Genomic DNA, 72,089 nt, shown 5'->3' with positions numbered 1-72,089 from the left:
CGCTGTGCAATATATATTTCCTATTTGGAGGGTATTTTAATTCTTCAATTACAAAGTTGTATGGTGAGAAAAGCTCTGAATATTTTTAGAACTAGTAGCTCAGCATGTGGATAGTTGAATCAAACTTCGTCGTCCGTGCACCATCTCGTACCATTAAACAGGAGAAGGTCTTTTACCATGGAACATGACTGTGATTCTTACAAATAAACTGAGTTACTTGAATGTTTTAACAATTTCCCGGTTTTTGAAAGGAGAAAGTTGTGTTACGTGCTAACAGCTTCTATTTCAAAATGTCTTTAACTTGTAACTGGTTTTTGATAATACTTGATTTTAATTTGATTTCACTTACTGCTTGTTGGTGTGTAATAGAGTAATAACGTAACACAGTTTGTTAAGTACGGTGCTGATAAGTTTAGTTTTAAAATTGGAATATATGTAGAATATTTGTTCCTAGGCACATGAGCACTTCGTAACTTGGAAGAATTTTTCGTATTTAGTGGAACCTTACTTTTCCATAGTAATTTTTGTTATTTCACGAAGAGTTTGCAGCACACATAAAGTGTATGATATCATTTCGAAATGGGATAAGAAAATATATTAAAAATCTATTGCAGTCTGAAAAACGTTCCAAGGAACAACGTTTTCCCATACTTGCATAATTTATTGTAATCATCAGATTCATCACTTACTTTATAAAGTGCTTGCTACATGATGTATACACCAAATTCCAATAAAAAAATTGGATTAAATTACGTTACATTTGTCTGATTAAGGACTGTGTCGCTCGGAAACATCCTCATTTTGTCGTGATCGGTGCGGTGTTCTTTGGTGGAGCCGATCGTGGAGACATACGTACTAACAATGCTTTGATGTTGATTCGTCGTCGCTCTCCGGTTGTTTGACCATCTGTGTTTTGCTTAATTCTTCATCCACAGAATTTCAAACAGTTTGTTAAGAGAATAGACGTAGTTCTGTGGGTAACTTCACAGGGCGCTAGAAATTAATCTCTTTAACACTTCCCATAGATCCCATCAGGCTTTATCGCTTGCTGACGGGAAGATAACACTAATTTGACTACGTTACGTTTGAATCGTACGCAATGATTAGAGCAGCAAGCTACGTTATAGAAGTCTATAGTGCTGCCGTTACTAGGCAACTGAGCCATCAGGTATAGTTCTTTTGTCCTTATATAGTAATTACAGTCTGTACCCTACTGTCAAACTCATCATGGAGGTGAGGAGGTTTGTGTGTCTCAGTCACCCAGAGTGCTATTCCGGCAGAAGCTATGCTCCTGGCAGCGTCACCTATGCCCGACTGATCCGTAGATGTGAGACCAAAGAGCACTTCCCTAGTGAACTGCCTTACTGGGACTATCTGGGTGGGAACCACACCACTTACCTATGTTGGACTTCTTCTGTTTTCTTTCTTATGGCCCGTCCTGGGAAACTCTTTTTCGATCTTGACTGTATTAGAATACGAGGCCCAAGGACGTCCTTCACTTTCATTATCCAATTTTATCTTCCATGGTGGAGGAAGGTCCCTCAGGCGTAGTGAAACTAGTCTTCGTAGGGCAGGAACCCTATAACACAAAACATGATCCTCCAAGTTCGGATTATGCGATAAGGAAGGTAGGCAATTCATGTCAACTGTCGGAGTAGTCTCACAGCTCAAGTGTTTCGTAGAAATCAGTCTCCCCCACACATACTGGGAAATGAGAGTTGGTTACAATCAAAAGCAAGGAGGAGAGAAATTTTCGATAACACATGGAACATATCCCACGAAGATAGGTTAGTCTCCCCACAAGGAGGGATATTTATAGCGACTAGCTGAAGCATTAGCTCTAGTGAGGTTAAAAATCAATCCGGCAGTGTACTAATACGGACAAGAGTAACGAGAGTTCGTAGAAGTAGATTAATAAACAGATATTTCTACTGACCGCCATTTAAATGTAGCATAAGCTCTATAGTAAGGAAGTTCCATGACATACGATAATTTTAAGTAGCTGTTGACTTTAACCTGTCCAGTATCGACTGTGAGAACTACTCACACCCTGTCGGCGTTAAGGGCACAATTCTACTAAGTTATACTGAAGCCTTTGACAACTGCACCAAACAACTAGTCCGAAAACTGACTTTGAAAGAAGTAATTTAAACCTCATAGTTACAAACAGAACCGACATTTTCTAGAGTGTCAGCAATGAGAGAAGAATTAGTAATTTGATACAACTATGGGAACAATGGTCATCAAGAAAGCTTGGAGAGTATTTGTGTTTTGTCGAGAAGATAGAGAATCCTTATCATTTTACTTAAAAGGCCTTTATTTCAGACCTGACAAACGCTACAATTTTGTGGATGAAGCTTTGTGTCGTCCATGCTGGGTTGTTCTTTCTAAACTTCGACTGTTTGTGACGCACAGTATAAATGAAAAAAATTGCCCGTGTCAGTCATTACCATGAAAACATAACTCAACTTTCAAATCACCAGACAAATTCATATGCTTAAATATATGTTAATGATATTTTTGTAATAATAACATGTTTAAGCGGAAATGTTGTAAAGATTCATTGATCTACATGTTATATGTGCCTCTGATTCACAGTGTTAGCTGATAATGCTCTTTGACTTATAGGGCATTGCATTTTTACAACTGTCCAGCAACAATGGTCAATGTCAAAAGTCTACATTAATTTACTATGAATACACATCATCAAGTTTTAAACTGGTCCAATGAAATACTACGTCCAACCTAGTTGCACCCCAGGTTAAAACTGTCTCATAGGCTGCACAACCTCATAACAACTTACCTAAACAATATCAGCAACCCAAACACCTCAATAAATGCTCTGCCTGCTCCATCCTCAACAGTCTCTCGTGACTGATATCCTTAGTCGAAAGAGTTACTGTATGCCTGACCACCTTTCCAAAATATAATTCTGTGTAGGCTTTCAAACATTCCAGATGTATACAACATTTTTGTTTGAACAGTATTATTTCCTTTTAATTATACATTCTTAAATTACTAACAAAACTACAATTTATATTCTGCATGAACTAGGACAACGATTGCTAATTAACTGACTATCTAACTTTCCTCTTGCTGGTAGGAACAGCAGTGGAATAAGCTTGTTTACTGACGACCCTGTAGTCTACAGCAAATACTCGTCCCTGGTCGACTATAAAGTAGATCAGAAAGACTGACAAAATTTGGACTTATTGTAATGAATAGCAGCTCACTTTATATGTAAGTAAACGAACTTCCACGTCCTTGCCCTAGACAGTCCAACATATCCTGACTGATTGCTGTGTCATCCTCAGCCATTGACGTCATTGGATGTGGTATGGATGGACATGTGATCAATACAGTCAGAAGCATACTACTAGCATCCATATCCATGTGGTGGCCTAGTATCACACTTCTACCCCATGGGGAAATCCAAGCAACGTCCATCCACTAGCTTGCCAGATACCTACCTACACTTCCACTCACTCGAGTCTCAACCTTCTCCCCCCATTGAGAATCCAAGCAATGTCTGCCCACTGGCCTACCAGATACCTACCTACAATTCCAGCTGGTCGAGTCTCATCCTTCTCCCCCTGGGGAAATCCAAGGAATGTCCACCCACTAGCCTATCAGATACCTACCTATACTTCCAATCAGTTGAGTCTCATCCTTCTTCCCCCTGAGGAAATGCAAGCAACTTCCACCTGCCTGCCTACCAGATACCTATCTACACTTCCATTAGCTCAAGTCTCACCCTTCTCCCCTATGGGGAAATCCAAAAAACGTCTGCCCACTGCCCTTCCAGATACCTACCAACACTTCCACTAGTTCGCTGTGGACTCCCAACCATGCGGCCGTCTTTGGTTACCGGTCTCACCAAATCACAATACTGAGATTTATCTGCCAAATATCGGTAAATTAAACTATTGGTACCGTGACCAGTTTATGTAAATTGGCTGGACCCATGTATGTTCAAATGGTTCAAATGGCTCTAAGCACTATGGGACTTAGCATCTGAGGTCATCAGTCCCCTAGAACTTACAACTAATTAAACCTAACTAACCTAAGGACATCATACACATCCATGCTGGGCGCAGGATTCGAACTTGCGACCGTAGCGGTGGCGCGGTTGCAGACTGAAGCGCCTAGAACCGCTCGGCCACCCCAGCCGGCAGCGTGTATGTAGTCGGCTCACAACTCTCCCAATCGTTGTTACGTTTCTTGACCTTGGAACCGCTACTAATTGGTCGAAGAGCTCCTCAGTTGGTCTCATGAAGCCAAGTGCATCTCGTACTAATAATCCCCCCCAAAAAAATTCTTGGCAGTACCAGTAATGGAATCTGGGACCTCTGAATGGCAGTCAGTCGCACTAAACGCTCAGCTATGGAGGCAGATGCATGAAATGTAGGTAAATGTAAGACAATGTCCATAACAAAGAGAAAAAAAGAGGGTAGGGTCTGATAACAAGAGTAGTGATGAATATCTTGAACACATTGCATCGTAAGTCCTGTAAATATTTATGGGTAATACTAAGAAGCGATTTTAAATAGGAGAATCACTCAAAATCAGTAGTACGGTAGATGCATGAGGAAATCGCATACAAGACGCTAGTGCGACCAATTCTAGAGTATTGTTCCATTGTTATGAGTCGTTATCAGCGAGGCGTGACAGCAGACATGGAACCAATTCAGAGACGCTCTGCTACGATGCTACAGCTCGGTGTAGTTCATACGGCAGTGAAACGGATTTTCTTAGGAAATTTAAATGTAACGCATGTTCTCACAAAACCCAGTTGTTTGGATTTTGAGAACCTGTATTCGAAGTATACTATGAGGCCATCATTCTGCCACCATTGTAAATTTCGAAAAAGGGAGTAAGAACGCATACATAAGAGATCGACAGTCAGTTTTCATTCATTCAATAGTCGAATTGCATTGTACAGTGGCTTGCGAAATATATAAATGTACACGTACAAATTTCCAATCTACTCCATAAACGACAATACTTATATTGTTTTGAGTTGCCTCCTTGCGTAACGAATATCTTCCATTGTTTTAAGTGGAATACTGACAGCATCGTTTTATCTGACACAAACAATGGTGTCATCTCCCTCTTAAGTTCGCCTGTATCATTGTGTTGTTATTCATAAAACTCCGTAGCAAATATTTAAAACGTCTTTCTTTTTATTAAAGCAAAATGAGACACTTCTCACATGCGTCGTATGTAGAAGTATTTGTACGTTATGCCCGTGTTGCGTATTATCATTTTATAGGATTACTGTATTCTAGAGATTTTGTTTCTTCGTTAGTATTATTTTGCAGTGTGTGGTTTTCACCCCGTCCTTTTGGTCAGATTATTCAACATACTGTATTCGACTGAGTTTTTTGTTCTATGGAATTTCCTGTCCTCAAGTACTTGTCTCCTCTTAATCAGACTCTTCATGTCCAGAGGGAGATCTGTTTTTCTGCAGGATACAGAATACATCTCCATTAGTTGACAGTAATTTTAATGAACTGATCTCGCATTACTTTTATGCCAGAAGATATCGACGGCATTTCTCATTAACTTTTTAAGATATTTGTATTTCTACAGAATCTCCAAAAAGAATTTTGCCCCACACTTCGGCCTATTTCTCTCTTCCCCGCCCTCCCCCTTGCCCATTTGTTTTGCTACTACGTAGGGAATAGTTCGGAGAAAGTGCTAAATTATAGTTTATTTATGTCTTCGCAGCTCCTAACTGAATTGTTTAATTTAAGAGACGAACTGTTTGGTTGTTTGTTGGTTGTTTCCTTTACAGATGATACACATCAGTCCGGATCCTAAAATCACTTGTCATCACGTAATGTAGCCTATATTAACTTGTACTTCAGCAAAAAGTTTTAATTTATTTGTTTCTCCACATTACATGCTATTTTTTTTAATGGCCATTATGTAAACATATTTTGCAGCTTATAGCAGAAATTCACTAATTCTCTTTTACTTTCAATATCACAAGCCACACCCAACGTAATAAGTTGTAGTGCTGTTATGTCTGTGGAAAAACAAGAGACTGAAAGACGATCGATTAATGAGCAGTACTGTGATTCAGATGTGCGTTGTCAAAATGAATGTATATTCCATTAACGTGACATACGAGTAATATAAGAAAATTATCCACTATTTTAAGCAGAACAGACAAGGATATTATCGAACGTCAGTGACCGATACGAGACAAAGTCTCAAACTGTTGGCGTCACTTGCAAAGCTGCCGACCTCAACAATAGGAAGTTGAATGTGCATCAAAACAAAAATGGTGAGTAGCTCTAAAGTACAATATACGTCTGATATGAATGTGTTTCTCATATTAATAATATTACAGCTTTCTGATCATTTAGTTATTCGTGTAAAGTTGTTGCCGTGAGAATTTCCACGGAACATTCGAGAAAGACACTTTGAGAGTGTATTTCATAAATACCAGACTTTAGCAACATAGTAATTGCTTTTTGCGAATTTTAATTTTCTGGAAGTCATTCCAAATGAACTGTGAAACTGTTGTTCATTACGCATTTTACAAAGAATCTGATTATATGACAGATTCTGCATTGAAAATGAAATGATTAACTTCTTTGCGACATCAGAGATGCTTGGGCTAGGTAGCTGTATCCAACGATAAGGTAGATAAAGAACAACTGTGATTTTTTTAAAGCTTCAGTCTCATATCTCTAAATCGTACTTAAAGATTCTTTGGCATGCACGCTAATTAGCTCACGTGCAACTATATAAAACTGTGCTATAGATGAGCTGAAATTTCTCAGCACAATAACTCGTGCAATATCAGTTAAGTAATAACTGATGTGCAGTGTAATCTATATTATTAATTGGCGTTGTTTGTGGTTAGTGGTTCATGGTGCGCAATCTGAGTTGCAGGCGCCCTATATGACGGCTTCCAGGGACAACAAAACCTGATTTTCAGTATCTCATGTAATTACTTACATTAAAGGTTTGCCCCAGTAAAACAAGCATTAAAGTCAGAAACTTTTTATGTTTCTTGAGGCAGTGTAGCTCAGAACGCGCAAATTACCCAAACTATATTCATCCAGCATATGCGAATGAGAGCATTTAGCTACTTCCAGCAAACTTTAACCTGACATACGAATAATACCGGATGATCAAAAAGTCAGTATAAATTTGAAAACTGAATAAATCACGGAATAATGTAGATAGAGAGGTACAAATTGGCACACATGCTTGGAATGACATGGGGTTTTATTAGAAACAAAAAAATACAAACGTTCAAAAAATGGCCTACAGATGGCACTTTATCTGATCAGAATAGCAATAATTAGTATAATAAAGTAAGACAAAGCAAAGATGATGTTCTTTACAGGAAATGCTCAATATGTCCACCATCATTCCTCAACAATAGCTGTAGTCGAGCATATCCGGAGCTATAGTGAGGCATTGGCGTCGGATGTTGCCTTTCAGCATACCTAGAGATGTAGGTCGATCACGATACACTTGCGACTTCAGGTAACCCCAAAGCCAATAATCGCACGGACTGAGGTCTGGGGACGTGGGAGGTAAAGCATGACGAAAGTGGCGGCTGAGCACACGATCATCACCGAACGACTCGCGCTAGGGATCTTTCACGCGTCTAGAAATACTATGTTTTTTTGTTTTTCTGTTTTTTTTTCTAATAAAATCCCATGTCATTCCAAGCATGTGTGTCAATTTTTACCTCTCTATCTGCATTATCCGTGGTTTATTAAGTTTTCAAATTTATACTGAGTTTTTGATCACCCAGTATATAAAAATTATCGACTAATTTACGCAGAACAGACAAGACAAATCCTCAAACTGTTGGCGTCACCTGCAAAGCTGTCGACCTCGACAACAGGAACTTGAATGTGCATCAAAACAAAAATGGTGAGTAATTCTAAAGTACAATTCAGAATTTAATAAATCTTCTCCTTGACACCCTACGCAAAATGATGTAAGGAGACAAAAGTTATCGCTTACTAAATTTTCACTGTTCATGTGATAAAACTTCAACATGAGGCATGACGTTGCAGTTTATTACTTCTTGAGTACTAACTCTGTTCGTAACACATTTTGCAGACAGTGTCTACATATTCCACTGAGCACACCTGCAACAAGATGTAACTGTAACACATGCTCTAGGAGATATGACATCATAAACATTGAGATGGATGAAAAACTAACCTTTCTTAAAACGGAGTGCAAGTTGCGTACACTCTGCTGATACATTGTTTCATATTGAGAGCAGGGGCGTTAAACGTAATGTCAACTCTTTTCTGAACTTTTTCTCGCTTACATGTTTAAAAATGTTTAACAGTCTAATTCATTTGCAAATTTATCAGAAGTGTGAAACTGTTTTATACATGGAGTTCGATTCTTTAAGGAATTTGGAGTGTACTGGTGTCTTCTAAAGTTATTGATTACGGATATTTCATTTAAATTTAATAAGCCAAGAACTAGTCTACTTGATTTTTAATTATTTCCAGTGTCAGATAAAACTGGTGGATACCAGTACTTCGACAGATAAAATGAATTTTTTCTCACACCACGATTCGGTAATATCCAAGAATGACTGCCTATCGAAGTCGCGGGATCCAAACGATACATATCGAACGTGCGATCGTAAATCGATCATGTGACTCTGGTGGCCACGCTGCCTCAACAGCCAACCATAATTGCTAAAGCAATACCTTTGCAGGATCTTGTGGAGGAGGCATTTCGCCTCCTCGATTATGCCCCATAAATGTTCGATGGAATTCATGTCGGGCGATCTGGGTGGCCAAGTCATTCGCTCGAATTATCCACAATGTTTTTCAAAACAACTGCGAACAATTGAGGTCTGGTAACATGGCGCACTGTCATCATAAAAATTACATCATTGTTTGGAAACATGAAGTCCATGAACCATTTCCAACCAATGATCAGTTCAGTTGGATCAGTGGACTCAGTTTGCTACATGTAAACATAGTTCATACGAATATGGAGCCACCACCAGCTTGCACAGTGCCTTGTTGATAACTTGAGTCCGTGGCTTCGTGGGGTCTGCGCCACACACAAACCCTACCTACCATCAGCTATTACCAACTGAAATCGGGACTCATCTGATCAGGCCACGGTTTCCCAGTCGTCTATGGTCCAATTAGTATGGTCAGAAGATGTCGTGCTGTTAGCAAAGGCACTCGTTTGGTCGTCTGTTGCATAACCCATTACTGCAGTAGTTCGCAGCATTGTCCTAAAAGATACATTCGTCATACGTCCCACACTGAATTCTATGGTTATTTTACCCAGTGTTTCTTGTCTGTTATCACCGACATTTCTACACAAACGCCTCTGCTCTCCTTCGTTAAGTGAAGGCTGTCGGCCACTTTGTTGTCCATGATGAAAGGTAATGCTTAAAATTTGATATTCTCGGCACACTTCTGACAGTGTGGATCTTGTATCATTAAATTCCTTAACGATATACCATGCACCTAGCGCTATCTACCATTCTGCTTTCAGAATCTCTTCATGCCGTCATGTGGCCATAATCACATCAGAAACGTTCTCAAATGAATTATCTGAATAAAAAATGACAGCTCCACCAAAGCACTTCCCTTTTATACCTTGTGTACGTGATTCTGCCACCAGCTGCGTATGTGCATATCGCTATCTCCTCACTTTCATCGCCATCTATGGCGCCGCATGGGGTAGTCACGTGGTCTGAGGCGTCTTGTCAGAAAGTACGATTCTTGCTATTGGTCAGATATACCCAGCAGATCCGATGGTGCAACAAGTGCAGGATACTCTCCTTCTCTTGCAAAGATAGAAGAAGGAAATAATTTTCTATTAGGCTCCAGGGCATAGAAGGATCCGGGGAAATGAACTCTTCAATGACGCTGTCAAGATGCACGCTGTTCGCTGTTCAGTATCCCTGCAGGACCACATACTTCTCCCAGAAGACCACATGTTGGTGGGAGTCCCAGTGGCTGCAAGTAAGGAGTAATATTAGTGAAACTCTCAATGCGGCGATGGCTTATATCCTTCCGACCATGATGGAATGAAGAAGTAGACCTTACAAGGGTTAGAGTGGAACACTGTAAGGTGTCAGACAAATAACACACCTTACATAGAATTCCTGAAAAAATTCCAGTTAACTTAATATGTCACACAACACAGTTACGTGAAAACGTACAAATTTAGTTGATAGGCAAAGCAAAGCAAATACATTTTTTAATATAAATTACTAACACTCACACTAGATATTGCACAGAATAATCTCCTTGATACGAGCTATGAGATGCAGTTCTGAGGGAAGGAAAATTTTGTGATGCCAATGTCCATCGTATGTAGGCCGAGAAATTTCGCCGTGGGGCACCTAGCGGACACAAAGAGACGTCGGAGCCACTGTGTAGGCAGTCGGTAAATGCCACCCCTTGCCCCTGCTTTTAACGATGACCCTTTGGAAAGCCTTTCTACAGGAACACAGCAGGAGATCCAAGATAAAACGTTCGGAGAAACCCAACTCAAAAGATTGGTGACTCACTGTACTGGCATGCGTTAAAACTCGTTGTTGGTGTTGATGTTGTTGTGGTCTTCAGTCCTGAGACTGGTTTGATGCAGCTCTCCATGCTACTCTATCCTGTACAAGCTTCTTCATCTCCCAGTACCTACTGCAGCCTACATCCTTCTGGATCTGCTTAGTGTATTCATCTCTTGATCACCCTCTACGATTTTTACCCTCCACACTGCCGTCCAATACTAGATTGGTGATCCCTCGATGTCTCAGAACATGTCCTACCAACCGATCCCTTCTTCAAGTCAAGTTGTGTGACAAGCTCCTCTTCTCCCCAATTCTATTCAATACCTCCTCATTAATTATGTGATCCATCCATCTAATCTTCAGCATTCTTCTGTAGCACCACATTTCGAAAGCTTATATCCTCTTCTTGTCTAAACTATTTATCGTCCATGTTTCAGTTCCATACATGGCTACACTCCATACAGATACTTTCAGAAACGACTTCCTGACACTTACATCTATACTCGATGTTAACAAATTCCTATTCTTCAGAATCGCTTTCCTTGCCATTGCCAGTCTACATTTTATATCCTCTTTACTTCGACCATCATCAGTTATTTTGCTCCCCAAATAGCAAAAGTCCTTTACTACATTAAGTATCTAATTTCCTAATCTCATTCCCTCAGCATCACCCGACTTAATTCGACTGCATTCCATTATCCTCGTTTTGCTTTTGTTGATGTTCATCTTATACACTCCTTACAAGACACTGTCCATTCCGTTCAACTGCTCTTCCAAGTCCTTTGCTGTCTCTGGCAGAATCACAATGTCATCGGCGAACCTCAACATTTTTATTTCTTCTCCATGGATTTTAATATCTACTCCGAACTTTTCTTTTGTTTCCTTTATTGCTTGCTCAATATACAGATTGAATAACATCGGGGAAGGCTACAACTCTGTCTCACTCCCATCCCCACCACTGCTTCCCTTTCATGTCCCTCGACTCTTATAACTGCCATCTGGCTTCTGTATAAATTATAAATAGCCTTTCGTACCCTGTATTTTACCCCTGCCACCTTCAGAATTTGAAAGAGAGTATTCCAATCAACATTGTCAAAAGCTTTCTCTAAGTCTACAATGGCTAGAAATGTAGGTTTGCCTTTCCTTAATCTTTCTTCTAAGATAAGTCGTAGGATCAGTATTGCCTCACGTGTTCCAACATATCTACGGAATCCATACTGATCTTCCCCGAGGTCGGTTTCTATCAGTTTTTCCATTCGTCTGTAAAGAATTCGCGTTAGTATTTTGCAGCCGTGGCTTATTAAACTGATAGTTCGGTAATTTTCACATCTGTCAACACCTGCTTTCTTTGGGATTGGAATTATTATATTCTTCTTGAAGTATGAGGGAATTTCGCCTGTCTCATACGTCTTGCTCACCAGATGGTAGAGTTTTGTCAGGACTGGCTCTCCCAAGGCTGTCAGTAGTTCTAATGTAATGTTATCTACTCCGGGGGCCTTGCTTCGACTCAGGTCTTTCAGTGCTCTGTCAAACTCTTCACACAGTGTCATATCTCCCATTTCATCTTCATGTACATCCTCTTTCATTTCCGTAATGTTGTACTCAAGTACATCGCCCTTGTATAGACCCTATATATACTCCACCCACTTTTCTGCTTTCCCTTCTTTGCTTAGAACTGGGTTTCCATCAAAGCTCTTGATATTCATGCAAGTGGTTCTCTTTTCTCCAAAGGTCTCTTTAATTTTCCTGTAGCCAGTATCTATCTTTCCCCTAGTGAGATAAGCCTCTACATCCTTACATCTGTCCTCTAGTTAACCCTGCTTAGCCATTTTGCACTTCCTGTCGATCTCATTTTTGAGACGTTTGTATTCGTTTTTGCCTGCTTCATTTACTGCATTTTTATATTTTCTCCTTTCATCAATTAAATTCAATATTTCTTCTGTTACCCAAGGGTTTCTACTAGACCTTGTCTTTTTACCTATTTGATCCTCTGCTGCCTTCACTATTTCTTCCCTCAAAGCTACCCATTCTTCTTCTAATGTTTCTTTCCCCCCTTCCTGTCAATTGCTCCCTTTTGCTCTCCTTGAAACTCTGTACAACCTCTGGTTCTTTCAGTTTATCCAGGTCCCATCTCCTTAAATTCCCACCTTTTTGCAGTTTCTTCAGTTTTAATCTACAGTTCATAACCAATAGATTGTGGTCAGAGTCCACATCTGCCCCTGGAAATGTCGTATAACTTAAAGCCTGGTTCCTAAATCTCTGTCTTAGCATTATATAATCTATTGGATACCTTTTAGTATCTCCAGGGTTTTTCCATGTATACAACCTAGATACAACTTTTTAACTCATTATTACATAGCAGAAGTTAATCTTTCTTTCTTTTGCTACTGCCGTTATCCCGCATTCTGCGCAGGTTCGGCAGGGTTAAGTATGGATTTGGCATGGTGAATTTTAAGGGGTGGCCGGATGCCCTTACTGCCGCCACCCCATACCCTCTGGGACGGAATTAGTGTACCTCAGTTGTCCTTCATCTAGTGTAAATCGGGAAAGAGTGTGGAGGTGTTTCAGATGTCTGCGAGTAGTGTAACTGAGGCGGTACGTGGGGACCAGGCTGGTATTAACTTATTAGGATGTGGAAAACCGCCTAAAAACCACATCCAGGCTGGCCGGCACACCGGCCGTCGTCGTTAATCCGCCGGGCGGATTCGATTTGGGTCGAAGCGCCTACCCGAGTCCAGGAAGCTGCGCGTTAGCGCTCTCGGCTATCCTGGCGGGTCAGAAGATAATCTCTATCCTACGAAAGAAACGAGGCCTGTGTTGGCTACAAAAATTATAGTAAGTGGAGTTATAACAATTACGAACACTCTGATTGGCCAGAAAGAAAATGCGTGGCCACCAGCTTTGATATAGACAAATTTCAGACAGTGTTAATCGCTTCTTCTCTTGCAGAAAATAGTCAAGTGTTTGAGCAAGGCGACACTCGGCGTGCTGAGGCGATTGCGAGTCATTACGTGAACACTTGTTCACAGGCTCGTCGTAACTCGTAAGGAGTTAAGTGCAAAGTCTCCTAGTCTGGAGAATCGATAGAGCGCTGACAGTTAATAGTTGCGAGCGATCTGAAGGCAACGACGTACATGCTATTCCAGCCAAATAGTGTGTACCATTCCAATTAACCTAACTAGGAGTCTCGGCTTTACCAAAGACGTAGGAAATATATCCAACCGGTGTTCAACAGTCGAGATAGATTTAGAATAGATTCTCAGGCTCACAGCTCACGCCTACACTCGCCACTGCCGCCGCCAGTGCAAGATAAAAGCACGCTCACGCTACGTCAGAAAGTGGTATTCAATTGACACTCAGAACTGCGGTCGTCTCGGTCTCTCCTAATTTTTGTGCATTCAGCCATGGCCTGTAGTTAAACATATTCACGATTGTCGGGCTTAACTGAAGCAGAAACGCGAGGTTCCTCATTTAATGAAAAGAACTGACAGCCACTGCCAAGTGCTTTATGCTCTGAGATTATTGAACTGTTTTAATTGTGCAGTTATCTTTCCAGTGATATTTATGTACCTTATACAGACTCCATTCAAATTTTTGTATTTTCATTGTGCATTTTGGAGTTATTGATAATCTGGCCCCAATTGTATTTAATTTGTTTGTATTTCTATCGACCCCTAGTCATGGTCATCAACCATCTTACCATTAAAGAACCTTATAATAGTTACGAATTCCGCTTCACAGCTGTGAACACCCAGTATCAATATTTTACCATCCTGTACGTAAATTTGCTAACAGTGCTATGTCATGAAGTCATATTTAGAGTAAAAATAAATAGCGGAAATCTAAGATTTTCACTTTTTGCTTACATATAGTAACGCCTGAACGCATGCACTAATTTCTGTTAGTGATAACGTTTCCATTACAGTGAGTGTAGTGGAGCCGACACTAAGATCATTGTCTGATTACATCACTGTCCGTAGTGCTGCACTCTTCTGAACTCTGCACGCGTGAGATGGTATCTTCCCACCCTGCAGGCCGTAGGTTCGACACAAATTCCTAAAAGACTCTGTGCACAACTGTGGTAGGAAGATAGATCAGAACTGGTCACACACATGTTAGAACACATGGATTTCTCTTACATCACAAGGAGAAAACAATGTGTCACAGATGTAGAACATAGTTGCAGATAAGCAATATTTTAATTGAGTGTGTTTTATATGACTACCTGAGGGCAAATCTGGTTTTCCCGTAGAACCTACTCTTTATTTTAAATGATAATGAGGCAAGTGTGGTCGCGTTTTAAGATTTTGTGTGTTGTCACGCGTTTTTCACAAAATATTGGGTATGAGATTTTAATGTGTTGGAGAATGGCTTGGTTACGCTTTGTTTCTAAGTAGTTACTGCCATCTTTACACAGCGTATGTAATGGTATTTGATACTTGATTTTATATAGTTATTCTAGCTTGTTATTCTGACATTTATGGTTCAAATGGCTCTGAGCACTATGGGACTCAACTGCTGTGGTCATTAGTCCCCTAGAACTTAGAACTACTTAAACCTAACTAACCTAAGGACATTACACACATCCATGCCCCGGCAGGATTCGAACCTGCGACCGTAGCAGTCGCACGGTTCCGGACTGCGCGCCTAGAACCGCGAGACCACTGCGGCCGGCTCTGACATTTATGGTTGGTCTTTTATGCACCTCATATTGTGGGGTTGTATTTATAATTCTTGTGTGTTGATACAAATCGCTTATCCAATTTTTTGTTAATTTTTTCATAGACTTTCACCATCTTCGTCTCCTTTTATTTCATGCAAGCGCGGTGATGATCGCCGGCCGATGTGACTGAGCGGTTTTAAGGGCTTCAATCTGGAAACGCACGACCGTTACGGTCGCAGGTTCGAATCCTGCCTCGGGCATGGATGTGTGTGATGTCCTTAGGTTAGTTAGGTTTAAGTAGTTCTAAGTTATAGGAGACTGATGACCTCAGATGTTTAGCCCCATAGTGCTCAGATCCATTTGAACCATTTTCGCGCTGATGATTACCGGCCGCTGTGACCGATCGGTTATAGGCGCTTCAGTCCAGAACCACGCGGTTGCTACCGTCGCAGCTTCTAATCCTGCCTCGGGCATGGATGTGTGTGATGTCCTTAGGTTAGTTAAGTTTGCTTAGTTCTAATTCTAGGGGACTGATGACCTCAGATATTAAGTCCCATAGTGCTTAGAGCCATTTGACCGGTGATGATCCCGCTGTTAACGTTCTAAACCACTAACCATCATCATATATTCTAAGAGAGTAGCGAATGAACGAACAGGCTTTATCAAACTAAAATAATTACTTTATTGCAATATAAAAACAAAACAATAAACAAGACAAAGGTATTCTACCCGAAAGTGCATATTTGTAAAATCAAAATCTGCTGCTGGGTTAGACTCAGTATGTGTGGCTCCAGCCCATGCACTGGAGCCTGCTTGGAAGTCCCTCGGCATAATTTCCACAAGGTGGTCAAAACACTACTGCTGTAGTTTGTCCCATTCGTCGACGGCAGCTCTCCAGAGTATGAGTAGAGTTTCTGCGACGACACATTGCTCGTTTCAACTGGCCTTAAGGATCCTCAACCGTGTCTCTGTGACCAGATACCGCTGGCCACTCCATATTGTTGATTCCTGCTCCCTGTTCGAAGAGTTACAAGAGGTCGCGTGTTGTGTTCGTGCATTATCGTCTTAAAAAAAGCACCAACTGCTGAGATATTGATTGTAGGAAAAGTCAGTGAATCGGAGGGTCCTATCACGAGACTACATAACCTTCAAATTACGCTCCATAGTTACAAGAGGTGTCTTACGTACATATATAATACACGCCCACGCCATGACTGAGCCACCTGCCTGCTGGACTTGTGTAAATGCATGTATGATCATTGCACTGGTTCCTGGCCGCCTTCACACTATTCTATGACGACTATCAGGAGTCAGACAAATCCTGCATTTGTCGATGAAGAGAATTAAACACTATTGTTCCAGAGTCCATTCCTCCTCCGTCTGTACTATTGCTCATAATGGACGCCTAAAAACCTCCAAAAAGGCAGTGCGCAGGTTCTCCACTGGGTACCTACGAGCCATAGTTTGTACTTATCAACAGTTGATGTTGACCATGGTCGACTCCTACGAGTCATCTTCAAGAAAATCTTTTAAGCTGTTAGGCCGTCTCACGTTCCTCTTAAATTTCTTCTACACGAACGATATTTAGAACCCTGTGCTGTGATCTTGTTCAGAATATTCTGGCGTCTACGTTTAACTGAACTCTGTCAAAGACACTGATTTTTGTTTTTTTACTAAGTCATGTCTTATTCGGTTTTTCCTGCTTCTCGGTGACGGACTAAGGTTAACATTTCACTTTCTTTATTTCACTTGGGAGGGGTTTGTAAGTGCCACAGGTCCATAAGACTTTCCTTCGATGGTTTGTTTCTAATTTTTAGTGTCTCATTTTATTGCTCTGCTTTACTAAAGCCTTGTGGACTCTGTACCGATGGCAGGGTTCTGCTCTGGTGGTATCTACGTCTCGAATGTGGCGTATGGCATGACAGTTGATCTAAAATCTCATGAATTTTCATGGATCTCAGTTTGATCACTTCTACAATATGTTTCATATTCAGTTCTACGAGCACTGTGTAGGTTCGTATATATCTTGACGCCTTCAGTACTCGCAAAAGAATTAACATTCCGTAGTTACTGGATGTGCTGTATTTGAGTCTTACTAGTTATACTCCAGGATGTGCTACCAAAAAGGATTTTTGCTAGCACCGCGACCTTGTACAGTTTAACTTTGTATAAACATCGAGTCCTCGGCTGCGGAACAATGGCATCAATCCTCTCGACCAGCCAGAGGCTGTCGTTTTCAGTTCTTGCACACATCTGTGAAAAAAAAAGTGACTGCCCAAAGTGACTCCCAAGTGCTTGATAGTTTCGCTCTGTGGTATGGTTTGCTCTTGGATAGTGAGGTTCCTATCTCGTTGGGGACGGTTTCTGCTGATCACCGTTGCTTGTTGTCTTCTCCTGATTTCTTCTAATACCAGCATCCTTCGTTTTCTTCTCGGGTCTTCTGCCTATTGCCTCTCGTCTGAGCCCTGCTGGTGATTGTTCTCTCCATTGGTTCTTCTGATAGTGTTGGAGGGGGAGGGGGGAGCGGCAAGTTTTTCCCTGTTCGCTTGAGTATTTGTGCCTTACATAGCTACACTTACAGGCAGCGGGCGGGTCCCGCCGCAGTAGGGACCCTGGACTAGAATAAATCGTGTGCATACGTCTCTAATTTCTGGCTAGTCCGGAAGTATTTCTCGCCTGTCACGCCCTAACACTGTGATCAGTCGTGGGAGTGAGAACACGATAGTTTTGCTTAGCAGCTTCTCAGAATAGTGACAGGCGCTGTAAAAGCCACGAGAGCTGCATGTGCTGTGTGGACTGCAACCACCGTCAAAGACTAGTGAGCAATTTCCCACGCTTATGCTGAAGAAGTGGGGTTATAGGTTAATTTCTTACAGCTGCTGTTGACGGACCATCGTCATTGGAGAGAAGCGGTACAGGCAGGGCTGGAGAAGAACATGACGCGCCCTAATGACCTAAAAGATTTTACTTTCAGTGACAACGGCCACGAAAGCCTCAGGACTTATACAAGGGTTGGACAAAAATATGGACACACAAATACACGACACATTAATAAGACTAATTCAAAACAGCTTTCATACAGCTCGGAATGGATAAATAAAGGTTCTATACTATCTTCCAGGGAATTCTTCCGGAAAAGTAGTGGCTATTTCAGACAGTCATGACGAACGTGGGTAGTAATCACGCAGCCTTCTCTACAAAGCAGACGACAAAGGCTCAATAATGTTGACACCTGGTGTCTGTGGTGACTAGGGAGATGTGACTATTCATCCTCTTGGTCACAAAATCAGTCGTGGACGATGCGAGCTGTGTGCACGGGGTCCCTATCGTCCTGGAACACAGCATCACCACTGGGGACAAACGTTGTACCATGGGATGAACCTGATAAGCCAAAATGTTCACATGATTATTAGAGTAATATGACGTTCCAGATTGACCATGGGGCCCATGGAATGTCTACATATGGCTGCCCAAATCGTCACCGAACCCCCCATCACGTTTCACTCTTCGGACTAAACTTAGGCAGAAATTGTAAACACTGTGAAACAAGACTTAGCCGACCAAATTACTTTCTTCCATTGCTCCATAGACCAGGTTTTATGGGTTCGGCATCACGTTACCGGCATTTGCATCATTGATGAGTGGTTTCATGATTTCAGCTTACCCTGCAATTCCCTGCGTCTGGAACTCCCTTCGTTTTGTTTTTGTGCTGACAGGATTTGCGAGTGAGACATTCAATTCCGCAATGGCTTTTACAGTTATGGTCCTCTTATTTTTCGTCACAGTCATGTTCAGTGACCGTCTGTCAGGAGCAGATGATGTTTTTCGGCTATCCATGCACTTGACATAGATCTTCGATACGGTGCCTCTTAAAACCTCAAGCACTTCTAGCACTTCTACTACCTTGGTTACGGAAGCGGTCACTGTATAAAATGGTTCAAATGGCTCTGAGCACTATGGGACATAACACCTGAGGTCATCAGTCCTCTAGAACTTACAACTACTTAAACCTAACTAACCTAAGAACATCACACACATCCATGCCCCAGGCAGGATTCGAACTTGCGACCGTAGCTGTCGCGCGGTTCCAGACACTTACAGCGCTTTGAGGACAGAGCACAGATGTTTTTCGCGGTCAGGTACAACAGCACAAGCATTTATTTTCAACAATGCAATTTTCGTGGTGTTTCCACATTTTTGTCGAACCCCTGTAGACCTAGAGTGTTGCGTGTCATGCGTCCCACGATAGCGGTTGAACCACCTGATACCGGCGTGGTATACGCCAATTCGGCGTACAAGGGCTCGCTATGACAACCCTGCTAGCCACAATGAGACAATATCTGCGAGGTCTAACCTTGAAATGATCCTCCAAAGCCTCTTAACAGAGTTTCCAGTGTGTACAAGCCGATTTGTTCTGGTCACGGTTGGAAACATAGCCTACTTTACTGAAATTCAATGATGGTGGAAATTCAGTTTTACCTGTATTACACTAGATGCTCAACGCAGCTTTTTCTGTGTTCAAAAGGATAAGGTTTCTGATAAAAAGAAGAAAAAACACTATGTGCGTTACGAGGCTGATGTGAAACATTATTTGAGCACTTTGTGAACATAGAACATATCAGTGTGGGAACCTGGAAATCGACATGTTTCTCTCGTTACGTTGTCGACATATACGTTATAAGGTCACTCAGAGAAGGATACCTGGAGGATTTTCTTATATAACTCACTTTGATATATACTAAGGTCATCTTTACCATGGAAGTTGACGACTATAAGAGATCCTCTTACCGCATAGTCGCAGTACCAAACTGATGGCTCTAAGAGCCATATCATGCAGCGGAAAGAGACACGTACTAACTTGTATCTGCACGTCGATAACTACCACCACCAGACGTAGAAAAACGGGGTATTCCGAATGCTGGTACACAAGACTCTCCCCTTTTCTCAGGCAGGAAGCCTCACCAATAAGTTGAAATCCTACTGCCGCCTACCACACCCGTTCCGCCACTTGACGCTTTCCAACACTTATCCCACATCATTCATCTCGCACCATTTCCTCTTGAGTGTCATCTGCATCTAAAGCCCTGAGCTACATTGTTAGCAGCACTCCACGACATCATCATCCTCACAGGATTAAAAACCACCCACATAATCAACACTCACATAATCGTTTTTACACCTATCAGAGTACTTTAATGCATTTTTATGTTCTTTTCAGAGTGAGACGAACGCCAACAATGATCTGTGTTAGCCCCCACCCCCTAACTCTTTTAGAAAATGATGTATAAATAAACGAGGGGGGCAGCCGACTGTTAGGAAATTTTGAGGCCACCTGACATGGAAAGCGTGCTGCAGAAATACGTCGTGCTAATATACAATACTGGCCATTAAAATTGCTACACCACGAAGATGACTCGCTACAGACGCGAAATATTACCGACAGGAAGAAGATGGTGTGATGTGCAAATGATTAGCTTTTCAGAGCATTCGCACAAGGTTGGCGCTGGTGGCGACACCTACAACGTGTTGCATTAGGAAAGTTTCCAACCGATTTCTCATACACAAACAGCAGTTGACCGGCGTTGCCTGGTGAAACGTTGTTGCGATGTTTCGTGCAAGGAGGAGAAATGCGTACCATCACGTTTCCGACTTTGATAAAGGTCGGATTGTAGCCTATAACGATTGCGGTTTATCGTATCGCGACATTGCTGATCACGTTGCTGGAGATCCAATGACTGTCAGCAGAATATGGAATCGGTGGGTTCATGAGGGTAATACGGAACGCAGTGCTGGATCCCAACAGCCTCGTATCACTAGCAGTCGAGATGACAGGCATCTTATCCGCATGGCTGCAACGGATCGTGCAGCCACCTCTCGATCCCTGAGTCAACAGATGGGGACGTTTGCAAGACAACAACCATCTGCATGAACAGTTCGACGACGTCTGCAGTAGCTCGGTGACTATGGCTGCGGATACCCTTGACGCTGCATCACAGACAGGAGCGCCAGCGATGGTGTACTCAACGACGAACCTGGGTGCACGAATGGCAAAACGTCATTTTTTCAGATGAATCTAGGTTCTGTTTACAGCATCATGATCGTCGCATTCGTGTTTGGCGACATCGCGGTGAACGCACATTGGAAGAGTGTATTCGTCATCGCCATACTGGCGTATCACCCAGAATGATGGTATGGGGTGACGTTGGTTACACCTCTCGGTCACCTCTTGTTCGCATTTACGGCACTTTGAATAGTGGACGTTACATTTCATATGTGTTACGACCCATGGCTCTACCCTTCATTCGATCCCTACATTTCAGCACGATAATGCACGTCCGCACGAGGCACGTCCTGAACGGGTCTTTCTGGATACATAAAATGTTCGACTGCCGCTCTGGCCAGCACAGTCTCCAGATCTCTCACCAATTGTAAACGTCTGGTCAATGGTGGACGAGCAACTGGCTTGTCACAATACGCCAGTCACTACTCTTGATGAACTGTTGAATCGTGTTGAAGCTGCATGGGCAGTTGTACCTGTACACGCCATCCAAGCTCTGTTTGACTCAATGCCCGGACGTATCAAGGCCGTTATTACGGCCAGAGGTGGTTGGTCTAGGTACTGATTTCTCAGGATGTATGCACCCAAATTGCGTGAAAATGTAATCACATATCAGTTCTAGTATAATATATTTGTCCAATGAATACCCGTTTATCATCTGCATTTCTTCTTTGTGTTTCAATTTTAATGGCCAGTAGTGTATTTAGAGACTTGTACACAAATCTGCCTTCAGTTCATCTTGTATTATCGCTAATCTTATAATGTATTGTTGTGATCTTCAGTCCGAAGACTGGTTTGTTGCAACTTTCCAGGCTACTCTATCTTGTGCAAGCCTCTTCATCTTCGCATAACTACTAGAACCTACATCCATTTAAATCTGCTTACTTTATTCATCTCTTGGTCTCCTCCTACAATTTTTGCCCTCCTCCGTTGCTCCCACTACCATACCGACACTTGCTTCATGCTTAGAGATACGTTCTGTCAACCGATCACTTTTTTTAGTCAAATTGTGCCAAAAATGTCCTTTTGTCCCCAGTTCGATTCAGTGCGTCCTCATTAGTTGTTCGATCTATCCATTTAATCTTCGTCATTCTTCTGTGGCTCCACATTTCAGAAACCTCTAATCTTTTCTTGTCTTAACTGTACATCGTCCATGTTACACTTCCGTACAAGGCTAGATTCGAGACAAAAACCTTCAGAAAAAGACTTCCTAATATTTAAATTTATATTAGCTACTAACAAATCCTTTTTTTTTTTCAAAAATGTTTCTCGTGCTGTAGCTTGTCCGCATTTTATATTCTCTCTACTGTGGTCGTAATCAGTTATTTTGCTGACCAAACAACAAAACTCATTTACTACTTTTAGAGTCTCATTTCCTAATCTGATTCCCTGGACAACGCCTGATTTTATTCGACTACATTCAATTACCTTTGTTTTACTTTCGTTGTTGCTCGTCTTGCAACCACTTTCCAAGGCACTGTCCGTTCCATTCATCTGCTCTTCCAAGACCTTTGCTGTCTCTGACAGAATTACAATTTCATCGGAAAACTTCAGAGTTTTTATTTCTTCTCTCTGAACTTTAGTTTCCCTGGTAATGTGTCCTTATTTTCTTTCACTGCTTCATCAATGTGCAGATTGAATAACATAGGACATAGGCTATAGCCCGGTCTCAGTCCTTTTTCAACCACTGCTTTGCTTTCAAGTTCTTCAACTCTTATAACTACGGCTTGGTTTCCGTAAAAGTCGTCAGTAATCTTTGGCTCCATTTGTTTTATCCCTATCGCCTTCAGAATTTCAAAGTGTGTATTTCAGTCAACATTGTCAAACGCTTTCTCAAAATCTACTAAAGCTTTAAGCGCAGGTTTGCCTTTCTTCAGTGTATCTCAGAAGGTAGGCCGCAGGTGATTATGGTTTTCTGAGATCCTATATACTGCCGCAATAATTGTTGTGACTTACCCACCAAGTGACACTGCACAGCAATATGAGGGTTCTTTCCGCTCTTTGACGGCTCAAATTACCTGTCCACAGGCGCGACGAGATGATGGTCACATGAACATCGCAGAGATGGTACAGCATCTCGGCCACAAGATCGTCAACACCGCCTATGAGTTTTGCGAGACACTGAGTCTACCAGCGCAAAACGAGACACATAACGTAGTCACCGAGCAGGCCAATGCCTTCAGGAGCAAGATCGCCGAAGTCACCACCAGCCCCAAGCAAGAGGTGAGTACCGTGCACCGTCCAGATACACTAACGCAGAAAGACGTCCACAGAAAACGGGGATTCATTCTCCAGTGACAGTCAACAGACAGGGGAAAAACTTTATACTGAATGAATATGTGTCAAGTTTCACATTGCGCTGTGTGTAATATCTTGATAAACAGGGTGTCCCAAGTAATGTGGACTGCCTAGATGCTTTATGTACCGAAACAAGATTCTCAACAAGATCTTCTCCTTTTCCACTGTCACTGGAATGCTAAAGTTTATTTACAGGATCGCATGTTGATGGAGAAGTATGTAGTGTCGTTCCTGTAGTACAAATCATGTGAGCGACTGCTAAATCTTCTAAGTAAAGTCAGTTTTGCCTCACATATTCCTACATTTCCCTGGAATCCAAACTGGTTTTGTAATAATGTTATGGCTGGCTGCCCCAAAGACCCCAATAATTCTGAAGGAATATTGTCTACTCCAGGAGCCTTGTTTTCATTTCAGTGCTTTGCAAAATTCTTCTCACAGTGCCATATCTCCCAACTCATCTACCCTCTTCTAAGGTGCTGCAGTCGTGGACTGTGGAATTGTGGAGCTCGAAATATGAACGCCTTCGTGCTGTTACAGAAATTTGGGGAAAAACAAATGCGAACTTAGTTCACATCACAAGTACTGTAGCCGCGTGGGTTTAGCCGAGCGGTCTCGGGCGCTGCAGTCATTGACTGTGCGGCTGATCCTGGCGGAGGTTCGAGTCCTCCCTCGGCCATGGATATATGTGTTTGTCCTTAGGATGATTTAGGTTAAGTAGTGTGTAAGCTTAGAGACTGATGACCTTAGCAGTTAAATCCCATAAGATATCACACACATTTGAACATTTTCCCCCTCTTCTCTTTCTACAGTATTACTTCCAAGTTCGTTTCCCTCGTGGAGCCTTTCTCTGTAGTCCTTCCATCTTTCAGCTCTCCTTTTTTTGCTTGTTAATGGTTCGCCATCTGAGCATCTCCATTTGTTTCTCTTTTCTCCAACTATTTCTTTAATTTGTCTATAAACAGCAACCATCTTTCTCATAGTTACGCATGCTCCTACAACCTTGCATTCCTCGTCAAACCATTCCAGCGCTGCCATTTTGCACTTCCTTTAAATCTCATTTTTAGACACCTATATTCCCTTTAATGGCTGTTTCATATGTTGCAGTTTTATATTTTCTCCTTTTGTGAATTACATTCAATATCTCGTCCGTTATTCAAGGATTTGCTGCTTTCACTATTTCACCTTTTAAAGCTACCCATTCGTCTCCTCTTATGTTGTATTCTTTTTACCTGTTTGAGTCATTTGTTGTCTAATGGTCCTTCTCAAAGTCGCAACTGCTACTGGTTCGTTCGGTTTATCCAGGACACACATCGGTTTCCTATGTGGTTCCAGTCTCCTCAGTTTCACACACATACAATGGCAGGTACACTTCACAGAGATTCAAAAACCCACTCAACTGTCCGCTATCTTGCTTTCGTAGTTTGTAAAAACAGACGGTGAAAGTGGTGTAGCGCAGTTTTTCACATTGGAGATAATGGGGAAACCAGAGAAAGAAAGTGAAATATATTCCAAACACAGACACAATAACACACGCAGACACACGCGCAAACACACATTCTTCCACATAGAACTGATTAATGTTAGGTCTAATCACAACACGTCCAGTCATAACATTTGCAGCCGGCCAGGGTGGCCGAGCGGTTCTAGGCGCTACAGTCTGGAACCGCGCGACCGCTACGGTCGCAGGTTCGAATTCTGCCTCGGGCATGGATGTGTGTGCTGTCCTTAGGTTAGTTAGGTTTAAGTAGTTCTAAGTTCTAGGGGACTGATGACCTCAGACGTTATGTCCCATAGTGCTCAGAGCCATTTGAACCATAACTTTTGCAGGTAAATAACTTTTCCACATTAAGTTCTATATGGCTGCAAATGACAGACTGTGAAAGGAAAGCAAGTGTGATGCAAAATATAAAAAACACTAAAACCAGAGGATGTGGAACAATGTATATGTAGAAAACATTATATGTTTTCAGATTTGTAAATACTTTTATAAAAATCGATTTTTTATGTACGACTAGTAAAGTACATTTTTACTGTTTAATAGAAAGAAAATAAAAGCCAACTGACGACGCTGTAACTTATGTGAAACATGTGGGGGTAATACAAGAAAATTTAAAAAAATATTTTTTTTGCTCAAGGCGGAACCTCCTCGAAAAACAAATTCATAACCAATAAATTATGGTCAGTCCATATCTACCCCCTGGGAATGTTTTGCAGATTAAAATCTCGTTCCAAGTGGCTGTCTTATCGTTATGTAATAAATTTGAAACCTCCTGATGTCTGAAGTTCCCTTGCTCGTATAAAATCTTCTTTCTCGATCCTTAAACCATGCATGCATCAGCACGAGTAAATTGTGCTTTGTGCAAAATTCTACCAGACGGCTTCCTCTGTTATTCCTTTCCCCTAGTTCATGTTATCCTACAATTTTTCCTTCTCTTCCTTTTTCTTCTGTCGAATTCAAGTCCCCGCCACAATTACATTTTCGTCTGTCTTTACTATCTGAATAAGGTCTTTGACCTCATCATACATTATTTCAATTTCTACATCATCTGCAGAGCCAGTTGGCGTATCAACGTGTGCTAGTATGGTGGATGTTGGCTCTGTGTCTCTCTGGGATGCGACAAGTATTCATTATGCTGTTCATAGAAACTTCCTCACATTCCTGTACTCATTATTCTTTGTTAGACATGCCATAATTGGAGTTTGTATTTGTAACCCTGATCAGAAGACGTGTTCCACCTGCCACCAAACTTCACTAACTCCCACTAAAAGTTCGACAAGTCCATTTCACTTTTAAATTCTCCAGTCCATTTACCCTGTTAAGGGATCTAACATTCCACGCTCCAACCCGTAAAATATTAGTTTTGTTCTTTGTGATGACGAGATCTTCCTGAGTGGTCCGCATCCGGAGACCCAAGACCGTGACATCATCGTTTAATCATACAGTTGAACTATATGCCTTCGCTAAATATAACGGCTGAATTTTGCTTCTAGTCGTTCGCAGTATTAGCGTAACAAGGCAAGTTTGCTAATATTACAGGGCGACATTAGTCAGTCACACACACCGCTTATCCAGCATACACTTAAACTGCAATTGCCCCTCTTTTCAGGAACCTTACCGCACCCTAGCAAGAAAAATGACACGATTCGAAAATGACATCTTCAGTTTATGTCACTGAAAAATAAGTGTGAAATGGCTCAACGCCGACGAAAAATATAATGATATTTACTACGACCACCACCTACTTTAAAATTAAAGGAAGCGTATACTGTGTCACTATACGTTTTATAGGATCAATTCTTTAAGGAGAGCTTTCTCAAGTACTGAATTCTTAAATTGTGTCACTGTTCTTGCCAGGGTGCGATATGTTCTTCCGGCCTTTCCACAGGTTCCCCTCCGTTGTGGCTGCACATACGGTACGGTTACCTGTATCGTTGAGGCACTCAAGCCATCCCACATCATCAAGGCCCATGGTTCAGGGGGCAGAGAATTTCCACACTTTCGATGGACTCGAATAGAACCTCTTGCTGGTTCGATAATGATCGCAAAAATTTTCAGTCATCACGCATATTTTGACCCTCTGTAACTAACAACGGTGGTGAATTCTGTCCAGGAACACAATGAAACGTAAAATTATCCGTTTTTTCACCACAGCACGCTATGTCCAAAATGAAAGAAACACACCTGTGTGGTATATGTAACGTAGCCAGAAACAGCTGTTTACCCATGCAACCTAATTAGACACTCAAGATAACCCCAAAGACGATTTTAAATTGTTGGTGACCAGTGCGTATGTGCTTCTCCATTTTATCATACATCTTAAAATAAAACAAAAGTGACAATGATAACTCTAAGAATTATTAAGTAACCGAAGAGTAGAAGCAATTGCTGCAGACAGACGTCTGGCAGAAGTAAACTTTTAAGGTTCTAAGGACTTCATTAAAATAGAAACATCATCATCGGAGTATATATGTCTCGGTCTCGAACCTTCAGTCCGAGTTGGCGTAACGCAAACACTTTTTCACAAAACAGGTCATTACTGATTTGCTAATCACCGCTGTTCTCGCAAGACTTTTTCCTGGTATCGATATTGCGATGACAAGTTGGAAGTCTCTGACTGTACATCAAATAATGTTTTCAGTCTTATCTTTGCTTACTTTGAAAATATTTTTGTCTGCTTCAGTTAGCTTTTCTCAATAGGTCACTCTTATATAATAAGAACTGTGTGCTTGTGACCCTCAGTCCGAAGATTAGTCTGAAGCAGCTCTCCATGCAACTCCATCTTGTGCTACCTTCTTCATCCTCGAATAGCTACTACAGACTAAATTCTTCTGAATACGCTTATTGTATTCATCTCTTCGTCTCCCTCTAAAGTCCCTACTCCCCTCCCCCCCCCCCCCCCCCCCGTCTCTCCCCGTCACGCATACACACACATACACACACTCCCGTCCAGTACTAAATTGGTGATTTCTTGATGTCTCAGAACGTGCATTATCAGCCGGTCCTTTCTTTTACTCAAATTGTGCTACAAGTTTCTTACTTCCCCAATTCTACCCATCTTTCAAAACTTCTATTCGCTTTTTGTCTAAAACGCTTATCGTCTATTTTTGACTTACATACATTACTACATTGCAGTCAAATAACTCAGAAAAGAGTTCCTAACACTTTAGATTCGACGTTAACAAATTTCTCTTCTTCAGAAAAGCTTTTGTTGTCATTGCCAGTCTACATTTTATATTCTCTTCACTTCGACCCTCATCGGTTAGTTTCCTGCCCAAATAGAAAAACTCATCAACTATTTTTAGTGTCTTGTTTCCTAATTTAGTTCCCTTAGCATCACCTGATATAATGTGAATACATTCCATCATTCTTGCCTTGCTTTTGTTGATATTCTCCTTTCAAGGTGTTGTCCGTTCCGATCAACTGCTCTTCCAAGTCCTTTGCTGTCTCTGACAATTACGTCATCGGCAAACCTTTAAGGTTTTGTCTCTTCCCCCTGAACTTTAATTACTGCGCAAAAATTTTTCTTTAGTTTAGTTTATTGTTTGGTCAGTGTATATATTGAATAGCGTTGGGGGTAGGCTACATCTCTATCTCATTCCCTTCTCGACCATGGCTTCCCCTTTATGCCACTCTGATATTATAATTACTGTCGGTTTACAAGTTGTAAATAGCGTTCACTCCCTCTATTTTATGCCTGCTGCCTTCAGAATTTCAAAGAGAGTATTCCCGTCAACGTAGTCAAAAGCTTCTCTAAGTCTACAAATGCTTCCCTTTCCTTAAGCTCTCTTCTGAGAGAAGTCGGAGAATCTGTATTGCCTTTTATGTTCCAACATTTCTCCCGGCTGCTAACACATTTTCTACTTTTCTATAAAGAATCTGTCTTAGTATTTTTCAGCCAGGCTTAGTAATGGATACTGCAATAACATTCACACCAGTCGGCACCTTCTTTATTCGGCATTAGAATTACTACATGCTTCTTGAAATCTGAGGGTATTTCGCTTGTCTCATACGTCTTGCACTGATGGAATGTCGTGGTTGACTCTAGCAACACTATCAGCACTTCTGGCAGAATGCCGTGTACTCGAAGGGTCTTGTTTCGATTTAGGTCTTTCACTGCTCTGTCAAATTTTTCTTGCAGTATCATATCTCCCACCTCATCTTCCTCCACGTCCTTTTTTCCCTTTTAATAATATCGCCTTCAAATTCATCACCATTTTATAGATCCTCTACATTCTCCTTGTCCGCCTCGATTGATGAGTGGTCAGCGCGGCGGTCTGTCACGCCAAGGGGCCTGGGTTCGATTCCCGGCTGGGTAGGAGATTTTCTCCGCTCAGGGACTGGGTGATGTGTTGTGCTTATTCTCATTTCATCATCACCTGTGGAAGGCAACCATAACTGGAATCACTTCCCTAGACGCTCATGCGGTGGACCTCTGTGACATGACCTGCAGTGAGACAGAAGGCAAAGTTTTTTGTATACTACTTCCAACTTTCAGTTTTCCTCTGTTTGCTTAGTGCTGGCTTTCCATCTGAGCTCTTGATATTCATATATCTGATTCTCTTTTCTCCAAAGGCCTTCTTAATGTTCCTGTAGGCCGCATATCTCTTTCCATACAGAAATGTGCTTCTAAATCTTTACTTTTGTCGTCTAGTCCTACATACTTAGCCATTTTACATTTCCTTTCTATCTCATTGTTTAGATGTTTGTATTCCCTTTGGCCTACTTCATATGCTGCACTTTTATATTTTCTCCTTTCATCAATTATATTTAGTATCTCCTGTGATATCTTGTCGTTTTATCTATATGGCTCTTTGCTGGCTTCACTATTTCATCTCCCAAAGCTTCCCACTCTATTGTATTCCTTTCCCCCATTGTAGTCGACCAAAAAAATGTTCAAATGTGTGTGAAATCTTATGGGACTTAACTGCTAAGGTCATCAGTCCCTAAGCTTACGCACTACTTAACCTAAATTATCCTAAGGACAAACACACACATCCATGCCCGAGGGAGGACTCGAACCGCCGCCGGGCGTAGTCAATATTCCCTCTGGAACTCTCAACAACCGCACGTTCTTTGACTTTTCCGGGTCCCATCTCCTTAATTTCCCAGTTTTTTGCTATCTCTTCAGTTTTAATCTACAGTTCATAACAAATAAATTGTGGTCATAGTGTACATCTGCCTCTGAAAATGTGTTACAATTTAAAATCTGGTTCCAAAATCTCTGTCTCACCATTACGTAACGAATGTGAAACCTTCATTTGCCCAGATCTCTTCTATGCATACAGACTTCTTTTATGATTCTTAAATCAAGTGTCAGTGATGATTAAATCATGCCTTGTTCAAAATTCTACCAGGCGGCTTCCTCTGTCATTCCTTTTCCTCAGTCCATATACACTTACTAGTTTTCCTTGTCTTCTTTTTCTTACTACCAAACTCCAATCCCCCATCATAATAAAATTTTCGTCTTCGTTAACTTTCTGAATAATTTCTTTTGTCTCATCATACACTTCTTCAATCTCTTCATCATTTGCAGTGTTATATGGGATATAAAGTTGCACTGCTGTGGTTGGTGTGGGCTTACTGTCTATCTTAACTACACCAATCGATTAAAAATCTTCACACATCGATTGCCGTTCGCTGCCGAGATGTGAGCTGTGCAATTACTGTGCAGTTACTTGTTTCGCTTTTATTGAAGCTTTTAACATTCAGAAAAAGCTTCCAAATTATTTCTGATGCAATGAAGGTAGATATGTTTTCTGTTATTCCTGTAGAACAGCCAACCTTTATTGTTTGGACAAATTGATCTTTGAGTCAATCTGTCTCAAGGTCCATGCCAGAGAGATTCAGTGTCATTCTGGGCCGGATTTTGAGCCGGTCAGTCCTTTAAACTTATCAAATATTCTTCTAAACACAAAGCAATTGTACTTGCTTTACAAACATGTGCTGATTTGAGAAAAATATAATACTAGACTATTTCTGCAGTATAGAAACATCTTTCTATTAAAAATATTTTCACAAATACATGTGTTATTTTCTGCTGATCAAAACTACTTATTCACCCTAATGGGCGACTGCAAGATGGTAAGCTCATCGACTGGAAAACAGATGGCATCGACTTCACTGTCTTTTTTCCCACAATAAGATATTACAAGTCTCATTAAGTTTTACTTGCACCGCTTTTTAAAATAGCGTTGTGTATGTTTCGTTGAATTTCATAATCTTTGTTTAGGGTGTTTTATCACCAAACAAAAATTTAACCAAAGTCGCTGATGATATATAAGCAATACGATTCTTTGCACTCAATAGATAATAAGTAATTGAATGAAGAAATTTTGCGCTCTAATCTATAAATATTCTCTGTGTGATTTTCCACAACTTCTTTTCCTTCTCCTTTCGTTTCGGCCAGCTATGTACCACCTTATTTAAACGGTATCATTCCTTGAACTTCAGCTTGCACCCACTATTTTCGCTCTAGTTTTCTATGAAACTTCTTTTTGTCGTCAGTCCATGTCTCTCCAGTTATCAACTCTGGTTGCTCTTGGAGACGCTGATGTGTCCCAATTTATTTTCCAAAGATAGGCAACGCTTTTAGATGATTTCATTTGTGATGTCTCTTCTTGAATATCCCATTCAATTGGTCAGTCTCACCTCTAATCAAAGAAATTTAAGGCTTAGAGAGATAGATGTTTTCATGCAAACTTTTAATCGAGGCTGAATTCAAAGGTCGCTCTACCTGAGGATGATCCACAGGAAGGACGTCCCAAAATTGCACCCACAGATGAAAACGTTAATAAAGTGCACGATATAGCATTACACTATTACAAATTACAGTTATATGAGGCTGTTGACGACATAGACGTATCAGAAGAAAGTGGATGACACAATTTACATGAGGCATTAACTATGACAAAGCTTTGAGTAAGACAGCCGCCTTGACAAAGGAACATACGAAAACAAATCCTTTTAAAATGGATGCAAACGACACAACCGATTTGCTATAGTGAGTGAAACATATGTCCACCACTTCACACCAGAAATGGAACTGCAGTCTGGGCGGAGTCTGATCATCTTTCGCGCAAATTGTGACAAATCTGTTTCAACTGTTGGGTAGAGGGACAAGTATTTCCTCGAATATAAAGTATTTTTTTATTGATTTCGCTGCATAGAGTGAAAACTAGCTAGAAAACTCTAGACGAATTTACTGAAACAATCATCAAAAATGATTTGAAGTATGAGTTGTTGGAAAATTCTCTGGGGCTCAAATGGCTCTGAGCACTATGGGACTTAATTCTGAGGTCATCAGTCCCCTAGAGCATAGAACTAGTTAAACCTAACTAACCTAAGGACATCACACACATCCATGCCAGAGGTAGGATTCGAACCTGCGACCGTAGCGGTCGCGCGGTTCCAGACTACAGCGCCTAGAACCGCTCGGCCACTCCAAGCGGCAATTCTCTGTGTTCACTAGATTAGATAACTTTTGAATTACATCTATTTCCACATGCAAATGAAGGATTTGTGGGTCTGTGTATGGGTATTCTGCCGACATTCCAGAATCACCATAAAGTGTAAAATACTCAGTGGTACGACTTTGAACAAAATACAGTGATTTAAATGGGGACTATTTGCAAACAGAAATGCAGTTTTACCCTAAAAATAGTTTTTCACCTCCAGGCTGTAGATTTTTCATTCTTCCTTTATTTCACTTTCGGTTCCCGCGAATTTCTCGGTATCCACGACACGCTCACGCAAATAACTTTCTCTTTACAGACACCAGATTAAGAAGCATCTGAGCACCAAGTAGTCTACCCCGATTCATCACTCCACGTTATCTTCATCCACATGCGAATAGCGGACTTGTTTGCAACATCGACGGAGCCCGTTGTGATCAGTAACTACTGGACAGTAGAACGATCCTCTAGATGGAGTCCTATGGGCCTAGAATGCATAGTTCTGACATTCAGATTTGTATTTGAACAGCGACGCAAATTTTATTATATTCATTTCTTATTGCCGGTGGTTTTTACCATCATGCAACCATTCCCGAAGTGGTTTGAAAGCAACTGGAAAAACAGAGAGCTAAGTGTTGTCCGTGGGAATTGAAAGTCTTCCTGGAAGCAGCTCTGTCAGAAGCGCCAGAGGCATCAGTGCTGGACACATTATTGTTCTCCTTGCATGTGAATCATGGACTCGGTCGTCCTGTAAATACCATTTATATGCTAACGACTTCCAGCTTTTTGGTAGGGGTGCTGAATCCGAATTTCATGTTAACATTTTGTAGAAAGTCGGCTTCACAACGAAAAACGCAAATAACCTCACAATTTTCGCACTTTTCTTTTTCACTTGTATCTAGAAAAATATACGTTTTCCGAAAATTACTACTCGATACAAAATTAAAATAGAATTTCCTACATATGGCACCAGACATATTTGATTTTATGATGAGCAGTATCGACGTCTAGAGCACTGGAAACAATGATTTTTGGCCCTTCTGCGAAAACCTCCACAATTTCCATTTCCACTCCCTAGAACTCGAAAAATTTATAGGCAAAATTCTTACACCACGTGGAAGTACATTAAACTCCCTTTATGGAACATCTGTAACACTCAATTTTCTCATGAGAAGGGAGAGAGCAAACAGAAAATTAGGAAAAACGGTTTCTCCGCCCTACAGTCAAACGGCCCCTCCCATTCGTCTACCTCTCATCGCCATTATACTTTCGGTGTATTACGTTCAAAGGAGATTGTTGGGAATTGGAGGCCGGCCGGGGTGGCCGAGCGGTTCAAAGCGCTACAGTCTGGAACCGCACGACCGCTACGGTCGCAGGTTCGAATCCTGCCTCGGGCATGGATGTGTGTGATGTCCTTAGGTTAGTTAGGTTTAAGTAGTTCTAAGTTCTAGGGGACGGATGACCTCAGATGTTAAGTCCCATAGTGCTCAGAGCCATTCGAATCATTTTTTGGGAATTGGAGGGAAATCGTGTTTGATGAATACAGTAACAAATTATATTTACATAGTATTGCGTAATATGATGTAAATATAATTTATTACTGTATTCATCAAACACGCTTTTCTTCCAACACTGGCACATCATGCAGGGCAGTCCTGCTCTCCTACACACACACTGACGTTGGAAACCTATCTTGCTTGTGCAATATATAAGCTACGGAAGCCTCTAAGGAGGCGGGAGTTTCAGTGACGTAATTGGATCCTCTGTTACGACGAAAAAGCGTGGTGTTCTGCAACATCATCCTCGGGCTCGCTTCAAACAGCGAGATATCAGCACTTGAGGCTGACACTGAATGGAAAGAGAATTGAATCATCACTTTGAGTAGATTCTCCACCTGGAAAAGAAAGAAGTCATTTAGTGATAGAATAGGGATACGAAAGGAGGAGGAGGAGGAGATTAGTGTTTAACGTCCCGTCGACAACGAGGTCATTAGAGACGGAGCACAAGCTCGGGTGAGGGAAGGATGGGGAAGGAAATCGGCCGTGCCCTTTCAAAGGAACCATCCCGGCATTTGCCTGAAGGGATACGAAAGACAGGTAAGCTAAGTAATGAACTATCGATATGTGAAGAAATATCTGTAGTCTTGTCATGTGTGCAGTTTTTGTATTCGTCTCCGTTTGGCTCTTGGTGGCCCCGGCTATGTTCCTTCGGCGCTAGAAAGTCCAGATGAAGGATCCTCAGCAATGGAGGGACCAGGCAGAGCGCGAGGGGCTGTGGAAGATTCAGGCTCAACGAAGAGCTCTCTTTGTTCTTCAACTGAAAATACTGTAATTGTTGGCTGCATGTTATGATAGAGAAAAATTGGTTAGTAAGTGTGCGCAATGCTGCAAGATATTAGGTGCATTAATATATTCCGTCGCCTCAGGTGCTTCGAACAGTGCTACTGCGAAGGGGCTCATCCAGGTCGTATTCGTCTCCTGTATCAAGACTGTCGTCAGTGTAGGAGCACAGCCCTTGTCATTGCTGGCACAGGTTCTTGCAGAACAGTCCTGCTCTCCTGCAAACACACCGACTTTGGGATCCTATCTTGGTTTTGCAATGTATAAGCTAGGGGAACCTCTAGGGAGGCAGGGGTTTCAGTGTCTTAATTGGATCCTCTGTAATGATGCAAAAGCGTGGCGCTCTGCGACATCATCCTTGGGCTCGCTTCAAAGAGCGAGATATCGACACATGAGGCTGTTTATTTTTAACTTTATTTCGGCGCTACACACTAGCCAAGCAACTTCTTCTCCTCTGACAGGCCACATTTTTTCGGTGTCCCGCCACCCGAAGGTAGAGGATTCTACTCGTAAACACAGTGGTGGGCATTGTGCACAGCGCAACAGAGTTAAAGGATAACTTTTTCCCATTGCGACGCATAAGTTTGAAATTTTGCTCAAAGATACCCACAACCTACATCTGTAATGGTGGAAAACTGTGGTACCTGTACTCCGCGGGATTAGCCGAGCGGTCAGAGGCGCTGCAGTCACGGACTGTGCGGCTGGTCCCGGCGGAGGTTGGAGTCCTCCCTTGGGCATGGGTGTGTGTGTTTGTCCTTAGGGTAATTTAGGTTAAGTAGTGTGTAAGAGTAGGGACTGATGGTCTTAGCAGTTAAGTCCCATAAGATTTCACACACATTTGAACATTTTGTGGTGCCTGTGAATTCACGCTTGGGCTCGACGGCCTTCCAAACGGCAAGTGTCAACGCATGCGAAAAAAAAGGCCAGAGCTCAGAAGTTCATATGAGGTGTAAGATAGATTATTATGCCACATTGGCATCAAACTTCACCACAATTTCGCCCAATGCAACCGTGGATGTGTCACGCGATGGGAAGATCGTCACACCCCTTCTTACCAACATTTTAACCCTCGTTTCGACGCCTCTGCGATGGCGGTCAGAACTGCGAGGCTCAGAATTGAAATCACTCGGTTTTCTTATGGCTGGCCGAGCGAAATGTTTCAGATCCCGTCAGAATCGACACGAGACGTCAGTAGAGGGTGGTATAAAGAGCGTCAATGAAATAACTCCTTCCCTATGGGCGTTGATTCCTACACATTTCGCGGTCGAAAACGACAGTACTCAATGTGATGAGCAACGGGACGACTTTCTTGACAACTTTTGACACTGTCGACACTCCTCTGACGATTCAACAGTTCTCTAAGAACATTGTGGGCCAGCAACTACACTGGACGGGATTGCACCATTTTGGAATGCAGAGCGATGGCAGTTTTTGCTCTGGTGCGCAGGCTGCATCCATTAGGGATCCCCCAAAACGAGTCGGCGCAATTTGAGCTTGATCAGAAGTAACAACGGTTCTTATGCTCTTTCAGCCTTTTCTGTTTCGCACCCTCCTGTTGCGTGATCACAGAGGAGTGCAACACAGATACATCCATGAATAAAATTCCAAAGGAACCTTCTAAGACCCTCAAGTTCGAAAAACCGTAGATGTCGCCCACCCACCTTTGTTGAGCACTTAAAAAAATGTTTCAAATGGCTCTGAGCACTATGCGACTTAACTTCTGAGGTCATCAGTCCCCTAGAACTTAGAACTAATTAAACCTAACTAACCTAAGGACATCACACCCATCCATGTCCGAGGCAGGATTCGAACCTGAACAGAAACAACGACTGTGATGAAATGACACAATTTCAGGGACTTTACTGGTCTCATACAGATATGATTTTATGAGTATAGCTTGAAGCGGAGAGCAAAAATTTGGAGCAAGGGCGGGAATCGAACCCGGGCCTCCTGCTTACGAGGAAGGTACGATAGCCAAAGTGGCTTAGTGGCTAACACACCTGTCCAGTGAGCAGAAGGCCTGGATTCGATTCCCGGCCTTGGTACAAATTTTCACTTGCCCTTCAGTCTATATATATGAAAACAATAGTGATGCCGAACCTGACGGTCATAGAAGGACGCTCTGCCATTTTATTCATCGACGTGTCAGTGCAGTACACCTCCATGATTGCGCCGCAGGAGGGCGCGAAACATGCTAGCTGAAAGAGCATAATCACCGTTTCCTGCTTCGGATCGCGTTCCAGTTTCGTCGTATGGATTTGAACGGTCCCTACTGTTTGTACCATGTATACCAGAAAAAAATGCGACCGCACTGCACTCTAAATGGGAGTGATCACTTTCAGTGAGATTGCTGGCCCACGATGTCCTTAGAGATCTCTAGAGGTCCAGTCCCAGACTCCTATTGTCGTCAGGAGAGACCTGGGCTGGTTGCAGTGCTGAGGACCTAATTAAGCTCGATAGCGCCAAGAAAACATCACTAACAATAAGACATTTATTGGGCAGTAATACAGGAGTGTCTTACGAAGTGTCATGTCACCACCGAGCCGGCAGAGTAGTGCCTTGTTACTGGCGAAAGACCAGTTTGCGCTCTTCTTGCAGTTATTGCCAGCACAGCGAACCGTTAGTTGGTGACTGCTATGCCACGGTCGATCGTCGACCGCGGAATCTCGTGGCATCCATCTCTGCGCATCGATTTACAAAGCGCTCTCATGTATGTCGAAGATTTTCAATCAGGAACCTCGTTCCAGGTGCACCTGAAGTACTCGCTGGCTCGCAGAGGCCGGCTCTCAGCCCCCCGTTTAGGAAATAGGAGCCAGCAGCTTCAGTGTCTGCCACAGGAACAGGATGTGCAGCAGAGGCGTGCACTCACTCAAAGGCACGTGCCGGACAGTTTCCAGGTCACGCACATGAAGCCTCCAGCAGTCCTGCTGGTTGTTCCCGCGTAAGTGTGGTGGTACCAGTGATTGTAGCTGGAAGACAAAAGTGTAGCACCTACTAGTCACAAGTCGTGCTGTCTACTATTATTCCATGTCCTCTAATTCCGCTATATTTATACCTGTTCATTTCCCATATTCGCAACACTATATTATGACTGCTTCTGTCGAAAAAACTGAGTAGACCCCGTGGGTGCATACTCCCTAGAAATGTGGACACGGAGTTATTACTTCCTTTTGACATTCACTCGCTTTAGTTTTTTCCAGGAATAACTGGACGACACATGTCAGTACGCCACACTGTGTTATCCTACTTGGGTGGATTGTAACATTTTCCCTTTGTCATATCTGTAGTTCTTCCATCAATACTAGAGCGCTGTGATATGTTTGCTCTGAAATTATTAATACATCTTTGGTATTTGCATGTACAGATTTTGTTAATCAGCCTCAGAGAAACAAACCTCCATTCAGCAGGCAACAAAAACTATATCCCCATATACAAAAACAACATTGCATCGATCTTCCGACAATGAAACATAAAAAACACTTTAAAACATAGTATAAATAGAACAAAATAACAAACGAAGGACAATACAGTTAAATAGCGACCTCAAATATCTGTATTAATGAGTCCCACATGAATAGTCAAAGTCGTTGTTGACATCTGTATTTTAACAGTGACGGGTGACATTTCCACAGCTTCGTGTGGTCCATGGTATCAGTTCAGGAGTTTCTTTGTCTTGACTTTTGGTGTATGCTGGTTCATTACTAATACCTACTGGTCAATCCTGTATAGCTTCCCTAGCGTTGTCCTATCTGCTCTTATCATTCTAAGGCTTTTATATTTGTGCGTGTTACTTGTTGCCAAATGTCTCGTAATTTATTAGCAAACATTCTCACCAATTCGACGTCGGATGCAAGATTCGCCTTAATCACTTCGAAAGGTGAAGGCATTTTCCTGCCACATATTACCTTGTATTGCGAAAGACCAGTAGCCATACGGGCTTTAGAATTGCACGTGGTAGGAACAAAGTTTAAATACACGTCCCAATTTTAATGTTTAATGCATAACTTATAGCTCAGCATCTTCGAAATCTTGTAATGAACTCCCTCTGTTCTCTCGTTGGCTTGAAGGATGGAAGGAGCTTCTTCTCAGTTTGCGACTCGGAGCAAGCAACACAATTGTTTCATAAGATCAGGCATGAAACTGGTACCCTGGTCTCGAATTAGCGTGTCCGGAATGCCAGATGTGAGCAAGCAATAATTCCTAACGCCTGAGCAACTGTACCGACATTGTGGTCAGAAATTCCAACCATTGCTATATAACGCGAAAACTCGTCAATTACAGTCAATATGTATTTATTTGCTGCTGGCGTTTTATGAAATGAACTTCAAAGTATTTAGATGCTTCCTGTAGACGTTGTAACACGTTTGGTTGGTGGCTCAGATCAGGTCATTGCGCACAAAGTATGCAGTTCCTACCTTAAACTTTTGACGGTATAAATAACAGAGGAAGCACACAACAACATAGATTACTGCTAGTACACCCTTCGCAATTATGAAATGATTTTGCTTTGCTTTGTTCAACTGTCGGGATGAGTACACTATAGGACGCTCTACACCATCTGTATTCTGTCCTATGACATTCCCCAGAGCGTCACAAAACAAAATACATTTTTTTTCAAAATCGGGCCTTTCAACACAGCAACTGGACAGTTGCAGAGTGAAGGTGTGTGCGACGAGTATGGATTTTGCCTATTTTCGGATGATGCACAATAGAGTGCTCCATAGCACAATGTAGCGCTTAATCTGCATTGTGTGGAAGGCGTAGTTCAGGCGGGAGGTAGTTCTGTGCTGTTTTCGGGGTCTTTTTCATACCATGACTTGGATCCATCCATTCGGGTTAACCGTGAACATGAACCAGGACGTGTTTTTCTACTTTCTCGGTGATCGAAGATAGCCCTGCTAATCGAAATTCCGCCTTCTAAGATGATAAGATACATGTTTACATGTTCCTGGTTTGCCAACACTCAGGCACCATATCGTTCTTTGATTGAGCAACTAACTAAATTGTATGGGACCACTTGGGGCACAGGCTGAAACGCGTCAATGAAGATGTGAGCAATCTACGCTACGTAATAGCCTTACATCTGTATCTACATCAACATACATACTCCGCAAGCCACCGTAAGATGCATGGCAGACGGTACTTTGGTACAGGACCATGAAGATAAGATTAGAGAGATTGGTGCTTGTAAGGAGGTATACAGATACTCGTTTTTCACTCGATTAATTTGACACTGAAACGGAAAGGTAGCCTAGCAAACCGCCTCTAAATTGCTTCGATGTCTTCCTTTCAGCTGACCTGGCGTAGTACCCAAACACTCGAACAGTACTCAACACCAGGTCGCACTCCTGTCCTACATGGGGTCTCCTTTACAGATGAACCACACTTTCCTAAAACTCTCTCTACAAACCGAAGTCGACCACTCACCTTTCCTACCGCAATCCTCGCATGCTCGTTCCGTTTCATGTCACTTTGCAACGATACGCCTAGGTATTTAAAAGACGTGATTATGTCAAATATGACACTACTAATACTGTATTCCAATATTACAGATTTATTTTTCGTACTCATCTGCTTTAACTTACATTTTTCGACATTTGGAGCTAACTGCCATTCATCATACCAATTAGAAACTATGTCTAAGTCATCCTGCATCCTTGTACAGTGACGCCTTCCCATACACCACAGCATCAGCAGTAAACAGCCACAGACTGCTGCTTAATCTGTCCGCGATATCATTTATGTATATTGTATAGAAAATAAAGCGGTCCTATGACACTTCCCCGGGGCATACCTGACGATACCCTTGCTCGGATGAAGACTCGCCGTCGAGAACAACATATTGGGTTCTGTTACTTAAGAATTCTTCGAGCCGCTCACATACCTGGGAACCTCTTCCGTATGCTTGTACCCTCGTTAACAATCGTCAGTGTGGCACCGTGTCAAATGCCTTCCCGAAATCTAGGAGTATGGAATCCACCTGTTGCCCTTCATCCATACTTCGCAGTATATCATGGGAGAAAAGGGCAAGCTGAGTTTCGCACAAGCGATGCTTTCTAAAACCGTGCTGATCTGTGGACAGCAGCTTTTCTCTCACAGGGCAATTTATTATATTCGAAATGAGAATATGTTCTAGGATTCCGCAGCAAACTGATGTTAAAGATTTGGTCTGTGATTCTATTGGTCCATTCTTTTACCATTTTTATATACAGGAGTCACCTGTCCCTCTTTCCAGCCGCTTGGGACATTGCGCTGGGCGAGAGATTCGCGATAAATGCAAGCTTAGTTGGGAGCCAATGCTGTAGAGCACCCTTTGTAAAACAGAATTGAGATTCTACCTGTACCTGGTGCCTTATTTGCTTTCAACTCTTTCAGGTGTTTATCTACACCAGCGATTCTTATTAACATGTCCTCCACAAGACCTCTGTGCGATGGTCAAACGACGGTTTGTTTGTACGATTTTCCTGCGTGAACTGTTTCTTAAATGCGAAATTTAAAACTTCTCTTTACTTCTGCTATTTTCTATTGCCCCATCAGACATCCAGCCAACGAGTGACTGGATGTAAGTCTTAGACCCACCTAGCGATTTTTGTAGGACCATATTTTTCTCGGGTTCTCGGCAAGATCTGTTTCTAAGGTATGACGGTGGTAGTTGATGGAAGCTACGCGCATCGACCTCAACAGTCGCACGAATTTCTATTAACTTTCTCCAGTCGTCATTTACGCGTTCTCTTTTTAACCGGCAGTGCAACAGCCTTTGCTTCCTCACATTTTTCGTATTTCGTTGGTAACCCACGATGAGTGATTTCCGCCCTTAACCCACTTACTTAGCACATACTTCTCTAGCTTAGAATTTACAACCTGTTTATACTTCCTCTGCGTGCATCGGGCTGGAACTAGATGATGTCACCTCATTTCCAAATGGGATGATAACAACTTCTTACCTGCTCTCCCTAGCAGAAACACTCTCCTGTGCTTTTTGATTGTTTTTTTAGCTTCAGTAACTAATGTTGCTATCATGATATGGTGGTCACCACATAATGTCTCAATACTGATACCGTCGATTAGGTCAGGCCTGTTTGTAGCTACAAGGTGTAAAATAAGGAATGCCTTCAGCTGGATATGGCATATATTCCTGGCTAAATAATGAACTTACACAAATCATAGGCAAAATTTGAACTGATTACAAATGGCGCTCTGGAGACGTATGTGCCGAGTAAATAGATTAAGAACGACAGGGATCTATCATAACTTATAAACAAAATTCATAAAATGCTGAGGAAGCAGAGAGTGTTGCACTCTCGTTTGAAAAGAGAACGCACAAATGACGACAGGCAAAGCAGATTAGAAAATCGTGCATCTGTGAAAAAAGCTATGCGCGAAACATACAAAACCTCCCATTGTCATACTATAGCAAAAGATCTTGCCGAGAAGATGACAAAATTTGTTCTGCGTAGAGTCACTAAGCGGGTCGAAGGCTTCTACTGAGTCACTGGTTGACCGTCGCAAAGAGCCCCGTATGTAGGACATAGTAATAAGCATCAGTGGCATAGAGAAGCAACTCAAAGTGTTGGAAACAAATGAGTCGCCAGATTAAGGCGAAATCCGAAATCGGTTTTTTAGAAAGCACTCTACAGAACGGGGCCCTTTGTGGAGAATCTCTCGCCCAGAGCGAAGTTCGAAGCGGCTGGCAAACAGTGGAAGTGACTACAATGTATAAGACGGGTAAAAGAACGGACGTGCAAAATTACAGATCAGTATCCTTAAGATCGGTTTGCTCCAAAATTCATGAAGATATTCTCAGTTTGAATATAATAAATCTGCTTAACACGGAAGAGCTTCCGTCCACGAATCAGCATGGATTTAGAGAGAAACTAAGCTTGCCATTTCTCGCTCAATATCCTGTCAACCGTCGACGAAGGGCAACAGGCATACCTGTATTCCATATTCCCCGGTTTCCGGAAAGCTGACGCAGTTACGAGCATACGGAATAGGTTCCTAGATATGTGAGTGGCTCGAAGGCTTGTTAAGTAATAGAACCTAGTGCGTTGTCCTCGACAGCGAGTGTTCATCAGAGGCAAAGGTATCACCAGGAGTTCCTTAGGGAAGTATGATGAGAGCGCTCTCATTCCCTATATACTAATTGATCTGTACGACAGGATCAGAAGTAGTCTGTCGTTTTTTACTGATGATGCTGATGAAGGCGTCGTCATTGATACAAGATGTCTTAGACAAAATGCCCAGTTGGTGGATCAAAGACAGCTTGATGAATGAAATTTGCTCCCTGCTGTGGAGTGGGCGTTGATGTGAAAGTTTCTGGCAGATTAAAACTGTGTTCCGGACCGAGACTCGAAGTCGGGACCTTTGCCTTGAAATACTGACGACTCGCCCTCACAGTTCTACTCCTGCAATGGCATCTTGCTCCAAATGTAGAAAAATGTAGTTGAATTATAATTTTAGCAGTGTGCTTCTTGACACAGTCAGATCGATTAAACATCTAGGCACAACGTTGCAAAGTGATATGGAATACAATGAGCACTTAACGTCGGAAGTAGGGGAGATTGGGCGACGTCGGTTTATTGGGACAATTTTAGGGAACTGTGGTATATTTGTTGGGTGGGGATAGGAGGGGGGGGGGGATGGAAGGCCCCATCCGCGGAAGTTCAAATGGCTCTAAGCACTTTGAGACTTAACATCTGATGTCATCAGTCCCCTAGACTTAGAACTACGTAAACCTAACTAACCTAAGAACATCACACACATCCATGTAAGCTGGTAAGTCCTGCCCCCGGTTTGCAAGTATTATTTCAGGTGATTATGATCAAGGGATGATGACGACAACGCATCACCTAGACTACAAGCGGAGGAAATCCGTCCGGTCGGGAATTAAAACAGGGCTCGCTGCATGCTATGCAAACATGTTACCACTCAATTAAGCAAGCGGACGGTTTATTTGTAAAGGAGACCGCATATATAACGGGCGATCAAAGAGTTCCCGTTCGAAGGCAGTACAGCCAGAATCGGTAAACCAGTCAGCCTAAATTAAAGCACGAAGGCAATGATGCCATCGGCGCACCAAGTTGAAGATGATAAAACACCGTGTCCTGTTGGGTGAAGAGGTCCTCAACAGTCTGCTCCACATCCTGGCCCGTCAGAAAACGTCGGCCCAATTAATTGCGTGGGGAGAGACCCGGACTATAGGGCAGAGCTCGGCTGCCTCCGTTTGAGTAGGCGAAGCTTCTGCATTACGACATTTACGATATGGGGACGTGCGTTATTATGAAGCCGCAGCACCCCCAACGGTGGTTTTCGAATATAATATTAGTGTCCTGCTTGACACATTCATCATTCTCTGATGGATGTCTACCGGTGTTTGTCCTTCGGCAGTCAACAAAAGATAATAGTACGTTGGCCTCGTTTGGACACGTTTCGTAATATACACTACTGGCCATTAAAACTGCTACACCACGAAGATGACGTGCTACAGACGCGAAATTTAACAGACAGGAACAAGATGCAGTGATAAGCAAATGATTGGCTTTTCAGAGCATTCACACAAGGTTGGCACCGGTTTCCAACCGATTTCTCATACACAAACAGCAGTTGACCGGCGTTGCCTCGTGAAACATTGTTGTGATGCCTAGTGCAAGGAGGAGAAATGCGTACCATCACGTTTCCGACTTTGATAAAGGTCGGATTGTAGCCTATAGCGATTGCGGTTTATCGTATTGCGACACTACTGCTCGCGTCGGTCGAGATCCAATGACTTTTAGCAGAATATAGAATCGATGTGTTCAGGAGGGTAATACGGAACGCCGTGCTGGATCCCAACGGCCTCGTATCACTAGCAGTCGAGATGACAGACATCTAATCCGCATGGCTGAAACGGATCGTGCAGCCACGTCTCGATCCCTGAGTCAACAGATGGTGACGTTTCCAAGACAACAGCCATCTGCACGAACTGTTCGACGACGTTTGCAGCATCATGGACTATCAACTCGGAGACCATGGCTGCTGTTACCCTTGACTTTGCATCACAGACAGGAGCGCCTGCGATGGTGTACTCAACGACGAACCTGGGTGCACGAATGGCAAAACGTCATTTTTTCAGATGAATCCAGGTTCTGTTTACAGCATCATGATGGTCGCATCCGTGTTTGGCGAGATCGCGGTGAACGCACATTGGGAGCGTGTATTCGTCATAGCCATACTGACGTATCACCCGGCGTGATGGTATGGGGTGCCATTTGTTACACGTTTCGGTCACCTCTTGTTCGCATTGACAGCACTTTGAACAGTGGACGTTACATTTCAGACGTGTTACGACCCGTGGCTCTACCCTTCATTCGATCCCTGCGAAACCCTACATTTCATCAGGATAATGCACGACCGCATGTTGCAGATCCTGTACGGGTCTTTCTGGAGACAGAAAATATTCGCCTACTGCCCTGGCCAGCACATTCTCCAGATCTCTCACGAACTGAAAACGTCTGGTCAATGGCGTCCGGGCAACTGGCTCTTCATAATACACCAGTAACTTCTCTTAATGAACTTTAGTATTGTGTTGAAGCTGCATGGGCAGCTGGAGCTGTACACGCCATCCTAGCTCTGTTTCACACAATGCCCAGGCGTATCAAGGCCGTTATTACGGCCAGAGGTGGTTGTTCTGAATAGTGATTTCTCAGGATCTATGCACCCAAGTTGCGTGAAAATGTAATCACTTGTGAGTTCAAGTATAATATATTTGTCCAATGAATACCCGTTTATCATCTGCATTTCTTCTTGGTGTAGCAAATTTAATCACATCGGAAAGACTCAAGTGCGGCACTAATCCCTTGCCTACATGTCGGTGCCTGTATAAACCGTTGGAGCACCACTACGTTGCATATAATCCGCAGCAACGCCATCAAACGGAAAGTTTTCGATTGCCTCTTACAGACTATTAGTGGGACACATTCTCCAGTACTGCTGCAGTATTTGGGATACCCACCAGGTCGTTTTACAGGCAGACATCGAAGCCGTTTAGAGGTGTGTTGCTATATTTTATGTTCGATCAACCCGCAAGTATTAGAGAGATACTTCGTAAACTGAAATGAAAATCGCTTGGGAGATGACGACTTTTAGTGAAATGCTACTGAGTAAATATAGGGAATCGCCAAATCGTTTTCCCTTGCTATGTTTGCACGTGGAACACGGAAGGAAACGACTAATAGTCGTACAAGGTGCACTACACCATGCCCCTTTTGGTGGCTATGGGGGTATGTATAAGCAGATGAATTGCACGGTATCAGTGCCATGTCCCTGGAGGGAAGCTAAATGTCCGGTGTGCCTACGTGCAGCCTTAGTTAGCGTGTGTGACTCAAGTTCCCACAACGCCTCCTGCGATGTTCCGCGCAGTCAGTGGAATCGCGCGCGGCCGTGTCGCAAGGTCCGTTTCGTGACACACTGTTATTGAGGCCCGCCGTCCTGTGTGCGGAATCCTCTGGTATCGCGTGGTGACCTCGACAGTCTAGCGACCCGCACAGATACCGGTGGCGGACGTGACGAAACCCGGCACTCGTGTGGGTATGTATCAACCGCCGACTGCCAGCTATCACCCTTGCGTTTCAGCATGACTTACGAGAACTAGACACAAAGTTTTATTCGTCCTTTCGAAAAAAAATGGAGCTGCGACAGTGGAAATTGGTGAGGGTATTACTTCTCCTCTACACATTCATCGTTCAAGGCGACACATTTTTCCAGAGGATGGACGACTTGGCGGAGACCTTGATTGTAGAAGTGTGCATTCTCCCTGTTCAGAAAACGTTCCATCCCGAAAATAAACTTTTCGCCATTCTGTAAATGCCTACCAAACAAGAGACAATGATTTCTTCATCCCCGAGGAATGAGGATAAGGTCATTGGGTCCAGCTCATTCTGCACACGACAGAGACACACATGTGGCATATTTTTTCTTCCGTTTCTTTCTTTTGGCTACCTCCTGTATGTTTACTTAAGTCTCTTAGGCCCGGTTTTAGTAAACCGATTTTTTTCCAGTACAGCTTCTGCTTGATCATGAAAGCGCACATAGATTCTGGAAATGCTGGTGTAGTTGTCGGATTTTCTCCCTTATTATCGATATTCCCCGTCCACGTAAACGCTCTACCATTCACAATTGCTGAAACTGTCAGGTTCCTAGTTGGCTCTAAGAATGTTGATTAATCTCGATGGAGTGTCTTTTTGTGCTGCGAAAGTGAAGAAGAAATGTTGAACTTACCAACAAGATACCGAACCCTTACACTTAACTGACAAAAAATGTAGAGATCAAATATGAATTTCTGAAGGTTTGTTTGGCCCTAACAGACTAGGTGAATGAGCGTTTTTCAAGTATTGCAGAGAAATTACTACAGAAATCCCCAGAAACAAATGTAGTATCTGTAAATTATTAAGTCCAGTGTGTTTATAATCACACTTTCGCTACTTGAGCCAGTGCAGACCGAAAACTGCGAGCGTTGGAACTTTAATAGCGGCAACTATTTATTTACAGCTCGTGCGAAATAGATACGTGTTTCAAAGTTTTACTGACTTTCAAATTAGCCACCAGCATTGTGCATAACCCGTTGCCAGCGATGTGGAGGTCTTAGGATACTCTTAGCAGTGCCAGTTGTGTTGACAGTTCGAGCGGCGCTCTCTATTGCCCGACGAATTTGTAGCTGTTCTGAGGCGGATGCCGTGAAGTGTTTCCTTCAGTTTAGAAATCGAGTTGAACTTACGAGGGCTTAAGTCAGGGGAGTGCATTAGGTGGTATAGCACTTTGCAGCCCCATCAGTCAAACAAATCAGTAACAGCTTGCACTGTACGTGCTTGAGCATTGTCCTGCAAAATGATGGTCAGGTCCTGCAGAAAGTGTCATCACTTCTAAGCTGATCGTAGGTTGTGTTCAAAAAATGAACAGCGTAGAGACAGAAGTGATGACAGTTTCTGCAGGACCTGACCATCATTTTGCAGGACAATGCTCAAGCACGTACAGTGCAAGCAGTTACTGATTTGTTTGACTGATGGGGCTGCTAAGTGCTATACCAGCTATTGCACTTCCCTGACTTAAGCCCTCGTGAGTTCAACTCGATTTCTAAACTGAAGGATGTACTTCACGACATTTTCTTCAGAACTGCTACAAATTCGTCGGGCAATAGACCGTGCCGCTCGAACTGTCAACACAACTGGAACTGCTAAGAGTATTCTACGACCTCCACATCGCTGGCAACGGGTTATACACAATGCTGGTGACTACTTTGAAGGTCAGTAAAACTTTTAAACACGTATCTATTTTGTACGAGCTGTAAATAAACAGTTCTGGCTATTAAAGTTCCAACCTCGTATTTATCGTATGGGTACCCTACCTTTTAGGGCTGATGTTCAGACTGTGCGCTGCAGGATTTGCGTTTTTATTAGTGTTAGTGTCATGACTTGCCGTTTGACAGCGGTATTGGTACGGCAATACAGTGCTGAAACAAAACTGTCAGCGTCCAATAGAGTTGCACACAGCCAACATAGGTCTGCACAAGTTGAGCAAGGCTTCAGTCGTAAAGCTGTTTTCATCAAATCAACGATAGTGCTGTTGCTCTTCGTGAGTACGACGCGTTAAAGGCGTACGGAGAGGTTCTTGTTCCCCCTTGGATTGAGGAATGTGAAGCGGGAGTTCGAATTAACTGAAGTTTTGGGAACTGCTTCTGGGAGAGGCCGACGCCAGTTCCACAACAAATTGTTACAGAAGTTATTGTTGCTGTAGCTTAGAATGCAGAACGCGATATCCGATCTTCAAGCAGTGCGTGAGCTGTGTCACAACAGCCAAAATCCCACTTGAGGTATTTCAGGCAGCAGTAAAGCAATCTCTAGTGTGGTTCCAGTCTGTCGTGGACGCAGATGGCCGTCATATTGAGCAGCGATTGTAACCTGTAAAGTAAAAATGGTACGCAATTAAGAAACGTTACCCTCTCATGTGGGAATTAAAATGTGTTTCTTTCAATACATTATTCTTTATTTCTATTCTGCGTGTCCTTGCAAATGTTGCTAGAAACTTTCATTGTCCTATCATTACTAGTTTTTCATAGGGGCCTCTGAATTAGCAAAAGTTGACCTATAATTACGTTGTACTAACTACAACAATGTCACTACCAACCATAGTGGATGAAGTCAGTAAGACTGTTCAAAACCTAAAAGATAAAAAGTCAGTAGGAGTAGACCAAGTCTCAATGTGTGTGCTGTAACAGTGCATACAGAGTATACAGACTATCTTAAGAAACATAATAAGTGAGCCATTCACACTACAGAAATTTCCAGAATGTCTAAACGGGCAAGAGTTGCGCCTCTGCTGAATAAAGGCAAACCATAAGACACACAAAACAATCGGTACATTTGTCTGTTGTCATCTTTCTCAAAAATAATAGAATCAGTTATGAAAGACAGGTTAATGAATTACTTCAATAAATACAACCTTCTATCTTCCCTTTAAAGATTATCATAGAGCTGTACACGATACTCGTTTTGCAAGGATAAATGAATGACAGTTTGGCTTCTGAAGTGGCAGAAGTACAGAATCTGCTATAACAGAATTCACGAAAGTTGCACTTGGTGCTCGTGACAAAAATGAGTGCGTCACTGGCACATTTATAGATCTTTTCGAGACTTTTCTTGCTGTTGACATAATCGCTATGAATAAGTCATAGCTAATGACTGGTTCCTATCGTACCTATCACAAGAGATACCAAGAATAGATAGACATAACACATACGCTAAACTTTTAGTGAAACTCTTATTGGAACTAAAATACATTAATATATGAGTTCCTCAGGGTAATATATTAGGACCAATCCTATTCAGCAATGATTGGGAGAAAAATTATCAATGTTGATGATGCAATATTGTAGTCACTGAAGAACAAGAGAAATCCTTGAAAAAAAGCAAATGAAGCCCTCAAGGAAGTTTACAGTGCGTAATAAAGTGACACTGAACTTAAAAAAACAAATGACATGAATTTGTTTCACGAGGAAAAATTGCACTGTTAAGTAAAATGTAGATGGCGCCTCTACAAATTGCATAACAAACACCAAATTTCTCGGAATGAATTTTATTCTCAGATGAAGTAGTGTGAACACACAAAGGTATATACAAATAGAATCTTATCAGCATGTTAGCTCTCAGCGTTCTGTCATCAGTGTGTAACTGCCGCCGCTCGGAGAGGCCTCGGGGTTTAGAGCATCATGTCATGGACTGCGCGGCCCCTCCCGCCGGAGGTTCGAGGTGTCCCTCGGACATGGGTGAGTGTGTTGTTCTTAGCATAAGTTAGTTTAAGTAGTGTGTAAGTCTAGGGACCGATGACCTAAGCAGTTCGGTGCCTTAGGAATTCACACACATTTGAACATTTTGTAACTGACAGTGTCTTCTAGTTTCTTAATACACTCCTGGAAATGGAAAAAAAGAACACATTGACACCGGTGTGTCAGACCCACCATACTTGCTCCGGACACTGCGAGAGGGCTGTACAAGCAATGATCACACGCACGGCACAGCGGACACACCAGGAAACGCGGTGTTGGCCGTCGAATGGCGCTAGCTGCGCAGCATTTATGCACCGCCGCCGTCAGTGTCAGCCAGTCTGCCGTGGCATACGGAGCTCCATCGCAGTCTTTAACACTGGTAGCATGCCGCGACAGCGTGAAAGTGAAACGTATGTGCAGTTGACAGACTTTGAGCGAGGGCGTATAGTGGGCATGCTGGAGGCCGGGTGGCCGTACCGCCGAATTGCTCAACACGTGTGGCGTGAGGTCTCCACAGTACATCGATGTTGTCGCCAGTGGTCGGCGGAAGGTGCACGTGCCCGTCGACCTGGGACCGGACAGTAGCTACGCACGGATGCACGCCAAGACCGTAGGATCCTACGCAGTGCCGTAGGGGACCGCACCGCCACTTCCCAGCAAATTAGGGACACTGTTGCTCCTAGGGTATCGGCGAGGACCATTCGCAACCGTCTCCATGAAGCTGGGCTACGGTCCCGCACACCGTTAGGCCGTCTTCCGCTCACGCCCCAACATCGTGCAGCCCGCCTCCAGTGGTGTCGCGACAGGCGTCAATGGAGGGACGATTGGAGACGTGTCGTCTTCAGCGATGAGAGTCGCTTCTGCCTTGGTGCCAATGATGGTCGTATGCGTGTTTGACGCCGTGCAGGTGAGCGCCACAATCAGGACTGCATACGACCGAGGCACACAGGGCCAACACCCGGCATCATGGTGTGGGGAGCGATCCCCGATCTCCTACACTGGCCGTACACCTCTGGTGATCGTCGAGAGGACACTGAATAGTGCACGGTACATCCAAACCGTCATCGAACCCATCGTTCTACCATTCCTAGACCGGCAAGGGAACTTGCTGTTCCAACAGGACAATGCACGTCCGCATGTATCCCGTGCCACCCAACGTGCTCTAGAAGGTGTAAGTCAACTACCCTGGCCAGCAAAATATCCGGATCTGTCCCCCATTGAGCATGTTTGGGACTGGATGAAGCGTCGTCTCACGCGGTCTGCACGTCCAGCACGAACGCTGGTCCAACTTAGGCGCCAGGTGGAAATGGCATGGCAAGCCGTTCCACAGGACTACATCCAGCATCTCTACGATCGTCTCCATGGGAGAATAGCAGCCTGTATTGCTGCGAATGGTGGATATACACTGTACTAGTGCCAACATTGTGCATGCTCTGTTGCCTGTGTCTGTGTGCCTTTGGTTCTGTCAGTGTGATCATGTGATGTATCTGACCCCAGGAATGTGTCAATAAAGTTTCCCCTTCCTGGGACAATGAATTCACGGTGTTCTTATTTCAATTTCCAGGAGTGTATTTAGATGTACAGCAGTTCTTAACTTTGGATTCTTTTCTGGAGAATAAATGTACAAAACATGAACACAATTTTCAAACTTTTTACAGATCTGTTCACCGGCCGGGGTGGCCGAGCGGTTCTAGGTGCTACAGTCTGGAAGAGCGCGACTGCTACGGTCACAGGTTCGAATCCTGCCTCGGGCACGGGTGTGTGTGATGGCCTTAGGTTAGTTAGATTTAAGTAGTTCTAAGTTCTAGAGGTCTGATGACCTCAGAAGTTAAGTCCCATAGTGCTCAGAGTCTTTTGAACCATTTGAACAGATCTGTTCAAAACACTGGGCAGGTTAACTACACCAAGTGAGTACATTTACTAATCAGTTGCACACTTCAAAAATAACATTGATGACTACTGCACAAAGACTCCGTCCATGACCATGGGACAACAGCTAGATTAAACTCAGCGTTTGCACAAAAATGATAAGCATAAAATTCAAAACAGCGATTTCTACAAAGGAATAAAATTGTTCAGTTAATTGTCTGGAGGGATTAAAAACTAATTTTAAAAAGCCAGTTAAAACACCCTTTAAACAGTACATTCTATACCGCGAATTCTATATGGTAAAATATTTTAAAAAATGTTCAAATGTGTGTGAATTCCTAAGGGATCAAACTGCTTAGGTCATCGGTCCCTTGACTTACAAACTACTTAAACTAACTTATCCTAGGAACAACACACACACCCATGCCCGAGGGAGGACTCGAACCTCCGGCGGAAGAGACCGCTCAATCCGTGGCATGGCGCCGCAAACCACGCGACCACTTCGCGCACCGTGAAATATTACTTAGATAACGCAGAGTAGGGGTTTCGTAATACATGCAACACAAATGGATAATAATAACGATACTAAAACATCTGTCATTTCACATGACATTTTAATTCTATATTTTTCCTTATTTGTTTATTTTCTTGTCACCTTATGCTGTTCCTGAGCTCAGCAACTCACTCATTAGGGAAGAATTTTTTAGTGCTGCATTGGATTACTGGGGCCGTGCGTCTAGTAAGTTCTGTGCCGTTGTACTCCACTCAGACTGCTTAGACAGAACCAACGACCCCCATCGCGCAGCTCTTACCCTAAGCAACTGAAGCCATGGGTTCCGTAGCCCATGCAGCCCTACGTGGAGGTCAGGTCTCGTGGAGATCTTTTGTCCTCTTTCTTTGCTTAAATGGCATCTGTGTTATACTTATAACACTATAACACATCAGACTGGAAATAGGGAATTATGAAAGAAATTATGTGATTTAATAGAGAGATAAAAGACGATAGGATAGGTTGAGTAATATGTGTCTCTTTGCCTGAGCAGTCCACGGAGGTGGTTTCGGAATGTGACCTCGAACCTGACACCCCTGTGTAGTGCCTCCCAAGGTTACTTATTATAGACCGTTGATATGCTGGTCTATTTAATTCTAGATTCTACTTGGTGTTTGTATACTATACGAGGTGCATTCAAGTTCTAAGGCCTCCGATTTTTTTCTCCGGACTGCAAAGAGATAGAAACATGTGCATTGATTTAAAATGAGGCCGCGTTCATTGTCAATACGTCCCAGAGACGGCAGCACCGTACGGCAGATGGAACTTTACCGCCAGCGGCGAGAATGAGAACTGTTTTAAATAATTAAAATGGCGCCGTTTTCCTTACTTGAACAGCGTGCAATCATTCGTTTTCTGAATTTTCGTGGTGTGAAACCAATTGAAATTCATCGACAGTTGAAGGAGACATGTGGTGATGGAGTTATGGATGTGTCGAAAGTGCGTTCGTGGGTGCGACAGTTTAATGAAGGCAGAACATCGTGTGACAACAAACCGAAACAACCTCGGGCTCACACAAGCCGGTCTGACGACATGATCGAGAAAGTGGAGAGAATTGTTTTGGGGGATCGCCGAATGACTGTTGAACAGATCGCCTCCAAAGTTGGCATTTCTGTGGGTTCTGTGCACACAATCTTGCATGACGACCTGAAAATGAAAAAAGTGTCATCAAGGTGGGTGCCACGAATGCTGACGGGCGACCACATGGCTGACCGTGTGGCATATTGCCAAGCAATGTTGACACGCAACGACAGCATGATTGGGTCTTTCTTTTCGTCGGTTGTGACAATGGGTGAGATGTGGATGCCATTTTTCAATCCAAAAACAAAGCGCCAGTCAGCTCAATGTAAGCACACAGATTCACCGCCACCAAAAATATTTCGGGTAACCGCCAGTGCTGAAAAAATGATGGTGTCCATGTTCTGGGACAGCGAGGACGTAATCCTTACCCACTGCGTTCCAAAGGGCACTACGGTAACAGGTGCATCCTACGAAAATGTTTTGAAGAACAAATTTCTTCCTGCACTGCAACAAAAACGTCTTGGAAGGGCTGCGTGTGTGCCATTTCACCAAGACAACGCACCTGCACATCGAGCTAACGTTACGCAACAGTTTCTTCGTGATAACAACTTTGAAGTGATTCCTCATGCTCCCTACTCACCTGACCTGGCTCCTAGTTACTTTTGGATTTTTTCAACAATAAAAGGCACTCTCCGTGGCCGCACATTCACCAGCCGTGCTGCTATTGCCTCAGCGATTTTCCAGTGGTCAAAACAGACTCCTAAAGAAGCCTTCGCCGCTACCATGGTATCATGGCGTCACCGTTGCGAAAAATGTGTACGTCTGCAGGGCGATTACGTCGAGAAGTAACGCCAGTTTCATCGATTTCCGGTGAGTAGTTAATTAGAAAAAAAATCGGAGGCCTTAGAACTTGAATGCACCTCGTATGATAAAGAATCACTATTGGTGTGTGTTGTATATGCTGTGTGGACTCTTAATTCTAACTTACACTATGTGCTAAAAATACATGTAACGTGTTTTAACATGGCGCTTAGTACAATGACTGGCCACGATTATACAGGGTGTTACAAAAAGGTACGGCCAAACTTTCAGGAAACATTCCTCACACACAAAGAAAGGAAACATGTGGACATGTGTCGGGAAACACTTACTTTCCATGTTAGAGCTCATTTTATTACTTCTCTTCAAATCACACCAGTCATGGAATGGAAACACACAGCAACAGAACGTACCAGCGTGACTTCAAACACTTTGTTACAGGAAATGTTCAAAATATCCTCCGTTAGTGAGGATACATGCATCCACCCTCCATCGCATGGAATCCCTGATGCGCTGATGCAGCCGTGGAGAATGGCGTATTATATCACAGCCGTCCACAATACGAACACGGAGAGTCTCTACATTTGGTACCGGGTTGCGAAGACTAGAGCTTTCAAATGCCCCCATAAATGAAAGTCAAGAGGGTTGAGGTAAGGAGAGCGTGGAGGCCATGGAATTGGTCCGCCTCTACCAATCCATCGGTGACCGAATCTGTTGTCGAGAAGCGTACGAACACTTCGACTAAAATGTGCAGGAGCTCCATCGTGCATGAACCACATGTTGTATCGTACTTGTAATGGCACATGTTCTAGAAGCACAGGTAGAGTATCCCGTATGAAATCCATCGAGCGTAGGTGGAAGAACATGGGGCCCAATCAAGACATCACCAACAATGCCTGCCCAAACGTTCACAGAAAATCTGTGTTGATGACGTGGTTGCACAATTGCATGCGGATTCTCGTCAGCCCACACATGTTGATTGTGAAAATTTACAATTTGATCACGTAGGAATGAAGCCTCATCCGTAAAGAGAACATTTGCACTGAAATGAGGATTGACACATTGTTGGCTGAACCATTCGCAGAAGTGTACCCGTGGCGGCCAATCAGCTTCTGATAGTGCCTGCACACGCTGTACATGGTACGGAAACAACTAGTTGTCCCGTAGCACTCTCCATACAGTGACGTGGTCAACGTTACCTTGTACAGCAGCAACTTCTCTGATGCTGACAGTAGAGTTATCGTCAACTGCACGAAGAATTGCCTCGTCCATTGCAGGTGTCCTCTTCGTTCTAGGTCTTCCCCAGTCGCGAGTCATAGGCTGGAATGTTCCGTGCTCCCTAAGACGCCGATCAATTGCTTCGAACGTCTTCCTGTCGGGACACCTTCGTTCTGGAAATCTGTCTCGATACAAACATACCGCGCCACGGCTTTTTCTCCGTGCTTATCCATACATCAAATGGGCACATGCCAATTCCGCATTTGTAAACATTGCACTGACTGCAAAACCACGTTCACAATGAACACTAACCTGTTGATGGTACGTACTGATGTGCTTGATGCTAGTACTGTAGACGAATTAGTCGAAAGTCAACACAAGCACCGAAGTCAACATTACCTTCCTTCAAATGGGCCAACTGGCGGTGAATCGAGGAAGTACAATACATACTGACCAAACTAAAATGAGCTCTAACATGGAAATTAAGCGTTTCCGGACACATGTCCACATAACATCTTTTCTTTATTTGTGTGTGAGGAATGTTTCCTGAAAGTTTGGCTGTACGTTTTTGTAACACCCTGTATGATATCCCTTTGGTTTGATCCACGTTCAGTGTTCCTATATTTGAGTATCGACACATTATTCTTCGTATGTCATTTGTTTCTGTGTTGGAGGAGTCCGTTGTACTGGAGTCTTCTTCTGAACTGACCTAGTTGTCTCTTTGACATTTGCTACGATGCATGTAATGTCTCATTTCTTTACATGGTGAGTTCTACCTTGGAGATGTGGTCTAATAGTTCATTTCGTTGTCTCCACTTGGCGTGAATCCCTGATTATGTGTCATAGTATTTCTGTTGTGATTCCTGTTAAGTTTCGCAAGTGTGTGACTATGGCTCACAGTATAGCACGAAGTGTTCAGGGGATCCATATTCACCACATTGGCAATTGCCACCTGGAGAAAGTAACAGACGATATACGTTCGTTGGATATGGGTCATGGACAGTCAGGAAATGAACCGTATAATGGCCAGGATTGGCATGAATCACCGCAACTATTCTCTGATATTCAGGAAGGAGGAATACACCCTGCGGCTTTTATCAGTTTGGTATCACTCCCGTAGACAGCCGCCCAGCCGCGAAGAGTTTAGTTGACGTTAGTTTTCGACTTCTTCCCATATTATTTCCCTGATCTTATGCGTCTCCTCCTCTCAGGACAGTGGCATGTGGTCCAGTATACACTACTGGCCATTAAAATTGCTACACCAAGAAGAAATGCAGATGATAAACGGGTATTCATTGGACAGATATATTATACTAGAACTAACATGTGATTACATTTTCACGCAATTTTGGTGCATAGATCCTCAGAAGTCAGTCAAACAGAGTGGGCGTGTACAGGTACAGCTGCACATGCAGCTTCAACACGATACCACAGTTCATCAAGAGTAGTGACTGGCGTATTGTGACGAGCCAGATGCTCCGCCACCATTGACCAGACGTTTTCAATTGGTGAGACATCTGCAGAATGTGCTGGCCAGGGCAGCAATCGAACATTTTCTGTATCCAAAAAGGCCCGTACAGGACCTACAACATGCGGTCGTGCATTATCCTGCCGAAATGTAGGGTTTTGTAGGGATTGAATGATAGGTAGAGCCACAGGTCGTAACACATCTGAAATGTAACGTCCACTGTTCAAAGTGCCGTCAATGCGAACAAGAGGTGACCGAGACGTGTAACCAATGGCACCCCATACCATCACGCCATGTGTTACGCCAGTATGGCGATGACGAATACACGTTTTCAATGTGCGTTCACCGCGATGTCGCCAAACACGGATTCGACCATCATGATGCTGTAATCAGAACCTGGATTCATCCGAAAAAATGACGTTTTCCCATTCGTGCAGCCAGGTTCGTCGTTCAGGACACCATCGCAGACGCTCCTGTCTATGATGCAGTGTCAAGGGTAACCGCAGCCATGGTCTCCGAGCTGATAATCCATGCTGCTGCAAGCGTCGTCGAACTGTTCGTGCACATGGTTGTTGTCTTGCAAATATCCCTATTTGTTGACTCAGGGATCGAGACGTGGCTGCACGATCCGTTACAGCCATGCGGATAAGTTGCCTGTCATCTCTACTGATGGTGATACGAGGCCGATGGGATCAAGCGAGGGCTTCCGTATTAACCTCCTGAACCCACCGATTCACCGATTCTATATTCTGCTAGCAGTCATTGGATCTCGACCAACTCGAGCAGCAATGTCGCGATACGATAAACCGCAATCGCGATAGGCTACAATCTGACCTTTATCAAAGTCGGAAACGTGATGATACGCATTTCTCCTCCTTACACAGTGATCAAAACACTGGTTTTTTTTTTATCTACAAATGTTCAAATGGCTCTGAGCACTACGGGATTTAATATCTGAGGTCATCAGTCCCCTAGAACTGAGAACTACTTAAACCTAACTAACCTAAGGACATCACACACATCCATGCCCGAGGCAGGATTCGAACCTGCGACCGTAGCGGTCGCTTGGTTCCAGACTCATGACGGTATAGTCCTTACGAGAATGTAACAGGTGCGAGGAGGAAATTAGATGTAATCTTTGAGAGAAATGCAACGTATTTCACGCGAAACCCTACTGAATACGTTTAGAGATCCTGTGATGGATGAGGACTGTGGGACAGATCTGTTATTAGTAACGCATGTCTCGCGTACGGGCTACGAGAACAAGATGAGAGAGATTAGAACGCATGTAGAGGAATACAGAGAGTTTGTATGTGAATGGTTCGGTTTTAAAAATGAATAATAAATCGATTTATTACTTAATATGGGCAAACATATATCATAAACAGCGGCAACAATCCAAGTTTCTGATGCGCTACCCGCTGATCGCTTGTAATGCTTACTGCGCAAGTATAGCGTTTGATTCCAAGATGGCGTCGAAACAGGAAAGCGATTTTTGTTTGCTCGTGTTGATGTTTCCAGATGTGTGGTTACGGTGAAGCACGAGTTTGGTACATGGTTTAAGAAAGACCCACCACACAAAAATAACATAGGTAGGTTGTAGCGACAGTTCGTGGAAACCGGCTGCCTTTGTGAGGGGATGAGTCCTGATCGATTTTTCGTAACCGACGCAAACCCAGAAGGAGTGCGCGAGGCGTTTCACCGAAGTCCTCGCAAGTCATTTAGTAAAGCAAGCAGGGAATAGTTCATGCCAAAGATTGCGGTGTGGAAGGTGCTGCGTAAACGGCTATGTTTTAAACCGTACAAAGTGGTATTATTGCAGGCCCTTGCACCAGCAGACAGTAACTTCTGCGAAGAGCTGCAGTTAACAACGGAGGACGCTGATTTTTATCCGTCCACTGTTGGAGTACTGCTGCGCGGCGTCCTGTCCTCACCAGATAAGATTAATAGACTACCTCGAGAAAGGTCAAATGATGGCAGCACGTTTTGTATTGTAGAGAAATAGGAGAGAGAGGGTCTCGGGCATGATACAGGATTTGGGGTGGACATAATTGAAGCAAAGGCATTTCTTTTTGCGGCAGGATCTTCTCACGAAATTTGAATCACTAACTTCCTCCTCCAAGGGCGAAAATATTTTGTTGACGCCAGCCCACATAGGGAGAAACGAACATCATAACAAAAATAAGGGACATCAGAGCTCTCACGGAAAGATATAAGCGTAGTCTTAACCGCACGCTGTTCGAGAGTAGAATAATAGAGAATTATTGGGAAGGTGATTCGATGAGTCCTCTGCCAGGCACTTAAAAATGGTTGCAGAGTACCCATGTAGCTGTAGATACAGATATTTTGTAGAAATACTCTTTTTTTGCGATGAAGCAACTTTTCATGTTCGTGGCAAGGTGAACACGCACAATGTCCGTATCTGGGGACGCGAGAAAGCACATACGCCAATAGAGCATCAGCGTGATTCCAAAAGCGAACGTTTTCTGTGCGTATCTCGCGGGAAAGTGCACGGCCCATTATTCTTTCAACAACAGATGACGACGGGTAATTTCTTTTCGAGACAAGTTGGTAGTCTGGTTGTTACCCCATCTGAACATAAGTTATGAGGATTACATTTTGTAATGTGCAATGCTCTCCCCAATTTTCGCTGGAATATTGGAAAGCTTCTTAATCTTGTTCTTCACTAACGCTGAATTGGAAGTTCTGCAACAGCAGAGAACCACCCCGTTCATCGGATTTCACCCTGCGATTTCTTTCTATGACACTTTGCGAAAGACTGAGTTTATGTACCACCAATTCTCATGTCTCTTGAACAGGTGTGTGATCAGATAAAACATGCACTGCAGATCATCACGGAGGAAATGCAATACTGAGTATGAGAAGAATTTGATTACAGTGTAAATGTGTGTCGTCTGACTAGAAGTGCACATACTGAGGGATTGTGATTACTGCATCAAAACCCTAGACAGTTGCCGCTGCTTATGCTGTAATTTTTGCCCATATTAAGAAATAAATCGATTTATTATTGGTTTTTAAAACCACACTATTCATTTATAAACATTTTCCCATCGCTCAATACGTCATGGAACAGGCCAGAAATTCGCTATTACTGGTACGAAGTGCCCTCCACCATTCAATGGACAGTGACTGGCGGGGTATGTGTATGGACGTAGCGCGTCTCTGCAAACAGAAGAAATTCATTACTTATCTCAGGTCGGAGGCTATCTTCGGTTCAGAGTAATTTCGTTGTGACATCACTGCAAGTATCAGCACGTTTCACGAGTAGTTGCCTGCATAAGTTTCATAACACACTTTCATACGCGTATTTCGAAACAGAACCGCCCAGGCGTCAACTATATCCACTCGACGGCGACGTGTTTGGCACGAGAAGTCGAGCAGAAGCAGTGGAGTTCTTTCTAGGGAAGGTGCCCTCCAGAAAGAGCGTCAGCAACGCTGGACAGGAAAAGTCCGGGCCGATAACCCAGGCAGTCTCCCGGTGGGAACATCCTGCTCCATGCCAGGTCACTGTTTTATCTAGATTCTCTTTCTTAGCGCGCCTCGCTGTTGCTCAATCGCAGATGCACAGTAACCGTCGGGTCGGTGTTAACTGGTTCGAAGTGCCTCGTAATTGATTATAGCTTCTTCAGCTACATCTTTCTGTGTCATCTGCTCACAGAAAACAGTGGGCCATCAAGGAGTATCTTTCTTTGTTGAATAGGAACCAAGCTCTTCAAAAATTCCCTAAATCGCTACACATAAATGCCAGGGTGGCTCCTTTGAAAAAGCCACCACCCATTTGCTTCACTATTCTTTGGTAAACCGAGCTTGTGCTCCGCCTCTAAAGACAGCGCAGCTGACAGGATGTTAACCTCTAATCTTTCTTCAAATGGTTCAAATGGCTCTGAGCACTGTGGAATTTAACATCTATAGTCACCAGTCCCCTAGAACTTAGAACTACTTAAACCTAACTAACCTAAGGACATCACACAACACCCAGTCATCAAGAGGCAGAGAAATAATCTTTCTTCCTTCCTCTGTATTACAGAAAGAGGCGATGCGGTGATTAAGGCACCTGACAGCCATCCGGAAGGATACCGACTCTGTTCTCCGATGCCATTTACGAGGGTTGTTCAGAAATTAACGCACCGCATTTTTGTTCTCAGCCGAAAACAATGCTATGAATGCGGAAGTTGCGTATGCACACACATCAAAAACAGTTTTACATCATATCGGTTCTGAAAGCTCCGGAACCTGTTCCGAAAATTGGAATAGAGATCAACGTAAACATCATTTCCGTCCTTCTTACTGCTCCTGAAAACCACACATTGCATGTTCTACCATCATACAGCGAGACTTTCAGAGGTGGTTGTTCAGTTTTCTGTACACACCGGTGCCTCTAACACCGAGTAGCACGTTTGTCCCACTCCTCAACGGCGATTTGGCGTAGATCCCTCAGAGTGGTTAGTGGGTCACGTCGTCCATAAACAGCCATTTTCAATCAATCCCAGGCATGTTCGATAGGGTTCTTGTCCGGAGAACATGCTGGCCACTCTAGTCGAGCGATGTCGTTATCCTGAAGGAAGTCATTCACAAGATGTACACGATGGGGGCGCGAATTGTCGTCCATGAAGACGAACGCCTCGCCAATATACTGCCGATACGGTTGCACTATCGGTCGGAGGATAGCATTCACGTCTCGTACAGCTGTTACGCCGCCTTCCATGACCACCAGCGACTTACGTTGTAACCACATAATGCCACCCCTAAACATAAGGGAACCTCCACCTTGCTGCACTTGGTGAACAATGTGTCTAAGGCGTTCAGCCTGACCGGGTTGCCTCCAAACACGTCTCCAACGTTTGTCTTGTTGAAGGCATATGCGACACTCATCGATGAAGAGAACGTGATGTCAATTGTGAGTGGTCCATTCGGCATGTTGTGGCGCCCATCTGTACCGCGCTGCATGATGTCGTGGTTGCAAAGATAGACCTCGCCGTGGACGTCGGGAGTGAAGTTGCGCATCAAAGTGGTTCAAATGGCTCTGAGCACTATGCGACATAACTTCTGAGGTCATCAGTCACCTAGAACTTAGAACTAATTAAACCCAACTAACCTAAGGACATGATACATATCCATGCCCGAGGCAGGAATCGAACCTGCGACAGGAGCGGTCGCTTGGCTCCAGACTGTAGTGCCTAGAACCGCACGGCCACTCAGGCCGGCAGTTGCGCATCATGCAGCCTATTGCACACATACTGAGTCGTAACACGACGTCCTGTGGCTGCACGAAAAGCATCATTGAACATGATGGCGTTGCTGTCAGGATTCCTCCGAGCCATAAGCCGTAGGTAGCGGTCATCCACTGCAGTAGTAGCCCTTGAGCGGCCTGAGCGAGGCATATAATTGATAGTTCCTGTCTTCTGTATCTCATCCATGTCCTAACAACATCGCTATGGTTCACTCCGAGACGCCTGGACACTTTCCTTGTTGAGAGCCCTTCCTGGCACAAAGTAACAATGCGGACGCGATCGAACCGCGGTATTGACCGTCTAGGCATGGTTGAATTACAGACAACACGAGTCGTGTACCTCCTTCCTGGGACACTGACTGGAACTGATCGGCTGTCGGACACCCTCCGTCTAATAGGTTCGGCCGCGGTGGTCTCGCGCTTCTAGGCGCGCAGTCCGGAACCGTGCGACTGCTACGGTCTCAGGTTCGAATCCTGCCTCGGGCATGGATGTGTGTGATGTCCCTAGGTTAGTTAGGTTTAAGTAGTTCTAAGTTCTAGAGGACTAATGACCACAGCAGTTGAGTCCCATAGGGCTCAGAGCCATTTGAACCGTCTAATAGGCGCTGCTCATGCATGGTTGTTTGCATCTTTGGGCGGGTTTAGTGACATCTCTGAACAGTCAAAGGGACTGTGTCTGTGATACAATATCTACAGTCAACGTCCATCTTCAGGAGTTCTGGGAACCGGGGTGATGCAAAACTTTTATTGATGTGTGTTTTTCCTGAAGTCCTCTGAGTGAGCGCGCCAAGTTTCTGTCACCTCCGACACATAGCGGTAGCTGCAGGACAGTTTCAGAATGTCGTCTGTAGGTGATTTACGTTACAAGCAACGTTCCGCCAGTGAATTTCTCACTGCAGAGAAATAAACTGTGGGGAATATTCACAAACGCTTGTGCAAAGTTTATGGAACATCTGCTGTCGATGGAAGTACAGTTAGTCATTGGGCACGGAGGGTGACGTCATCATAAGGTGGCTCAGTGGAGCTCCACGATTTGCAGCGGTCGGGGAGAGCTGATGTCATTCGCGAGGGCAGACGCATTACGACGCGGTAGTTGGTGCTGCATCTGTCAATCAGCAAAGGAAGTTCACACAGTGAACTAATGGCTCCGCCACCAGGACAAGGATTGTGGTACCGACAAGGCATACACGCCCTGTTTCGCGCTGGAGGAAAGCCATAGAACGGGATGAAGGTTACATGGAAAATTATATTATCTGTGGACTTGCTAAATTCTGGACTGTTTTCATAGAAAAGAACACGGTCGAATTCTTTCCCTACCCCCAGCTTATATTCCGTTAAACCTTGTTATTCTTATCCTTTTCATTATTTTTTAACTGTTCTGATCAATCATAGTAATATTTAAAAAAATTAAAACACTGTTAAAATCATCAAAACATTTTTGGTAGCCACATTACTTGCAAATAGTTCCTTTATAACAGGACCATACACAGCCGGTTTCGCGATGACTTAAACGCATCCTCAGGGTATACATCTATGAAAAAAACATAATACGAATTAAAAGGTATAATAGTGGTAAATATCAGGCAATTAACCAGAAAGACGGGAACAAATACTCAATAACTAATTTAACAATCGTAGGCTAAAAATACACAGTCTCCCAACACTCGGATGGCGATCGAATTGCCAGAACCGCCTTAAGTGGAAGGCTACAAGGTGAAACATCAAAAATTCTAATGGATAGCAGGCGCAGGAGGTGTACAGGAGCATTGCGGGTCGCGGACATGGATCTAAAAATAAAGTTGAAATAAGATCCCGGAGGAAATCTATACGAAATAAACCCGTGTTTCGATAGAAAAATATAAAGATTCTCCAGTGATGAAAAATCAACAAGAATCCGCAAAAAATACGTGGTGGAGACGTGATTGTGCCTGAAGTATTATGGCCAGGCCACCTAACCTATCTTTAACGAACCAATGTTAAATTAGTTATATGAGCATTCTTCCCCTTTTCTGGTTAATGCCTTAGTCTTACCATTATTATATCTTCTAATTCATATTTTATTTTTTCATAGATATACACATCTGAGGATGCGATTAAATCATCGCGAAACCGGTTATGTATGACTATGTAGTAAAGCAACTGCTTACAGCTATCGCGGCTACCAACAGTTTCTTTAGAAAAATTTTTACAAAGCTTTTTAAAAATATTTCTATCATGTATCAAAGCTGTGGATGCCCAAACTGTAAAATCATATGTTCTGATCAAGGTAGCTATATACTTGTTTAGAGGCACTAAGTAAAGCCCAGGTTCCCAGGTTCGATTCCTGGCGGGGTCAGGGATTTTCTCTGCCTCGTGATGACTGGGTGTTGTGTGATGTCCTTAGGTTAGTTAGGTTTAAGTAGTTCTACGTTCTAGGAGACTGATGACCGTAGATGTTAAGTCCCATAGTGCTCAGAGCCATTTTGAACTAAGTAAAGGTTGCGTTTCTGAAAATCTTCTCTGATCAGATCCAAGTTTCCCTTCTATCCCTCTTTCTATGAAGAATAGCATAAATACAAAAGTATTATTTCGAAACATTTCGCAGCACTACGAAGTATCCTGTGTTTGTTGATGGTTAATAGTTCAATATTTTCATCACCAAGGTTAAGAATTTCGTCATTGGTTACACGATCTAAACACGAGTCTTTTGACATCCAGCGATGTATCAATATTTTGAATGTCTTCAACTTTTTCATGGACGAAGTTTTAAATGTCGACCGCATAACGATTACGACTACACTGCGAAAAGTGCTATAGCTGTCTCCTCATTTCGATAATGTTTTTATGCAAAGGATGGAATTAAAATATACAGAGCCATCCCGCACCTTCTGTTTCGTGAAGTTTTCGAAAATTCGATGTGGTTCAATACACGGTGCCAACAGTACCTTGTAGTTTGTAATGAGTGTCTCCGCTTGGGTACTATCTTGTGTAATAATGTTTGCTCTCCTTGTATATTTTTAGTTGTAACTGGTTGAATTTCTGTATTCAGGGTACTTAAAGACATCTACTGGATGGGCAACAAAAGAAGTAAACAGAAGAACAAAAGTGACCTTAGAGCTTTGGGGAAACTTTAAAAAAAAAAAAAAAGGTTTCCTATGTTTCTGGTTCATATGGCTCTGAGCACTATGGGACTTAATTTCTGAGGTCATCAGTCCCCTAGAACTGAGAACTACTTAAACCTAACTAACCTAAGGACATCACACACATCCATGCCCGAGGCAGGATTCGAACCTGCGACCGTAACGGTCGCGCGGTTCTAGACTGCAGCGCCTAGAACCGCTAGGCCACCCCGGGCGGTCTATGTTTCTGGAAACGAAAGTCTACAATATGTATGTGTTGACAATTTTGATTTACGGCCGTGAGGTTGTTTCTTTGTTGGGGCCTTAAGGCGTTAAACTGTTGAGGTCATAAGCGTCCAGATTATGACTAAAAATGGGCCTTCTAGTGAAAGCACTCGGTGGTTCTTGAAGAAGGTGACACATCGCATCCAAAACGGCATTATTACGTGGGTGAAACTACACTGACAAGGAGCCTAGAAATTTGTCAATCAACAAACACAATGGAAAAGTAAAATGAATAATCACAAGAATCTTCCTTTTTAAGAAGACTTTCGGTAAGAGTTTGTAGAATAACCGTTGTCCACGGTCGGAAATTATATCTCCTTTGTCATGTTGCTACGGCAAATAAAGTTCAGAACGCGTTCTATAACCTGTGCTGTACCTGCTAAAATCTCGGACGGCTCAGATTGCAATATATCACTTCCGGAATTGTGAACGGCCGCGCCAGGTTACCGGTGTTCGGCGTTATCTCCAGCCTGGGAATAAGTCAAGAGGTGAGTTTTGACTTCTCTCCGGTGGAAATGGTGGGAAGGGACTAAGTGCCGAAGATTGTAGTTAAAGTCTAGCAAAGTTGTTTTGCGTGAAAGGTAGTGATCGGAAGTGCGTTGCCGCGGCCGGGTATGTGAAATGTCTCAGTGAATTGCCAGATGTCATGGATGGTGTTGCTGTTCAGCGAATGTACACGGGATATGTACGAAGAGCCCGCCTAACAGAGACTAACAACGAGGGACGTTCAAAAATAATGCAACACATTCTTTTTCTCGGCCAGTTTCAGTTGAGAAAATGCGGAATTTGTTGTGGGACATATTCCTTCCTACTTCAGCCCCTACAGTTTCGTGAACTTCCGATAGATGGCGGTGCTATACGTAGCTTTCAAAATGGCATTTGTAACGGAGATACGTTCCAAGCAGAGAGCTGTTATTCAGTTTCTTTTGGCGGAAAACCAAAGTATCGCAAATATTCATAGGCGCTAGCAAAATGTTTACGCAGACCAGGTAGTGAACAAAAGCAAGGTGAGTCGTTGGCTGAGGCGTCTGTCATCGTCGCAGCGAGGTCGCGTAAACCTGACCGATCTAACGCCTGCTGGCCGGTCGCACAGAGCTGTGACTCCTGCAATGTTGGAACGTGCGGACACTCTCATTCGACGTGACCAACGGATCGCAATCAAACACCTCGCTGTTGAATCTACCGGAAGTACTGGCACACCCGTCCAATACTTGGGGTATTCAAAGGGCATGATCATTGGATTTAGGGCTAAGGGTAGAAGCATTTCCGAAACGGCTAAGTCTGAAAACTGTGCGTGGATATGTGTACGGGCGAATAGACGAGCACCTGTTGAGCAACAGATCGCCCAGATGAGCCCCGGAACTACCAACTGCGTCTCCTCAAGGACCATCAAGTGCACGTTGCTGCGTGTAGGCCTACGCAGCAGGTGCTCGGTTCGTGCACCGATGCTGACCGCTGTTCATCGGCGAGGAAGGCTGAAATTTGCCCGACAATGCTGGAACTGCACATACACTGAGTGGCAGCAGGTGGCCTTATTAGATGAATCACGTCTTATGCTCCATCAGACAGGCGGCTGCTGGCGTGTAAGGCGTCTGAAAGGAAAAACCCTACATGTATCTTCGGAAGGGTCCACGATGGAGGAGGGAGCGTTGTTGCTGGGGAATGTTCGTGTTATTACCTGGGTGGTCTCGTTACTCTGAAAGGCACAATGGATTATCACAATTACGCTTCTATCCTTGGGGACCATGTCCACTTCTACAGGGTGTTACAAAAAGGTACGGCCAAACTTTCAGGAAACATTCCTCACACACAAAGAAAGAAAATATGTTATGTGGACATGTGTCCGGAAACGCTTACTTTCCATGTTAGAGCTCATTTTATTACTTCTCTTCAAATCACATTAATCATGGAATGGAAACACACAGCAACAGAACGTACCAGCGTGACTTCAAACACTTTGTTACAGTACATGTTCAAAATGTCCTCCGTTAGCGAGGATACATGCATCCACCCTCCGTCGCATTGTATCCCTGATGCGCTGATGCAGCCCTGGAGAATGGCGTATTGTATCACAGCCGTCCACAATACGAGCACGAAGAGTTTCTACATTTGGTACCGGGGTTGCGTAGACAAGAGCTTTCAAATGCCCCCATAAATGAAAGTCGAGAGGGTTGAGGTCAGGAGAGCGTGGAGGCCATGGTATTGGTCCGCCTCTACCAATTCATCGGTCACCGAATCTGTTGTTCAGAAGCGTACGAACACTTCGACTGAAATGTACAGGAGCTCCATCGTGCATGAACCACATGTTGTGTCGTACTCGTAAAGGCACATGTTCTAGCAGCACAGGTAGAGTATCCCGTATGAAATCATGATAACGTGCTCCATTGAGCGTAGGTGGAAGAACATGGGGCCCAATCGAGACATCACCAACAATGCCTGCCCAAACGTTCACAGAAAATCTGTGTTGATGACGTGATTGCACAATTGCGTGCGGATTCTCGTCAGCCCACACATGTTGTTTGTGAAAATTTACAACTTGATCGCGTTGGAATGAAGCCTCATCCGTAGAGAGAACATTTGCACTGAAATGAGGATTGACACATTGTTGGATGAACCATTCGCAGAAGTGTAACCGTGGATGCCAATCAGCTGCTGATAGTGCCTGCACACGCTGTACATGGTACGAAAACAACTGGTTCTCCCGTAGCACTCTCCATACAGTGACGTGGTCAACGTTACCTTGTACAGCAGCAACTTCTCTGACGCTGACATTAAGGTTATCGTCAACTGCACGAAGAATTGCCTCGTAAATTGTAGGTGTGCTCGTCGTTCTAGGTCTGCGAAAGGTGTAAGTGGGCTGCTTCTGTGTAGGCACCGCTGTGTAGCGCTTTTTATTGGATCTCTGACTGCGCTTTCTTTGTAAGAGACTCTGTGGATGGTCGGACTCGTTGTTGGAAGTTAATCGCCAGTAGTGTCGGGCAGTTGGAAGTTAGTGAAATGAAATGAAATGTCGTGTAGCTAAGGCCTCCCGTCGGGTAGACCGTTCGCCTGGTGCAGGTCTTTCAATTTGACGCCACTTCGGCGACTGCGCGTCGATGAGGATGAAATGATGATGATTAGGACAACACAACACCCAGTCCCTGAGCGGAGAAAATCTCCAACCCAGCCGGGAATCGAACCGGGGACCTTAGGATTGACATTCCGTCACGCTGACCACTCAGCTACCGGGGCCCGACAGTTGTAAGTTAGTTCCCAGCAGTGATGGGAGTACTATTGGGCAGTTGGAGGGGAACAGCCAGCAGTGATTGATGTTAGATGTGAGAAGTTATCATTGATGGAGGGCAGAGGTCTGAAGTGTTAGCGTAAGCTAACGATCTGGAAGTATCTGACTTGGAGATTGTATATTATTCATGATTACATACCTTTGTACTGGACGTCAATGACTTTTTATATTCGTGTTTGAACTGGATATGACATTATTAATGTAAAAAAATACATTATTTGGTCTGTAACAAAATCTTTCCTTTGCGAACCATATGCCTATTAGTAGTTAGTGGTTTTAATAGTTAGAATCTCTTATTTAGCTGGCGGTATTGACGCTCGCTGTATTGCGTAATGAAGATTTTTGTGAGGTAAGTGCTTAATGAAATGTATAGGTTATTGTTAAGATTTCTTTCTTCCAAACACCAAAGATAAGGCGAAAAAGTAAGGTAATAGCTCTTTTTAAAACTAGGCAAGGAAACCAATGATCCAAAGAACGTCAGGCCAGTTAGCCCTTTAAGCCATCTCTACAGACAGTTAGAAAGCAAGATTCTGAGTAGAATTCCAGCTATAATTGATTACTTATAAATGGGCAAGCAGGGTTTCGATTATGGAAAGGTGTATAAGGCTTGTCTTGAATCTTGCACAGTTCATGCAGGAGCACAATCTTCTTCCTTAAAGGGGGAGAGCTTCCTACGACCATCTACGAAGATTACCGTGCTTCCCAAGAAAGTGAGCCTGGAACTGTGGATGAAGAGGAAACGTCACGTCAGTATACAGAGGACAGCACCCGAGCAGCTAACACCTGAACAGTGAAAGATGACTGGTACTAAGTCGATAACAAATTTGTGTCTGAAATGGGCAGATGAAAGAAGAAAGGCCCGAGCCACTAACACCTGAACAGTGAAAGCTGGTTGGTAGTAAGTCGATAAATAAATTTCTGTCTGGAATGGGAAATGAAAGTTGAGGGGCTTTAAAATTGATGGGGCGTGCTGTGAAATGTAGACAGGAGCAAACGATAAGTTACGTGCTACAATATTTCTTTGTCCAGCATCCTGCATTCTGACAGCCCGAAAGGCTTGGAGATTACGAAATTTCTGGACACATGTGATATGAGGATACCAGTTAACCACACGTTTTGTATTTTCCCAGTGTGATTGATCTATATCCTGAATTGTTTGTCGAACTGTGTGTGTTTCTGACCTCAGAATAAATAAATAAGAGAAATTATGTGTCCCACGGGTTATGAGAGGGTCAAACCGGCTGTGGCGAATGCTGGAATTACGATGATGGCTAGAAAATCCATGCAGCGGTCCGCGACCATATTAGTTTGGTACTTGCTAAATGTGCAGTCATGATCGTGCTGTTTTTTACTTTGCATATACATGACTCATTTCGGTAACTCCATCATCATATCTATGATGAGCATAAGGAGTGAATGCGTTCGAACAAAAGCAGACGTTGTTTGTCACCATCTACTGAACATTAAAAATTCTATTAATACTACCCAACAGTTTACTACGGCCGTTGTGAACGCTTCACGTTCGTTGTTCTTCTCACACAGGCATTCCAATGTAGTAGTAGCGCTGCAAGATACAGAACTTCTGGGTTTCTTGCAATGCTGACAGGGAATGTACACGAGAAAAGAAATTAGATTATTTCTAGTTTCATATATGCCAATAACTGTTCCTCTAACGTTACTAGCGTCCAAGAGATGTGTCTTACCCATTAGAAGGGCCAGGCCATAGAACAGCTAACGAAACATTCTCTCGACATGGGAAAACGGAATGCGGAGCGTGAGTAATCTGTGACTACGGAAACGAATACCGTCACAAGTTGACTGGACGAGAAACTATCTGAAACAAATATTTGGCCTCAGATACGGTTTTCATTTCGTCACGGTTCATTGCGCGCTTCACCTGTGGGGGTAGCGGCCTGGTGACGCAGCAAACCGTTGGAAACTATACGAGGCACCTGAACATTCCACAGAGATAACGTGCAGTGTTTGCTCTGTCACCTCGTAATGCCGGAACGTCGCTGCTGCGACATAAAAACTTTCCCCAAAACCAGTGGATAAAGCCTTTTGTAAACCTAGAACAGTGGTCGGCAAGCAGCGGCTTGCGAGCCACATACAGATTCTTGCTCCCTTCATTGTGGCTTTTCAACAAAATTCCACGTGCGGGCACGCGCATACAATGCGACTGAAGCTTCATGGCCAGTGCTGAAAGAACAGAATTGTTGTTAAAATCGCACGCAGATTTTCTGCAGCGTAACAAGAGGAAACGTCTTGAAATGTTTTTCTTCCTTATGAACAGAAATTAAAGCATTTCTCATTAAGAAGTTTGTTCACTGTCTCATCTAAACAAGCTCAATCATGAACTACAAAGAAAACACCATCTCTTCGATGGTAGAACAAATTATCCCTTTTGTGCTCAAGAGTTTGAAAGAGAAACTTTGATTCAGTTTCCAAGGAAGGAAGGAAGATTAGAGTTTACCGTCCGGTTCACAACACGGTCATTGCAGACAGAGCACAAGCTCGGATTACGAAAGGATAGGGAAGGAAAGAGGTCGTGACCTCTTCCAAGGAACCATCCCGACATTTTTCAGGAGCGATTTGGGAAAATCACATAAAACTTAAACCTGAATGGCTGGAGGCTGATTTGAACCGTCGTCCTCCAGAATGTGAGTCCAGTGTGTTGACCACCACTACATCCCTTGGTTCGCTTCGCAAGCTTCTTGAAACTTTACCATTTAATTTTGGTATCTACAATTTCAAAATAACACTTCTAAACATCAGGGAACTTTTTATCTGTTTATTTATTTATTGTTCCGTGGGACCAAATTAAGGAGAAATCTCCATGGTCATGGAACGAGCCAATACATGAAATTATAACACCATAGTAGAAACAGATAAAATGAAATATAAAAACATATTCAGGCGACAAGTCGTAAGTTTAAATAAAGAAAATCAACAATGTAACACTGAAATATGCTTAATTTTTTAGCTCTTCAGGAGCTCCTCGACAGAATAGAAGGAGTGATCCATGAGGAAACTCTTCAGTTTAGATTTAAAAGACTTTGGGCTACTTCTAAGATTTTTGAGTTATT

This window comes from Schistocerca gregaria, chromosome 8 (assembly GCF_023897955.1).
Source record: "Schistocerca gregaria isolate iqSchGreg1 chromosome 8, iqSchGreg1.2, whole genome shotgun sequence".
Lineage (NCBI taxonomy): Eukaryota > Metazoa > Arthropoda > Insecta > Orthoptera > Acrididae > Schistocerca > Schistocerca gregaria.
This window is presented reverse-complemented; position numbering follows the sequence as displayed.